Raw genomic sequence first — 72,089 nt, 5'->3', positions numbered from 1 at the left:
TTCTCTATGGACGAAGATGTCGAACACCTCTTAATTGGTCAGAAACCGGGGAGAGGAAACTCTTTGGCCCGGATATGATCCAGGATGCAGAAGAGCAGGTTCGCATTATTCGTGAAAAGTTGAAAACAGCCGAGTCTCGTCAAAAGAGCCAATATGATCGTCATCATAAGGCTGTGACCTTTGAAGTTGACGAGAAGGCTTACCTTCGGGTTACACCTTTGAAGGGTACCCATCGATTCGGTATCAAGGGCAAGTTGGCTCCTCGTTACATCGGTCCTTTTCGCATTCTTGCCATACGAGGAGAAGTTGCCTACCAGTTGGAACTTCCTCCGCATCTTTCCAAGGTTCATGATGTCTTCCACGTCTCGCAACTCAGGCGTTGCTTTTAGGATCCTATCCGTGAAGTGGACCACGAAACGCTTGGTCTCCAAGATAACCTTTCATACCGAGAATACCCCGTGTGTATTCTTGATCAAGCTGAGCGTACCACTCGACATCGAAACCTCAAGTTTCTTAAAGTTCAATGGTCAAATCATTCTGAAAAGGAGGTAACTTGGGAAAGAGAGGATCGTCTCCGACTTGAGTATCATGCCTTATTCCCGACGACTTCTAATCTCGGGACGAGATTCCTTTGAGTGGGGGTGAGTTGTCACATCCTTGAACCCTTAAGCAAGTTAGTCTTGTGCTCATGTCTTCTTTGCATTGCACCTAAGAAATTTTCAACAAGAACAAAGAAAGAGGTGAAGGAAAAACTCAAACCCTAGCCACTTCTTCAAATAAAGGAAACCTCAAAACTAGTTAAAATCAATGAACCCAAAATGGCCTCAAGAAAAGTTCAAACTTTCTGATAAATCATGAAAGTAAATGAGCAATGAAGAAAACCATTTTCTTGACACTTTAAGCATTCTAAATAAATGCAAAAAGCTATTGGTTTCAAGTTTTAAAGTTGAAATCAGAAACTTTAAATTTTCAAAAATGTTGAAAACTTTGGAAATGGTTGGAAATATTCCAACAAATATTCTAGGGTGCTTAACATAGCTTTTACAATTTATTTGGGAGCTGAAATAAATAGTTGATCAATGTCAGCAATTAAAACAGAAAGAAAACAGAAAGAAATGGGAAAGAAGTTACCTGTCGCCTAACCTGGCCCGGCCCATCTCCATCCTGTCATCTTCCTCCCTCGCTAGTAGGAGCAGGAGGTGGCCGCCGCGTACTCCGGCGCGGCCACGCACCTGTGTGCCTGCCTGGCCGCCGTTTCGCGCTAGCAAGCTCGGGGATAAGCTCCCCGAGCCCGTGGCTATCCATTCCGAGCGCCAGTTCTCCCCCTCCTCTCGGATCTCTCCTCCCTCCTTCTGCCACCATTGGAGCCCGAGCAGAGCTCGAGCTCGCCGTCGTTCTAGCCTCCCCTCTTTCCTTCTGAGCCGCGCATTAGCTCCGCCGCAAACCCCTGAAGCTCCCTAGCCACGAGCCCGACGCCCAGATGCGGTGAAACGACGAGAAGCTGTCGTCTTCTTCCTCGGGTCACCGAAGATCGCCGCCGACGTTCTCCCTCTCCAGGCCGTCCCCGAGCAAACTAGCGCCACCACTGCACTCCCGTGAGCATGCGGTCTTTTCCCCTAAGATCTCCCCGTCGATCCCCTCCTCTAGCCCTAGTTCTACCGGAGCCCGACAAGATCCGCCGCTACAGCTCGTCGCCGGTAACCCTCCGGTGATCAGCTCGTCCTTCTGAGGGCACCAGCAGCTTCAGGCCGTCGCGTAGATGTCGTAGGAGCTAAGTCCCGTGCGCAACTCCCTCTGTATCAATGACCTCGATGATGCCCGAACCTTGGCCGCCGCCAAGCTCATCGCCAGCGTCATCTCCGGCCAGATCAGCCCCGGCTAAGTGCAGAAATGGAACCGCGGGAGAAGTGTCGTTCTTCTCGTGCTCTCCGCGCAGAGTTTGGCCCCCTGTGTGCCGTTTCCGACGCCCCCCGACGTTCTGGTGCTCGCCGGAGGCTCCCCACCGGCAAGGACGACCTCGCCGCCGGTGGATCTCAGCTGGCCTGAGCCACTGACGGGTGGGGCCAGCCTCTGGATAGTTTAGAAATAATAAAACTAAATCAGATAAATTAATAAGACATTGACATGTGGGTCCAGTGAGTTTAATTAACCAAATAAGATTAATCCTAATCTAAAATTGACCAGAGACACTGACCAGTGGGTCCCACTGGTCAGGTTTGACTTTCAACGGCCAGTTGGACCTGCCGATGTCATGCTGATGCAGTAAAAGTATTTTCGAGTATAAAAAAAATTCCAGAAATGTTTAAAACTTCAAAAATTCATAGAAATTAATCCGTAACTCCAATGAAAACAATTTATATATGAAAAAGTATCGGAAAAATTCAAGGAATCTGAATATGCTATTTTCAGTCATGTTTGAAAAAGTTACAGAACCCAAACATGTAGATTAATGAATATGTCAACTCTTATAAATACTTTATAAATGGAATATGGAAAGTATTTAAATTTCTTTTTGTTTGACATGATCAAACATTGTTCTAATAACAAACCAGCAACTTAACATGACATCCCATGCATGTTAACATCAAGTTGATTTGAGCATGAGGTCGAATCAATTAAATCGGTATCCGAGAATACCTCATTTGAGGTGATATTTGAATTTAATTCAAATCAACTTCAAACCTAATACATGTTGATTATAATAGTATATCACCTTGCATTCTCATGCCATGCTCATGCATCATCTTGATTGCATATGCTTGTTATTGATTGTTGTCATTCATTTCGGTAGGCTCCGCTCCCCTGGATTCCACCGAATATCCGTCTGACGGATATTGTCCCTCCTCTGAGCAAAAAGGCAAGCAACCATTTTTGATCATCCCGATATATCCCATGTTCTTGCTCCTGCACTTATTTATTGCATTAGGATCAAATGCTTCAACTGCTTTTGCCACGTTAGTTGAACCCACTTCCTTTGCATGACCTATCCTTGTCACAGTAAATAGCCGAACCTTGCAACCTAGCATACCTGGTAGTTGCTTGAGCCATGATGTGCCTTATCCTGCTATGCATGCTATGCTTAGAGTTGTGTATGGTCTGTCATCTGGGAGATGAACAGAATTGTGAGAATGTGTTCGGTAAGCAAAGGTTGTGTGTTGAACCTGATTTGGTAAAGGTACCGGTGAAAGGCTGTGCAGGAGTACATGGCGGGTTGTTTCATTGGAACCGTCCTTAGGAACTGAGTTTCGTGTATGTAATCCAAGACTAGATACTACCACATGTTGGGATACTTAATTGACCCTCTCGACTTATTAATCGCTTAGTACTCGGTCCAGGAGTTGCAAGTAGTTTCTGGTGTTTATAGTCATGCTGGAGGCCGTGCATGGTGCTGACCTGAGAGGTGGGTTGTGATGCGGTAGGCAGTGGCACGGTGTACCAAGTGGCACCCGGATGGTGGGCTTGGGAACCCTGCGCACATCGTTTGAGGCCGTGGCGGAAACCCCGGCCGGACTTCCGTACGGGTTACTCTCAGATAGGCGATAAACCTGGACTAGGTACTAGTGCGGTTAACGGTCGTGGCCGACTCCCTCGCTAGGCTCCCTCTTGAAGGTTGCCGAGGTGCATGACGTGCACATGGCGATAAGTGGCGAGAGCGTGTGTGACGAAGTACACCCCTGCAGGGTTATGATCTATTCGAATAGCCGCGTCCGCGGATATGGACTACTTGGAGACATATGTTGTTCATAGATAACTTCAATGGCTACTCATAAAATTGTCAAGATAAGCGTGAGTGTCGTGGACGGCATTTCCGTATGGAGACGGAATGATTCCACGATGGTGTATTGTTGTGGTGTTAGTGGACTCGTGTGCGAGAAATCAAGTTGTCAAAATTATTTAAAAATGCAAGTTGTCTAGCCACGAGTCAAATGTTGGCTTTCCGCATGAAACCCCACAATACCTTATTGATACATTGCATGAGTAGATAGTTATCCTAAAGTCTTGCTGAGTACCTTCGTACTCATGTTTGCTTAATAATTGTTGCAGAGGTTGCTAATGACCCTAATGGAGGGTTCTTCGTAGACATCGACGACGACGAGTAGCTGGTGTCCCAGCTACGATCTGGCCCTAGGTTGGGTCTGTAGTATAGTCAGGCCATGTGCCCTTTTAGTTGCACCTGTCTGTACTCAGACAGCTTTAAACTCTTCCGCTGGCTTGTAACTGAATGACTGCTATTATGGGTCGTGAGACCCTTAATGTGTAATATTATGTGTGTGGCTCTTCCGAGCCTTTTAAATAAAGCTTGTATGTTTATGGTTATGTTGTGATGCCATCGATGTATCTCTACATATCGGTATGCCATGCGTACGTGTGTCGTACTTGATATGTATGGGGTTCGATTACCTAGTCGTGAACTTTAGTAGCACTCCTTACAAGGAAATGCCCCTTTGTGATCCAACGAGCCTTGGTAGTTCGCTACTGCTCCGGACACATTGGTTGACCGGCATGTGTCCTTCTTAGCTGCTGTGTCTGTCCCCTCTGGGGAAATGTCACGCGGTGTAATGGAGTCCCTGTAGCTTGCTACGACTCGTCTACACTCGCTGGTGACCGACACCTGCTTTGTTGGGTCATGTATGCATGTCCTTCTGCGGTACTACCACTTTGGTTTGTGACTAGACTTGTCGATCCGGGTTCTTTGACATTGGAGTGCTAGCGACACTATTGCATACGTGAGTCAAAAGACGCAAACGGTCCCGGCTAAGGTAAGGCTGCAGCCGTGGAGTTAACCGTGCGTGAGACCGCAAAGAGATGCGATGTGTTACAGGCTGGATTCCTATGACTTAGGATCGGGGTCCCGACATCTTCGATACTAGATCTCATATTAATATGTTTCGACGACTTTTTTTGGGTTAAAAGTTGTCATGTCTATGACACATGAATTGTCACGGTGTTTACACTGAAGTTGCTATGATATGTTTCAGGTTTTTTTTTCTTCTACCTTTAAAAGTAAATTTTGATGGATTAGTAAAGAATTGTCATGATCCATGCATTAAATTTTCCATGGTTAATTACTACAAATTGCATGGTCAATTAATAAAACTGTAATAAAAAGTAGTTGAAAATATACCGGTAACTTTAAATCTAGAAAAAAATAGATAGAACATGTCATGGCAACTTTAGTGTAAACACTATGACAACTACAGTGTAACATCATGGCAATTGTTGCCCAATTTTTTTTTCATCGACACATATCAACATGCATCTAGTTTTGAAGATCTCGTCGAGACGGATTTAATGGTGAGAATGAATTTCTAATTAGAAAATAAATCATTTTTAAACCAAAACCAAAAAAAATTCATGTTGATATCATCTGTTTTGACGTGATAAAATGAATGATAATGAAGACGTGTGGGCAAATTACAAATGACCATGTGGGCGTTAACTTTTGAGAATAATTAAGGGTTAAAGCATATAGAAAGAGCAATTGATGGAAGGTGGAAGCGGAGCCACAAAGGCGGTTCTTCGAAACCACTGGGGTCAGGCTCTTGCTTGGTCAACAATTCTATTTATGCATGTGCTTGATGCTGTTGCAGCAGAAGCTTTGGCGTTGAAGAATGGTATGGAGCTAGCGGACCAGTAGGGATGCCCTAATGTGATCTTTGAATCTGATTGTCTTGAGATTATTCAGGCATGCAAGGGGGAAGCCAATATCCCGAGTCCTTATTCTGCTACTCTAAATGAGTGTTTTCATTTAAATAAAAGTATTGGCTCAATCTTTTACTCTCACTGTCCAAGGGAGGGGAACAGGGTGGCACACAAGCATGCTAGGAATTTATATGATTCTAAATCTGTAATTTCTTGGGAGGATGATTCTCTGCATATTATCCTAATTGAACTTGTTACTGATGTAACAATTATTTGAAGTGTGCCACGAGTTCAAAATAAAAGAGCAAACCAATTTTTCTCGCAAAAATAAAAGGGCAAAGCATTTTATGAATCATGAGGCGGTTGAACAGCCACAAATTTGCATGCTCGCAGGCGTGCTTGGCACAAATCGCCTTTCTATCAAGGCGTGGAAGTTTTGACCTTCTTTTGTTGCTTCATCCGTTCATCTATATATTGTATTTGTTTCCATTATGTATGAGAATAGCAAAATCTAGCAGTTTGTGGCCATCTTGACTTTTTTTTAAACGGAAGCAAAATATTGGTCCCACCGGTTAATTAAGAAGAAAAAAGTTGTTCGATTAATTTATGAAAATCCCACTAGTGGGGACAGGGCCTATAGCCCCGGCCCGTAAGGGGCTTTAGTCCCGGTTCACCAACCGGGACTAAAGGGCGGGACTAAAGGCCTAACCTTTTCGTCCCGGCCCTGTTACAAGCCGGGACTAAAGGTGCTCCACGTGGGCGCCTCGTAGCGCCCCAGGGGCAGGCCCTTTAGTCCTGGTTCGTTACACGGACCGGGACTAAAGATTTTCAGATTTTGCTGGTTTTTGAGGGGGTTTTTTTTTGAATGAAATTATTTTTGGGTTTTAGGGTTTTAGGGTTTAGGTGTTCGGGAGATTAACGTGATGCCTCGTTTGGTGTTCGGGAATTAGTTTTCATATAATTTAAATAGAAATAATTATGCATATATATATATATATATATAAGATTAACTTATCTTACAAGCGATCATATATATACAATTATATGGAGATCTGAATTATCGGGACTAGAGTCCGTCTATTCGATTACATGGACGAACATCAGTAATGGCCCTTAGCTACACTAAATCGTCCTTTGTCTTCTATAGCTTCCGTCCTCAGAAATCCCGCAAGCTCCTCTGCAACAGCAATCGTGTGTTGCTGTGGTAGGACCTTCGTCCTCATGGTCGTGTGCTATATAAGAAGAGGAGATGAATATGAATAGCAATCATGATAACAAAGAATGACGGGTAAAAATAGAGGTGTGAATGTTCATTGCTTACGTCGAATCTGTGATCCTTGAACTCAGAGGTAAACGTGTGAATGGTCTCGCAAACATAGTATCCGCATAGATGCGTTCCCCGTGGCTGCTGGTCGCACTTTACGAGAATAGAATATATATAATCAAAATAATAATCTAGCATCATAAATATATTGAAAATTAATAGAAGTATATCATACTATTACTTACCTGAGCCGCTCTAAAGGTCAGCTTCTCAGGAAAGTTACCGGTAGTCACGCACTTGAACCGCTTCCAAACCCTGCCCGACAAGGATAATGATTTGCTAAGTTTTTCATTAATTGATATATCAAAAAATCATCGAAAGAGACCGATAGAGCGCAAGAATGATTAAAATTACCCTTGGAGCATGTCTTGCAGGCTTTGAAACTGTTCCAAGGGTCTCGATAATGGGTCGAAGGCATCAACTCTTCCCTTATCAATTTGAATGTCCAACAAAATCCAATGGAAGCTGCACATGTATATATATATATATATGTGTGTGTGTGTGTGTCAGTAACTTATCAATTACACTTATAAGTGAATGGACACAACAGAGTAAAGACCCTCACCTGAAGTTGTATGGAAACAGTATGTGGTCACAGAAATTTTGATCTGTTAGAAACCTTAGAAGGTTTTCCTCCGTCTCCTTGGGTTTGTCAGTTAGCGTCGCTATATGTATTTTATCTGGGTCAATAAACCCAATATTTAGGATGCTCTTACTTTTACACTTCAGAATCTTCATTCTGCATAATAGAGTACAAGTTAGACAATGAATTGAAATAACTAAACAAGTTATATGTAGACAACGAATTAAAAAACTTACAGACAATAGCAACTCATAAGCGATTTGTCGATGGCGTCGCCATTGTACATCTTGAAGAGTTCATCAAAGTCGATATGGATTTCTTCGGAGCGGCCGTAGTACTCCCGTGGGACACTCAGCACGATCATCGTTCTCCCATTCTTTGATTCACTTGAGTACCATTTATGCAAGTAACGCATATTTGTTGGGAGATCATCTTTGCTGACCAAAGGCTCTCCCATGACAAACCGTGGCTTAGGAGCTACCACAGCCTTGGGTATCATGTCGTCTTGGGAAGCCAGCAAATCTTCAACCGAGATACCACATTCATCCGCCAACTCCTTTGCTCTTTCAAAAGCTTGCCCCTGCACCGGAGGGGGAACATTCTCGGTTAGCACCTTGAGGGGTGGGATCGACTGTTTGGCCTGTTGTCCAAGCTGAGGAACGTCTGATTTTTTCTTGCTTGTAGTTGAACTTGATTTGCTCCCACTTGCACTTGCACGTGAGCTGCTCTTTTTCACTTCCTTCTGCAATGTGCGTGTATAGTCATCAGGCTTATAGTGTAAGTCATACTGTGATGGAGTGGTTATGAAGTCTTTTGCCCATGCTATGTGCTTCTCGGTGTATTCCGGGCGGGGCTCGGGTTCCTTCCTTTTCATCTGCGCATCATGTTGTTCCTTTGCTATCCTGGCGTTTTCCTCGGGGGTACGATCATAAGGTCTGATAGGAAGATTAGCATGAGGTACCTTTGGGAGGGGCGACAGTTTGCGCTTTGGGGAGCTCCGTCGCTTAGAAATCTTCGAAGGAGCGTTCTTGCTGGCACGATTCCGCTTAGTATCATGTGCGGGCGGCGGCGGAGACGGAGGACCCAAGTCCGGCGGCGGTGATCGAGATGGGCTCGTGTTGTGCTGGCCGACGTCATGTGGAGGGCTTGGAGGTAATGGAGGTGTAGGTGACCTGCGACGACTCGGAGGCGGTGTTGTCCTTGGGGCCGTGCCTGGAAGCTTGATGTAGTTCTTGTCCCATAGGATCACTCCACCCAGTACTTCTCCGAGTGTCCTCTCATCTTCGGGTCCAGCTATGTCGAGCTCCATATCATTAAACCCCGTCATGATTTCATCCACCCCGACTTTAGCAAAGCCAGCTGGAATCTCACGGCCATGCCAGTGTGCATCAGGGCCAGAAGGTAAAGATTGTCCTACAACCACCTTCATGGATATGTTCTTGAATTTCTGATGGAGTTCACATGATGTTGACTCCTTGATTCCATCCACGGGGTAGCCGGGACCACCCTCTATCATTCTTCGTTCATCGTCGGGCGGGGCCTCAGATTCAGCCACGCTGATTTTCCGCTTAGATGGGGCGCCGGTAATATCAAGTGCAGGATCTTCCTGGCGCGGTACTCCTCTAAGCTCATCAATCTTCTTCTGTTGCTCGTTAATCCTGGCAAGCAACTGGTTGAACTTGTCATTCTCCTCATCCTGCTGCCGCTTCTTTGCTCTCTCTCGGCTTCTGTAAGTGTCTTGGTCTCTGGCAAACCCAAGCCACCACAGGTAAGAAGGACCGAAGCCTCGCGTTCGTCCTCCATGTTTGTCATTTCCGAGGACCAGTGTGAGCAAATCTTTATCTCTATCTGCAGTGAACTTTCTTTGTCCCTTCTTAATTTCTTTCACTATCCTTTTCCAATTCTCCCTGGGTATCCTAAGCTCGTCATTGCAGATGAGGTCCCCTGTTGTTTCATCGTACGACCCACCATGCGCAAGGAACCAATTTCTTGCTCTCAATTCCCACTCATCACGGAGTCGTTCAGGTACGATGCCTTTATCTATCAGATCTTGCTCTTTCTTATCCCACTTTGGGATGGCAGTCTCATAGCCCCCTGGCCCCAGCTTGTGGTGATATTTCTTCTTGTCGGCATTTATCTTGTTCTTTTCTGATAATGCCTGGGCATCTTCTGACTCCTTGTACTCTTGAAATGCCTTCAAGTGATTCGCCTCCTTGGCTAGATACCCCTCGAATACTTGGCGGGATAGGCATCGTAAAATGAACTAAAAAAATAAACTAGTTCTATTAATTTTCTTGCTAAAAATAAACTATTAACACTTAAGCATATACAATAGCAAAATTAAACTATTAACACTTAAGCATATACAATAGCAAAATTAAGCAATAATCTAAGAAACACTATTAACACTTAAGCATATACACTATACAATAGCAAAATTCCTCCTCTTCTTATTTTCATTTTTCTTCTCCTCCTCTTCTTTTCTTCTCTTCTCCTCCTCTTCTTTTCTTCTTTTCTTATACACTATACACTATATACACTATAGCAAAATTCCTCCTCTCCTTATACACTATACACTTAAGCATATACACTATACAATATACACTTTTTCTTCTTTTCTTCTCCTCCTCTTCTTATTTTCATTTTTCCTAATCTTATTTTCTTATTTTTGTTCATATTTCTTCTTATTGTAACCCTAACCTAATTCTAAATATTACTAACCCTAATAATCTAGCACAAACCTAATAACAATAGGAATTAAATGACAAAAAAATCTTTTTCTTTTTCTTCTTTTCTTCTCCTTTTTCTTCTTTCTTCTCATTTTTCTTCCTTTCTTCTCCTTTTTCTTCTTCTCTTCTCCTTTTTCTTCTTTTCTTCTATACTGTCCGGAGTGTTGGGGAGGAGGGGGCGGGGGGCTTACCGGCCGGAGGTGTCGACGGCGCGCGGCGAGGAGGACGGCGCGGAGGACGGCGCGGCGGCGAGGAGGACGGCGCGGCGGCGAGGAGGACGGCCGACGGCGAGGAGGACGGCGGGCAGCCTGACGGCGTCGGTTAGTTCGTCGCTGTGCCGCGCCGGGCAGGAGAACGAGAGGAAGAAGAAGAGAAATGGACGAATTGGGTTGGAAATTTTCGAAGTCCCACTTATATAGGTGGATCTATAGTCCCGATGCGTGGCTCGGGCCGGGACTAAAGAACCCCTTTAGTCCCGGGTTGAGCCAGGACCCGGGACTAAAGGCCTCTTTTCGGGCAGACCAAGAGGCGGGAAGCAGGAGGTCTTTAGTCCCGGTGCGTGGCTCCAGCCGGGACTAAAGGGTGTCTTTAGTCCCGGGGCGTGGCTCCACCCGGGACTAAAGCCCCTCCTCGGCTGCACGGTAAGTTTAGTCCCACCTCGCCCAGCGAGGGCGACTAACACTTGTTTATAAGCCCCGTCGCAGCTTGTCCATCGAGCTCCTCTCTAAAGCAGGCTTACGGGCCTAAACTTACTGAAAATTGAAACTATATTCGAAATTGTGGAGAAAATTTAATCTGAATTCAAAGTGAATTCAGGTTGAATTTTGTCCATGATTTCTCATATAGTTTCAATTTTTTTCTATGATAATGAAATTTGAGAATTATTTTTGCATATTTGAGAATTTGACAAAACTATGATAATGAAAAGTGTTTCAAATTGAATAAATAATGCAAAACTATTTTCTATTTTCATAATTAATAATTTTGACTATCCAAACTATTGTCTATTTTGTTATTTTCAATTAAAACCTATGTTTATTAAAAATTCTTTTTGCATATTTGAGAATTTGACAAAACTATGATAATGAAAAGTGTTTCAAATTGAATAAATAATGCAAAACTATTTTTTTCATAATTAATAATTTTGACTATCCAAACTATTATCTCTCGAAGTAGGAGGGTTTCGAACCAGAACTCATCTCTTACAAAGGGATTTAATTTTTTTGAACTTATTTGAACTCCATACTTTTTGTGTGTTAAAAATGCACCATTCAAAGGCACATCACAAAATTTCAACAATTTCTGACTTCATTTGGTATATTTCGTGCATTTACTTATTTTTTTTGAGCTAGTTGACCCTGAAATTGAAAAGCACTACAAATGAACTCTGAAAATGTTGAAAGTTGGCATGCTATCATAATTTCACCCACATAGCATGTGTTAAAAAGTTGAGAGGGCTACGACAAAAACTGGATGCAGTTCGTGTACAAAACTGACAATCTCTCTCGAAGTAGCAGTGTTTCGAACGAGAACTCATCTCTTACAAAGGGATTTCATTTTTTTGAACTTATTTGAACTCCATACTTTTTGTGTGTTCAAAATGCACCATTCAAAGGCACATCACAAAATTTCAACAATTTCTGACTTCATTTGGTATTCTTCGTGCATTTACTTATTTTTTTTGAGCTAGTTGACCCTGAAATTGAAAAGCACTACAAATGAACTCTAAAAATGTTGAAAGTTGGCATGCTATCATCATTTCACCCACATAGCATGTGTTAAAAAGTTGAGAGGGCTACGACAAAACTATTAAACACTAGTTGATTCTAATACGACTTTTCAGATTATGGAACACTATTCCAATTAGATTGTGCTCCCCTTCAACTAATCAAAATTGTTTCACTACAACTATTTGAAGGGAACCAACTATGATTGAAACAAATAAACTTACAATGTCATTATCTTGGATCAAAGAAAGTCTCAAAACTTACCTCGCCCATTGGAAGATCAAGACATGGCGTGCGAAGCATAGTTGGATGACGACAACACCGCGTTGATCGGCCGTGTACTCCAGATCAAGCCCCAAGAACTTATCATGATCCGCTGCGTGGTCAAACCATTTTTCCTTCAACTGTTGAAGAAAAAACGGCACCTCGTTGCTCAGGTTCGTGTACACGACATCGAGCATCGTCGTGCCATGTGCGAGCACCTTACGAAAGCTAGTTGGCATGGTGGAAGAAGAGAAGGGAAGAAGAGAGGAGAAGAACAGAGGAGAAGAACAAAGAGGACGACGCGAGAGAGAAGAAGAACATAGAAATGGCGACTATACGCTTCGGTTCGTGCTCTTCATCGCCCGAAACGACGCGGGATGCAAACCGTTTGGGCCTTTAGTCCCGGATTGAGCCACCAACCGGGACTAAAGAGGTATACCAAACGGTTGCCACCACTACGGCAGGCCACGTGTTAGGCCTTTAGTCCCGAATTGAGCCACCAACTGGGACTAAAGGGGGATACGAACGGTCGCCACCACTACGACAGGCCACGTGTTAGTCCTTTAGTCCCGGGTTGAGCCACCAACCGGGACTAAAGGGGGATACGAACGGTTGCCACCACCACTGCCCGCCGCGTAGCCCTTTAGTCCCGGTTTGGGACATGAACCGGGACTAAAGGCTCCTTACGGGCCGGGACTAAAGCCTCGAGGGAGGCATTGAGAATTGGGGCGACGTGGCCGGGCCTTTAGTCCCGGCACAGAGGCAGGCCGGGACTAAAGGGTCCAGGCCAAAGGCCCGTTTTCCACTAGTGTCCGTAAGAAAATCAATACAAACAACCCATAAACGCACTACTTACAAAGGACGAAACATCGTAATACACATGCAGCCCTCCTAACACACAACAGTCACATCCCTCGACACTTGCACGACACATCGGAGCTCCTGACGAGGACACCGACCGTGATAAATACTGAGCACCCTCCATCAAGAAATCATCGACGCCTTCCCTTTGGGTTAGCGCCCGATTTATGTGTCTAGTCCATCCTCACACATCTACGTTGACATTAAGCAACTTATATGGATTGCATGCAGAAGTTAAGTAGGATATTATTTGCGTGTTAATTATGATTACAACTATAATTGATATTTGGTATGATATTAGAAAATATGTGAGATGTACAAAAAAACATGTATTTTTCAAAGGAATGGTGCATTTAGTAGAAAAAATGTGTAATTTTGTCTTTTTTTGGCTCGCATAATAATGCATTGCTCCATGAAACTTAACAGACAAATAGTATACATCCATATGTATATGTGTACTTGTTTTCGGATTTCTTTGAAGCATAAAATTTTAATTATCGAATGTTTCAAATTAAGGGTTTCATATAGCTCGAGCTGCATTAGGCTATTCATAGTGGGGAGTATCATACTAGTATCATGAATATGATACTACCTTTATATTGCATATTACTCCTTTTTAATGTTATGCATGACACAAATTAGCATGTCATTTAACATGATACGGTATCTATCTATATTATTCTAATCTTTTTTTTAATTCTTTATCACATCAGCATATTTGCTATTTCCAAGTACACGTAGCGAGCTAACATACTACCACTATGGCAACCCTTAGCAATTTCAATCAAACTCTCTCCTTTTTAATGAATAGATAGCGCCTGACGGTTTCTTAAGAAAAGGCACCCACTTGCACAACGCATGATTATTGTTCATTTCTTTGCCATCAAGACTCAGGAGTTTGCCTAGGAAAAAAGCAAAACTCAGGAGCTACAGCAAGAAACCTCTAATACGATCCAGGTCCTGAGGTCCAGAGCATATATCTTGGTGGTGCAGTGATGATCTTCTCCGGTTCCTGGAACTGGCTTGTTTATTTTATCTCTTACATTTTGATTTTTGGCACGAGGAAAATGTGGGTGTCATCAGTTTGCGTACGTGCTGTCCCTCTCTCTCCCGCACGATAGCACTCTGCGATCCGCACTCCTCCCACAACGGAAGGAAGCCATGTCAATGCGTGATTGCTTTGGATTTGCATCCAATCGCTTGTCGGCGAACGGCAAGGTCGTCACCAGTCGATCGAGTCCAAGCCTATCTTCTCTGCAATCACGCGCGTGCTTGAAAAGAACTTGCTTTGGATAACATGCGATGAGAAAAAAGAGAACAGTTTTTGCGACATTACACTCGCACTAACAATGGAAATATGTCGATGATCACGTCTGTGATTGCTGGTTCTCCATATGTTGTAAACTAAAAGTATCTACACCCAACATATCAAATAAGATCCTAAACTTCATTTAATGTGTTCGGTCATGATCGGATGTGTCCTCTATTTATCTGTCGTGCAGCCACACTTCTCGTTTTCTTTCTTAAATGTCTGATCACTTGTACGTATTTAATAAAAAGGAAAAAAGAAAAGAAAATAATAAATAAAGAAAGGCGCCTCCTCTAAATCAACCGACTGATTTCGTAGCCAACCGATCTATCCCTCTGTAGTCGTAGATGGGTTAACGCTTCAACCTGCTCCCAACTTTCTCCTCCCGAGTCAGCAGACGCAATGTTGGGTGCGGACCTCTCCGTTGTTGTCGCTCTGGTATTGCTGCGGAGTAGGAGAACCGCCCGTGGCCAGTGATAACGTGGCTTTAATGCAGCAGCGGTGGCCGGTAACGAGGCTTCATTGCAGCACCGGTGGTCGGCGACAGGTTTCATTGCAGCATCGGCGACTTAATTACAACACCGGTGGCCACGACGAGGGCTGCGTCGCGGCATCGGGGGCCGGCTACGATGGATGCATCACAACACCGGTGACCCAAAGACGTCGCGCCCAATCTGGCATGCAGCACGAGCGAGTGGGTTGCATGCTTGCATCACGGGTGGAAGTTGCAACGCAGCGCGCCAGGCGCCCCCGCTCTGTTGTGTCGGCGACGCTCTGCAGCACCGGCCGACAGCCCCTCCGCTGTGTTGAAGCGGATGGTTCTTCACGACCCTGGCGGAGCTCCATTGCAATCCGGTGGCGTCAACGACCCCGGAACGGTGCTCTATTGCAGCCTCACCGACACTCCGTCTTCTTTGCAACACAGGTGGCCACCACTGCAGCAACGGTAGTGCGTTTCTGTAGCTACGGTGGTCCGGCATGTCTCTCCTACATCGAGCTTTGCACGAGGGATAGGAGGATGGGTGAGGGAGGTGTGCGTGTTGATTCCGGCCGAGCAGGTGGAAGAGGAAACTACCGGAGTGGAGGAGGAAAGCCATGCCCGACGATCCATTAGAGAGAGGTTGAAGACGAGACAAACTCAAAATTAGGAGGAAAATGTACGTTCACATCGTGGGGTAAGGAAGGGGGAGAGATAAGCGAATCGTGGGGGCCATCAAACACGTGTCGATCATTCAAGACGGCTTACAAGCGTGTTTCATCAACCGGTTGATTTTAAACATTTTTTAGGAAAAGAAAAGAAAAAAGTGGTTCAGGATGAGGTCGCGTCCTATGTGGCGGACTGACCGTACGTGTTCGTGAGCCTTCATATCCTTCTTATATTTAAGATGAATATGAGGGTTTGTGAACAGTCCAGACATGAGATGATATGAGAAGTTTAGTTGGATAAAAAAAATCTCTTTCTTGTCCAGCCATTGATCAGGCGCGTCCGCGAACATACGAAGTGTTGTCAATCATTTTGAATTCCGCTTTCATTGACCTTAAAGTCTAAGAGAAGGCTTTTTCTTTCTATTAAAAATTCACAAATCAGAGGGATGATCAGTTCTCTTTCAATCCTTCATGTTCTTATGAGTAGCCGCCACTGCTTCTATCATCTCTTTCAAATTAATGTTTCAACATCATCTTGTCATTTTTCCACACTTCCTTTTTTACATCCTACAATCCCATTATGGACAAAAAAAATAAGATTAAGAAAGATCCGAAATAGTTTTGAGAGAACCGTTGTCCTAAGAGTTGGCCATTGATATATTGATACATGATATAAACAGAACCTTAATTTAATGAATTAACTGATCTTGTCTTTCCCGAATGCTAATGAGAAGGAGATGATTGAGTCAAAAGAAAAAACCTATTTTGAAGTTTTATCAACAATTTGCTTGTGTAGGTGGGGGCCTGGTATTTTTGGAGTGCTTATGTGAGGAATTACAAAATAAAAAAAATTCAAAAAAATGTGAATTAGGAAGGATTGGTCGACGAATGCAAAAGCGCGCGTTCATGATTGCCTGATTGGTACGGGCCGTTACCATCATCCACGCACCACCTGTCAAAGCGGCAAGCAAGCACGCGAGCATGCATGCACGCACGCACGTCGGGTCGTTGGCAAACACAAACGCGCGCTAATTTATTTTCGGAAACGGCGGACGGCACGCACGCACGCATGCTTAAAATCGATCAAGCTAATGGCTCATCGGTTCCTTCTTTTCGGGGCAATAATGCTTTGCTTGCTCCGTTGCTCCTTCGGTTCAGAGGACGTGCAGCCACATTGCCCACACACACACACACGCACACACACGAGACACGACGCAAGAATGCGATCGGTATCGATCATGTGCTGGCGAAGCGATCTCCCGTGATCCGGTTCGGGGAAAGGATAAAGATACGGTGGCATGGCATGGCAAGGCAAGCAACGGAGAACGGTTAAGCGAGCGCGTCTGATCCATGAGACGAGACGAGACGAGCACGCCCAGACCGAAAGTTGGCACACAACCGCCTCCAGCTCCAGCTGGATAGACGTACGTAAAGAGACATAGATCGGTCGGTCGACATGCCATCACTCAACACATGAGTAGTAGTACGTAGTGCGGCGCGGATAGATTCGGTGACGACGTGTGTTGGTCCGGCGTGGTAGAATTACGAACACCTAATCAACTGCTCAGATGCGGTAACCGAACACTGTGGTATGACCCTGCCTACGGTGACATTTATGTTTCAATTTGCATGATGCTTGGCATGATCCCGCGATGAACATTGAACACGCCATGGCTGTCGGAGCATTTTTTTCCCTATCCCAAATGCGCGGTTCAGATCGAAGGAAAGGAGAAGTATAAAACGCGTTTCGATCACGGGAAGGAAGATACTCTGGCGAATTCAGGAGCAGATCTGGACTGAAAGCTGAACCACAGTCAACTATCATGTGACCATGTGACCACACGCCTGTCGTCGACTAGAAAATGTACCCCCTTTGCTCTCCAAGAACACGTCATTTTCCTTTCTCCGCAAAGACCAGACCACGCCGGTCCCATTCGGCCCGGCCGGCGGTGCCGGCTTTTCTTCCCGCGCCGCGCTCCCGCACTGTTCACACCTCCAAACCAGTCGTGTACTACTCCAATCTTCACACTAGATCTCCGCTAGAAATGCACTAGTAGTAGTAATTTCAACAAGCAAAAAGAGATGCACTGGTAATTCCAGGGGATTCACTGTCGTAATAGGCTATCCGCTAGTACGACTGTACGAGCGCCGCCCAGCCTGTCCGTTTGGTTTCCGGGAGACGTCTATACAACCACACAGCAAACACATGGATACGGGGTGGAACGATGGATATGAAAGCAACTGAAGCTTGGCGATCACACGAAGAAAACCAAAGGAAAACGGCCACGGTTTGGTTGGATGATGCGCGCATGGAGTATGGGATTCTGCAAAGGATTTCGTCCAGATGTGGCGGCCGTGCACATCTGAATTTTTCAAGAGAAATTGTATGCTAAGTAAAATGCAATAAATAACAACCAGATAATGCGAGCACAAAGTGGGCAATGCTGAGAAGGGAATCAATTTGCAAATCATTGCAGATATACTCGATGTGGCGCTTTGGCCTTTTTCCCTTTTCGTTGCTTGCTTCTCCAAGTTGGCAGACAGCACTCCTCTCGGCCGTGCACATCTGAATTTTTCAAGAGAAACTGCATGCTAGTAGTAAAATGCGATTAATGGCACCAGATAATGCAGCCAGAAAATGGGCAATGCTGAGAAGTGTTGAATGGAATCGAGAAACAAACGATAGAGACAATAAAATGATTCAAATGTATCCTTTTTATGATGATGTCTTATATAGGATTACGAAGGGTGACTTTAAGGGGTGTCTGTACAAAGGGACATGAGCAACCGACATATCAAAAGTAACTGACTTGGTAATTAAGAAAGCAAGGATTAAAAAATTAATTAATCATAACACTTCCCCTAATCCATGCTTGTTTGTGTAAGCATCATCATCTTGAAAAAGCTCCTCTAAAAACCCTCTCCGAAAAATATGAAGAGATAGGTGTTCAATATGTTGCTAAAACTCCTTCAAACCGAGTGAAAAAATAAGAACAAAAATGATGCAACATATAATGGTTATTGCCTCTTTTAACTCAATACGAGAAAACTCATAGAATTAAAAGGTCAATAAATATGTCGTATATACTTTCCTAAAAAACCCGATGAAGAAAACTGAAAGTATGACATATGATCTCATGTTGATATTACCTCATTAAAAACCTTTATGAGAACATGTATAGTAAACTCATGAAGGAAAAAAGAGTATAATATGATGCATTGAACATGAATAATTCAGGAAGATGCTTCCCCTGATTCTTGCGAAATTCGAAGCCGTCGCATACCAATTCCATGAACACATTTCTGAAACATAAAAGTTGGTAGAGACCCGATGAACAAATCAGTCACATGATTTGACTTGCAAGATATGCAATATAGTGATATTGCTTACTGTGTAACCTGTTTGCATCCGGGCAACACAAGAAACATTGTCGTTGAGATAATGGTTGCTGGATGTAGCCATGAGGTCTGTTTCGAAGACTCTTCATGAGATGGCTACCACACGTACTAGGAACACTAAGCTTGTCTGTGGTCTGACATAGTGGGGATCTGATCAATATACCCAATGGTATTGGTGTTCAGATTTTTCTGAAACTTGAAAAACCAGGACAAGATGTTTGATGCCTTTGAAGATATCGATAGATATTCTTGAGTCTCAACCAATTTTGTTTGGTGGATCCAATGGCATTATGAAACGTCCCAATATCTTATTTCCATCATCTCTTGGTCTAAATAGATATTTCTCTACGTCTAGAGAATGAACTACCATGAGAGTTATGGATGGGTAAGATTTATCCACAATGAATCTCTCCAATATATTTTGGATATAGGCAACATAGTATACCAAATGTATGAATGAAGGTGCTCAAGTTGTAGTAACGAGCAGTATTTTGGTTTACCCAAATCCTTCATTTTAAACTCCGTCATTTAGATGATTACATGTGTCGTCACTGCAGACACACAAGCATGGATAATCATCATTGTAGGAGTAATCCTTGTGTATAAGAACTCACTACGTCGATTGTACCATATGTACCGACAACAATAAGTCGTATGATGACTTACTGATTTTTACACAATGTATGTTCCATTTTGCATTTTGATTCAGAAGTGAGATTCCATCGGGAATCAATCATATATGTCTGAATCTAGTGATCCACATGGATATGTGCTCACTACATCTATTAACTGCAAAGATAGATGATTTTGTACTGCCAATGATATAAGTTATCGAAAAGAGATTCCACCTCTCGAGAATAGTCGGGTATTTGCATGAACCCTTGTGCTACAATACTTGCTCTTTGTTTCACCACCTCATTGTTCCCAATTCTGTTTCCATAAGAAAACTCGTGTAGGTATTGCTTATGAATAACTTTCCATTGTTGAGCAAGATTATTTCTACCTAGATTATACCATTTTCTTGAGTTCAATCCGAGTGTTGTTCACACTTTGCCATGGCCTTGGTCTTTGGATTCAAATCATGTGAAAGGTTTTGCAATCTAGTTGAGAAATGTATGTCAACAATTGTAGACTTCCGGTTATATGATCCTCCAAAATCTATATATCAGTATATAGTTGATGGAAATATCGTTACCGAGTCGGGTATTCCGATGCTATTGAGTCGGGTATTCCGATGTCCCAAGCATTGTGTGCACTATGACCTGGGTTTGTAGAGGTTTCCTATCCACTCGGTATACTACCCATTAGGTGTCTCGCAACGATAAGTTGACTTGCATTTACTGATTCACGGGCCTTGATATCCTTGCTTGCGGGAAGCTGAATCCTGATGTACTTTTGCCATACATCTCCCCCTGTCGCATCGAACAGGGAGTGGAGTGGTTTTTGTTGGTATCTCCACTCTTTCAGGCGTACTTTGCCAGGATTATAGGATTGTGTGACACCTTTATATTCAGTAAATGAATCTGGCAGGTTATTTGCAATGTGTTGCAAACCTTCTGAACGCATGGTTCAGTTCTTTGAGTACGTAGATTTGAGGCAGAAATGTGTTGAACATTCCACTAATTTCCTGGCATTCTTTATGGTACTCGAAATCTCCCCCTAATGCCTGGAAATATTCCTCATGAATCAGCATACTGGCCTTGAATAACTCCCCATGCGAGGGGCTGGAGGTATTGACGGAAATATAGTTATTCCTCACATAGATCCCAACTATATGTTGATGGGTCAATGATGTATGTCGGGTGGTGATACCGATATACAACTGAATTACCGAAGATGGGAAATACTCAATAGATTTCCACATACCAAAGATAAAGGGGGAATGATATTATGCATTTTTGTCATGAGCGTGTAAAACTACGTGACTCCAACGTAAGTTGCCATTCCAAAGTAAAGATACTGCAATGAGCTTAATTCTTTGGATAAAGGATTCTACCAAACCATTTTGAGTCTAGACATCAGGACAAATTGCAAACTTCAATCCAAGGACCATAGAAAAGGTGCTCAAGGAGAATTTTGCAATGGTATCCATTCGATTTGCTTGAAATCGATGTCAGGATAATGAGCCAATGGTTTCATGTGGAAAAATTACGCTTGAGACAATCGTATAGATATGTCTTTTATAACTATGGAATACCTGAATGGTCTAGTCAATGGATGGGAAGAGCCACTTACCTCGACTTGATGCATTCAAGGAGTCTGAGTGGTTCAGCGTAGACTTTAAGGTGCGCGGGCCTTAAAATTAGCTTCCAGAATCGAAAATCGGAAGGTAGCACGTTGTTCTTGTAGCCATTAGATCAAGATTTCTGTATGAGCATGACTGCTTGATCTTCTGTCACTCTGATTTCTCTCTTCCTCGAGGACAAACCCGTGGAGTCGAGGGTCACAGGAGATCAGGACCGCCGGAGTTGCTACCTCCTCCATGTCGGTTTCTATTTCGTCTGGACTTTCCGTCAGGCTGAGGGGGCGATGCAATAGCCAGGAACCGATGCGCCGATGGAATCGCTCTGGCCGGGAAGCAGTGCTGATAACGTGTTGAATGGAATCGAGAAACAAATGATAGAGACAACAAAATGATTCAACTGTATCCTTTTCATTGATGATGATGTCTTATATAGGATTACAAAGGGTGCCTCCAAGGGGTGTCTGTACAAAGGGACATGAGCAACCGACATGTCAAAAATAATTGCCTTGGTAATTAAGAAAAGCAAGGATTAACATAATTAATTAATCATAACAAGAAGGAAATCAGTTTGCAAATCATTGCAGATATACTCGACGTGGTGCTTTGGCTTTTTGCCCTTTTTGTTGCTGCGGTGTGGCGATGCGTTGCTTGCTTCTCCAAGACAAAAACAAATCAAGGCGGCAGCGGCAGCAGCAAAGACGCGCAATGCCTCGTGTGTTTACTCCACTGCAATTATCACACTACTGCTGCTGCAATCGCGTCATCGCATCTCCTCCACAACATAGCACAACACTCGCGCCCAGAGATGGAGTGAGAAGCATCAGGTTGCTTCCGTCGCCGGCCATTGCTGCTTGCCCATCCACCTCCGCCTCCACCCCATCAATCACATGATTTGACTTGCAAGATATGCAATATAGTGATATTTCTTACTATGTAACATGTTTGCATCCGGGCAACACAAGAAACATTATCGTTGATATAATGGTTGGTGGATGTAGCCATGAGGTCTGTTTCGAAGACTCTTCATGAGATGGCTACCACACCTACTAGGAACACTAAGCTTGTCTATGATGTGACATAGTGGGGATCTAATCAATATATCCAATGGTATTGGTGTTCAGATTTTTCTGAAACTTGAAAAACGAGGACAAGATGTTTGATGCCTTTGAAGATATCGATAGATATTCTTGAGTCTCAACCAATTTTGTTTGGTGGATCCAATGGCATTATGAAACGTTGAGTCCCAATATCGTATTTCCATCATCTCTTGGTCTAAATAGATCTTTCTCTACGTATAGAGAATGAACTACCATGAGAGTTATGGATGGATAAGATTTGTCCACAATGAATTTCTCCAATATATTTTGGATATAGGCAACGTAGTATACCAAATGTATGAATGAAGGTGCTCAAGTTGTAGTAATGAGCAGTATTTTGGTTTACCCAAATCCTTCATTTTAAACTCCGTCATTTAGATGATTACATGTGCCATCATTACAGACACACAAGCATGGATAATCATCATTGTAGGAGTAATCCTTGTGTATAAGGAACTCACTACGTCGGTTGTACTATATGTACATACAACAATAAGTTGTATGGTGACTTACTGATTTTTACACAATGTATGTTGCATTTTGCATTTCGATTCAGAAGTGAGATTTCATCGGGAATCAATCATATATGTCTGAATCTAGTGATCCACATGGATATGTGCTCACTACATCTATCAACTGGAGAGATAGATGATTTTGTACTGCCAATGGTATAAGTTATCGGAAAGAGATTCCACCTGTGGAGAATAGTTGGGTATTTACGTGAACCCTTGTGCTACAATACTTGCTCTTTGTTTCACCACCTCATTGTTCTCAATTCTGTTTCCATAAGAAAACTGGTGTAGGTATTGCTTATGAATACCTTTCCATTGTTGAGCAAGATTATTTCTACCTAGATTATACCCTTTGCTTGAGTTCAATCCGAGTGTTGTTCACACTTTGCCATGGCCATGGTCTTTGGATCCAAATCATGTGAAAGGTTTTGCAATCTAGTTGAGAAATGTATGTCAACAATTGTAGACTTCTGGTTATATGATTCTCCAGAATCTATATATCAGTATATAGTTGATGGAAATATCGTTACCCAGTCGGGTATTCCGATGCGAGTGAGTCGGGTATTCTGATGTCCCAGGCATTGTGTGCACTATGACATGGGTTGGTAGAGGTTTCCTATCCACTGGGTATACTACCCATTAGGTGTCTGTCAACGTGAAGTTGACTTGCATTTACTGATTCACAGGCCTTGATATCCTTGCTTGCGGGAAGCTGAATCCTTATGTACTTTTGCCATACATCTCCCCTGTTGCATCGAACGGGGAGTGGAGTGGTTTTTGTTGGTACCTCCACTCTCTCAGGCATACTTTGCCAGGATTGTAGGATTGTGTGACACCTTTATATTCACTAAATGAATCTGGCAGGTTATTTGCAATGTGTTGCAAACCTTCTGAACACATGGTTCAGTTCTTTGAGTACGTAGATTTGAGGCAGAAATGTGTTGAACATTCCACTAATTTCCTGGCATTCTTTATGGTACTCGAAATCTCCCCCTAATGCCTGGAAGTATTCCTCATGAATCAGCATACTGGCCTTGAATAACTCCCCATGCGAGGGCCTGGAGGTATTTAGGAAAATATAGTTATTCCTCACATAGATCCCAACTATATGTTGAGGGGCCAATGATGTATGCCGGGTGGTGATATCGGTATACAACCGAATTAACGCAGATGGGAAATACTCGATAGATTTCCACGTACCAAAGATAGAGGGGGAATGATATTATGCATTTTTGTCATGAGCGTGTAAAACTACGTGACTCCAACGTAAAGTCGGTAAGTTGCAATTCCAAAGTAAAGATAATACAATGAGCTTAATTCTTTGGATAAAGGCTTCTACCAAACCATTTTGAGTCTAGACATTAAGACAAATTGCAAACTTCAATCCAAGGACCATTGAAAAGGCACTCAAGGAGAATTTTGCAATGGTATCCATTCGATTTGCTTGAAATCGATGTCAGGATAATGAGCCAATGGTTTCATATGGATAAATTACGCTTGAGACAATCGTATAGATATGTCTTTTATAACTATGGAATACCTGAATGGTCTAGTCAATGGATGGGAAGAGCCACTTACCTCGACTTGATGCATTCAAGGAGTCCGAGTGGTTCAACATAGACTTTAAGGTGCGCGAGCCTTAAAATTAGCTTCCAGAATCGAAAATCGGAAGGTAGCACCTTGTTCTTGTAGCCATTAGATCAAGATTTTTGTATGAGCATGACTGCTTGATCTTCTCTCACTCTGATTTCTATCTTCCTCGAGGCCAAACCCGTGGAATCGAGGGTCACATGAGATCAGGACCGCCGGAGTTGCTGCCTCCTCCATGCCGGTTTCTATTTCGTCTGGCCTTTCCGTCAGGCTGAGGGGGCGATGCAATAGCCAGGAACCGCTGCGTCGATGGAATCGCTCTGGCCGGAAAGCAGTGCTGATAACGCGTTGAATGGAATCGAGAAACAAATGATAGAGACAACAAAATGATTCAACTATATCCTTTTCATTGATGATGATGTCTTATATAGGATTACAAAAGGTGCCTCCAAGGGGTGTCTGTATAAAGGGACATGAGCAACCGACATGTCAAAAATAACTGACTTGTTAATTAAGAAAAGCAAGGATTAACATAATTAATTAATCATAACAAGAAGGAAATCAGTTTGCAAATCATTGCAGATATACTCGACGTGGCGCTTTGGCTTTTTGCCCATTTTGTTGCTGCGGTGTGGCGATGCGTTGCTTGCTTCTCCAAGACAAAAACAAATCAAGGCGGCAGCGGCAGCAGCAAAGACGCGCAATGCCTCGTGTGTTTACTCCACTGCAATTATCACACTGCTGCCGCTGCAATCGCGTCATCGCATCTCCTCCATAGCACAGCACAGCACACGCGCCCAGAGATGGAGTGAGAAGCATCAGGTTGCTTCCGCCGCCGGCCATTGCTGCCTGCCCATCCACCTCCGCCTCCACCTCCATCCCCGCCCGCCCCCGTTCGTCATGCGTACAAGCCATCCCCACACCTGACAACAACCACACTCCACAAAACCACCCCCGACCCCCCTCCCCGCATTCACCCATCTTCGATCTCCTTCCCTTGCTTGCTTGCTTGCTAGCTTGATCCCCCCCAAACCTCGCTTTCTTGACCGCTCGCTCCGCCGCGCCGCGCCGCCGATAAAGCTCGCACCTTTCTCTCTCTCTCTCGTCACCGCTCGAATCCGCTTCTCCGGCTCACGGGTTTTCTTGCAAGGATTTTGCGGGATTTTCTTGCCAATGCTCGCCGGTCTGATCCCTCCTGCTTGCTGACGCGCCGCTCGATTTGGTCCTCGGACGCGTCGCGCTCCTGATCTGCTGCTGATTCCTCCAAATCCGGTGAAAGCCCGACTCCATCCTGGGTCTGATTTGCGGGTGCCACCGGCCATCTTTGCCTCCGGCAATGGGGAACAACAGCAGCAGTAGCGCCGGCGGCAGCAGGCCCCACCGGCCGACGACCTCGTCCGAGCCGGGGCTGCCGCACGCCGCCGCGGCGGAGGACCTCAGCTCGTACGAGGCGGCGTGCCGGCACGACCCGGAGGTGCGCACCTTCGACTCCACGCTGCAGCGCCGCACCAGCCGCGCCATCTCCACGCTGGCGGTGGGGGTCGAGGTCCGCTCCATGTCCCTCGACTCCCTCCGCGAGGTCACCGGCTGCCTCCTGGACATGAACCAGGAGGTGGTCAAGGTCATCCTCGACTGCAAGAAGGACATCTGGAAGAGCCCCGAGCTGTTCGACCTCGTGGAGGACTACTTCGAGAGCAGCCTCCACACCCTCGACTTCTGCACCGCGCTCGACAAGTGCCTCAAGCGCGCCCGCGACTCCCAGCTCCTCCTCCACGTCGCGCTCCAGCGCTTCGACGACGAGGACGACAACGACGGCGAAGCCGCGCCCGCCGCTCGGTACGCGCGCACGCTGCACGAGCTGCGCCAGTTCAAGGCGGCCGGGGACCCCTTCACCGACGAGTTCTTCGAGGCCTTCCAGGCCGTGTACCGGCAGCAGCTGGCCATGCTGGAGAAGCTGCAGCAGCGCAAGCACCGGCTGGACAAGAAGATCAAGACCATCAAGGCGTGGCGCCGGGTGTCAAGCGTCATATTCGCGAGCACGTTTGCGGCGGTGCTCATCTGCTCGGTGGTCGCTGCGGCCATCGCCGCCCCGCCCGTCGCAGCAGCATTGGCCGCGGCTGCTGCGATTCCGATAGGGTCCATGGGGAAGTGGATCGACTCGCTGCTCAAAGGGTACCAGGACGCCGTCCGTGGACAGAAGGAGGTGGTGAGCGCAATGCAGGTGGGGACGTTCATTGCCATCAAGGACCTGGACAATATCAGGGTGCTCATCAGCCGGGTGGAGATGGAGATCAGCTCAATGATCGACTGCGTCGACTTTGCGGAGCGGGACGAGGAGGCGGTCAAGTTCGGGGTGGAGGAGATCAAGAAGAAGCTGGAGGCCTTCATGAAGAGCGTCGAGGACCTCGGGGAGCAGGCGGATCGGTGTAGCCGAGACATCCGCCGAGCAAGGACTGTCGTGCTACAAAGGATCATCCGGCCCAACTGAGAGGGATGGATGATGATGATGAATGTAAGGTATGGATGTGATAAGTTATAGCCATGTACTCTTTGATCATGTTGTGGTTGCAATGTACATAAGAGATGATCCTTGTAGACAGTATGAATGAGTCTGTTTGATATAAATTATTGTTCTGCTCATTTGATTCGTTCTGTTTCATGACCTCTTTATGCCTGATTCCGTGCAAGATTGCGGTTAATGAAATTTCTATGTATGTTTTGTTGTGGTCAGTTTTAGATGTGTGATGTAGGAGCATTACATAACTCTTATACTTATAAGTAGTAATAGCAGTTGCTGAGCCATGACTATATGATCCAGACCGAGACAGGCCATACTGATTTATAAATTACCACTCGGTTATTGAGCTTACCTGTCCACATTTCGGAGGTCCAAGTTTTCTCAAGTCTTTTCTAAAAGGAAAGGAAAGGGTCATTGTCTAAGCTTCCATGGTTGCTAGTCTTCTAGACGTGTAGGTGTTGTCTCTTGTTGCTTCCCCAAGTCACATATGCTGGTATGCTTCTAAGCAAAGGAAATTTTAAATTAGGAAGACATAATGTATGAGATATCTGATATCTCAGCGGTGGTGTTCCCGTGTCCGGCGTCGGTGCAATTCTAGAAATTTCTTCCTTAACACTTCTTACCAGATAACCATTGTTTTACGATCGCCGCCACATTTACCTTTTGGATATTTGATACACTATTGCCGCAGTTTCTGCGCTTATGTGACATTTTGGAGCAATTGTACCCTCCTAAGTATGTCAAATATCTAGTTTTTGATCTGTCTCACGTTCTTTAGCAAAATGATCTGATCAGTAAATTTTAGTTAACTTTCTGTGATGTTCACACACAAGGGATATCTGCTATTTCCTCTCGAATCCGGACTGCACTATCTGGATTCTATGTTCTTGCATTTGTATGTGAACTGGTATTCATTAATGTATCACATTTTGTTTCCAAATATCAAAACTAGTACCTCTGTTTCTAAATATAAACGTTTTTGCAGTTCAAATTGATCAGAAATGAGGTAGTAGATGTTATCAAGCAATTTTTAGTCCATCAATATATGGTTACAGCAGTAAATCATTGATCACATAGTTTAACGTTTGCTTGCTAAGTATTATGTTACTTCTTTTGATAAGCAATTTTTTGTTGCTGAATGATTAAGAAAGCTCTGAATTTTGACCGTGCGTTTCTCACTTCTATTTGCAGGAATTTGGTGATAGTGATGCACATGAAAAGGTCTAAGTAGTCTGTAGCGTAGACCAGCAAGCAAAAAAAGTGATCAGTATCATAAAGCAAATAAATAGTGCACTGCTTGAAGAATGGCCATTGCTAACCTGATTATTTCCTGGCGAAAATCTTCGGATGGTGGCGGGATGGCTTTAGTCTATTTATTCTCCTAAAAATAAGTTTATTTGTTAGAATCTGGGTGTGCTCACCTCTGGATCAGATGCTCGTGTCTTTGGCTTAATAATCTAAGGAGAAAAATGGGGTACTCTGTCTTGGTTTCAACTCTGAGGTATATGATTGCAACTGGAGAAAAAGGTTGAAACATTTGTGATTGCTTGAAATATATGTAATGTCCGTTTCGAAAAAATATACTTGTATATGTAATGTAGCTAGTAATTTTTAATTTTTTTATAAAGAGGGCTCCCCCTTTTATTTATTTTTTAACGGTCACGGGGGAGAGTTTTCCCACGTGAATATATTACCACTCAAAGAATATACATGTGAAGAATTGCATCAATGAGTCATATAGAGGGAACGCTAGTTGACAGAAAGCTTAGCCAATGCCTAGCATAGTCTCTAAGCTCCAGATTTTTAAAGAAATCAGCAACAATGTTCCTCAAGATGATTCTAGCAGGAAGATCTTCAGACCTGAATACGGTGGCAATCCTGGAGCCCCAAATTTTCCACGAGATAGTCAACGCTACAGAGGGCCAGGTATTGGGGTTATTTCATTATTAGAAACCACGGTGTCTTTTACGATTACTTCTTGAAACATAAAAAAGGAAAGCGGCAAAAGCCACACATGACCCAAAGCGCCTAAACTATTATCTAGCTGAACATGACCAGCTAAATAACCATCATGCCTTTAGCTCATCAACAGCCTTAGCGAGCGCCCAGGACGAATGTAAGCAACGTTCGAGACATTGCTTATAACCAACTCTCAGAGCAAGCCACTGCCTAACCACCCACAGGAAGGAGTGGAGACCAAGTACATCAGCTAAGCCATTACAGGTTTATATAAGAATGGACATAACAGAAGATCAGCAAGGACCAAAATAAGCTTCTTTTGCAAACTGTGGCTAGTGAACTTGATGATTATCTCACATGTTTTTTCCGGTTCCGTACATATTAGTATTAACATCCCGTCAAAAAACAAGGGACTATTAAAGTAAAAGTTTGAAATTCAACATGTGATCAGATGGCCGAGTTGGTCTAAGGCGCCAGATTAAGGCTCTGGTCCGAAAGGGCGTGGGTTCAAATCCCACTCTGGTCACACCTTTTTCTTCTTTCAAGCACGGTGAAAATATGAATTTTTTTATAATGCTTCAAATTTTGGAAAATATTGGCGTGGGTTCAAATTCCACTCTGGTCACACTTTTTTCTTCTTCTTTTTCTTCCTTCCAGAAAATTAAAAGAAGACCGGCCTGGTTATTTTATTTCCTAAATGGCGTGGCTACTTGCAGAAGTTTTAAAAGATGTTCTGAAATTCCAAAAAAATCGTGAATGTAAAACGTTCAAGCATTGTGAAAATATGATTTTTTTTATAATGCTTCAAAATTTGGAAAATATTCATGAATATTTTCATGAATCTAAAATTTAAGAAATATTCATAAATCTTAGAAAATTATCATGAATTCAGCAAATATTTACGAGCTAGAAAATATTCCCAAATTTATTAAATATTCATGAAGTTAAAAAAATATGTGAATTTATAAAAAACAAAATGAAAACATAACATAAACAAAAAATGTAAACACCAGAATAAAACCCTTTATGCACAGAAATAAATTGATGGCCTGAGTGGATCAGTCATTACCACGCGTAGGGTGGGAGGGTGCGCATTTGGTAGCTACACCCACTCATGGGATTGATTCCTCCCATCTCTTTCAAAATCTTCCATTTGAACATGAAGTTTCCCTTCTCGTTGCGTATCCAGAACCTGAGGATCGATAAAGGTTATTTGATCGAGCTATAAAGATTTGTTGTACGTCAAATATTGTAGTAATCTATACCTATAATAATAATATATATATATATATAATTAATAATAAAGCGGCCATTGCTTTCGTCGGAAAACCCACCGCGGCATTTATATAAAAAAGCCCCTGTAATTTTTGTTATTCAACTCGCGCTTCATCATTTATCTGCAACGCAAAAGGAAAAAACGATTCGCTGCAAAAATTATATCCGTACGCATCGCCTCCTCCCGTCGATCCTGGGCCACCCTGGACTGTGTCCAGGCCGCCGCCACACCACTCGCCGCCGCGGTCGACCTCAACCGCCACCGCTGTCGATCTCAACCCACCCGCCTCTGCGGCCGTACCTCTCCCCGCTCACTGCCCCCGTTGCAGCGCTCGAGCGCATCGCGTCGACCCTGGTCCACCCTGCCTGTGCCCAGGCCGCTGCCACACCACTCGCCGTCGCGGCCGACCTCAACCACCACTGTTGTCGATCTCAACCCACCCGCCTCCGCGGTCGTACCTCTGCCCGCTTGCTGCCCCCGTTTCGGCGCTCGAGCACAGCTTCTGGATCAAATTAACGCGACAGCTACAGTGACTGGGGATGATGCGTCTGCTCGATGCAGAACGGCGGCGGCGCACGGATAAGGCGCGGCGGAGCGAAGTACTTGCAGGTGGAGGCGGGCCTCCATGGCTCACACGGGGAACTCCGAGGTTATGGCGCGGCAACGGCGACTCCTTATGGCCAGATAGAGGCGCCTAACCCTTGCTCCCCTCATCGTATCCCCTCCTCCGGCAGGAACTCATCATCTGGTGATATCCCCTCCCCATGCCTCCAACCGTGTGCCAAGCACCGGCAAAAAAAATTGTTTTGTGAGGATTTGTTTGCTGATGAATGAATGTACTGAATGTAAGATTGCATTGTTGTAGAGACAGACAATGAAACACCATCTTCAGTTTGTCATTTGATCCCACATTCTCTACCCCATGAGTGAAATAAGATAACAATCCATTGATCAATTCACGTAGCCTCTTTGTTTTGCTTTGCTTGTCCCGCTCAATATCTCATCATGGTGGAATTAACAATGGACGGATTGATTTTTCAACAAAATAGGATAGGACTGACCACATTAGTTAGTTAGCTTATTATTTTAATAAATAAAAATGATTATAAAAAGATTAAAAGCCCGTGGTATTTTTTTCTTCCGTTGCAACGCACGGACCCTTTTGCTAGTAAAAAAACTTATGAAAAAAGAACAAAAAGTCTAGACCTATGTACTTATAGCTAGTATATAAAGCAGAGATTGTGTATGATCAGATGGCCGAGTTGGTCTAAGGCGCCAGATTAAGGCTCTGGTCCGAAAGGGCGTGGGTTCAAATCCCACTCTGGTCACAATTTTTTCACCACCAGGGCTGGTCCATCGGATTTGGTAAATGTTGTTCCCATAAACTTCCTATAAAAGAATCTGCTACAACAAAATTTTATAAAATGTTCTTAAATTCTAAAATATTCAGGAACGTAAAAAGTTCAATAATTATAAAAAATATATTCATAAATATTAAAACATGTTCATCGGTTTTTAAAATTCTTCAAGAAGATGTGACCTGGTTGTTTTTCCCCCTTAAACTGCCTAAATGAATCTCAGCTACTGAAGACGTTTCAAAAAAGGATTTAAATTTTAAAACATATTGATGAATATAATTGTTTTTAAGAATTATAAAAATATCCGTCGCTTTAAAAAATTCAAAAATGTTCATAAAATGCTTCAGGAACAGCGGACTTGGTTATTATTTTCCTTAAACTGCTGAAAAGAATCTGCTACAGGAGATTTGTTTTATTTTTAGGAAAATCTAAAAGCAATCACGAATATAAAAAGTCCAAGGATTATTTAAAATGTTCATAAATTTAAAAAATGCGTAAAATTTAAAAACTATTCATGTTTTTTGTGTATATACTAAACTTTTGCAAATATTCAAAGATCTGAAAAATGTTCATAAATTTAAAAATTACAGAAAATTTCATAAACATTCATGAATTTGAAACTTATGTGAATTTTCAAAATGTTGTTCCCATAAACTTCCTAAAAGAATCTGCTACAACAGAAAATTATAAAATGTTCTTAAATTCTAAAATTATTCAGGAATGTAAAAAGTTAAATAATTATAAAAAATAATCATAAATATTAAAACATATTCATCGGGTTTTAAAACTCTTCAAGAATGGACCAGGTTATTATTTTTCCTTAAACTGCCTAAATGAATCTCAACTACCGAAGACGTTTTAAGAAAGGGTCTTGAATTGAAAACATATTCATGGATATATTATTTTTTTCAAGAACTATAAAAATGTCCATAACTTTACAAAATTCAAAAATGTTCATAATATGCTTTAAGAAGACCGGATTTGGTTATTATTTTCCCTAAACTGCCTAAAAGAATCTGCTACAAGAGTTTTTTTTTTCTTTTACGCAAAATCTTAAAACAATCATGAATATAAAAAATTCAAGGATCTACTAATTTTTTTTATAAATTTTGAAAATGCTTAAAATTTAAAAATAATCATGCTTTTTGAGTATTCTAAAGTTTTGCAAATATAGAGAGATCTAAAAATTGTTCATAAATTAAATAATTACATGAAATTTATTGAGCATTCATTGAAACTTATGTGAAATTGAAATACACAAAGTCCTAGAATAAAATTTGTAATAAAACAACAAGAAATGGAAATAAACAGACCCAAGTTGATAAGCCCATTACCCTGCACAGTGTGGGAGGGTGCGCTATTGCTAACTACCCGTGACTTTCGTGCGGACAAGGATTTTATCATACGTCGTACTCCCTGTGTCCCAAAATAAGTGTCTTAGCCTTAGTGTAATTTTGTACTAGAGTTAGTATAAAGTTAAAAGAGTTATTTTGGGACGATGGGAGTACATAGTAGTCCGCGGCGTCAACCGTTTTCCTCTCTTCTCCTAGCGACTCGAACCCTAGCCGCTGCCACGAGAGGACAATCTTCCAGCATTGTCCTCCCACGGATCTCCTCCGTCGGCAACCTCGGTCACCGGTGGTAAGGAGGTACGCCGAATCCACGTGTGTGGATCGTTTTTAGTTCTTGTAGTCTAGGTTTTTAGGTTATTCATCGTCTTGGTTTCGACAAGTGCGATGACGGCGCTGAATAAAGATTATTCGGATCCTTCCCTCACGAGGTCATCGGTCCTTTGGTTGGTGATTGATTTGGACACTAGTGGTCATCGGTCCTATGGTTGGTGATTGATTTGGACACTGGTGATCATCGGTCCTATGGTTGGTGATTGATTTGGACACTAGTTTGTTCAAGCAAGGATGGCATGGTGGCGGCGGCATCCTCGTGGTGGACCTGTGTCCTCGGGCTCCGCCGTTGACAACATTTGCTCCACCATCGACGTGGAGCTTGGGAGGTAGTCAAGGAGCGGATGCAGATTGTGGTCTGCATCGACCACATCGGAAAGACGGAACGTGTGCTGGGTTTATGGTTCGTGGATGACACGTGTTGGAGCGGCTCGTGGGTAACCCCGCTCGCCAGGTTAAACTAAACGACAAGGCCCATGGCCGAGTGTGCAAGCCAGCGGGAGGCGGCTCATTGAGAGGCCTGAAGGGCGGCTCACACAGAAGGCCCAAGAAGAGAAGATTCCCTCCAAGGAAAGCAAGACCCGGATTAGGATTCAAGAGAAGCTAGTCTAAGTCCTAGTAGGACTCCATGTAAGCCTACCCCTTCAACTTATATAAGGAGGGGTAGGGCATCCTAAGAGGGAGAAGTTAGCCATGACAAGACAAGTCATTAGAGATACACAAATTAGAAACCCTCGAGACTAGAGGTTGCGATTCCGCACCTTTGTAATCGAGATCTTCATAAATGAAACACAAGCAGGACGTAGGCTTTTACCTCCATCGAAGGGGCCGAACCTGGATAAACCCGCATCTCTCGATTCCGACCAACCCCTCTCAAGCCGCCACATAGTTGCGATGGCCTCACACCTAAGTTCTTTCTTGAGGACATCTGACGTGACAAAACCTCAACAACACATATGGTCTCTGAAAGGACATGGATGTCGCCTAGAGGGGGGGGGGTGAATATGCGCTTTAAAATAGTTACGGTTTAAGCTTGAACAAATGCGGAATAAAACTAACATTTAATTTGTTAAGCACAAAACCTAAAACAACTAGGCTCACCTATGTGCACCAACAACTTATGCTAAGCAAGATAAACAACTAAGTGATAGCAAGATGTAACAAGAGCAATATGGGTGTCACAAAGTACAATGCATAAGTAAAAGGCCCGGGTAAGAGATAACTGAGGAACGCGGAGACGATGATGTATCCCGAAGTTCACACCCTTGCGGACGCTTTTCTCCGTTTGGAGCGGTGTGGAGGCACAATGGTCCCCAAGATGCCACTAAGGCCACCGTAATCTCCTCATGCCCTCGCACAGTGCAAGATTTCGTGATTCCACTAAGGGACCCTTGAGGGCGGTCACCGAACCCGTACAAACAAGGTTGAGGCAATCTCCACAACTTAATTGGAGGCTCCCAACAACACCACAAAGCTTCACCATAATGGATTGTGGCTCCGAGATGACCTCAAATGCTCGGGGCAATCTCCACAACCTAATTGGAAACCACGGCGCTTGGCCGGACCTTTATACCACAATGGCTGACCTCTGAGGCACCACCAAGCTTCTAGGACGCCAAAGTATCCACGAATAACAATTTCTAGGGTACCAAGTACCCAAGAGTAATAAGCTTCTCAACTTTTCACTTCCACGTATCACCGTGGAGAACTCAAACCGATGCAACTAATGCAATGTCAAGAACACACGAAGTGGTCAAGTCCCTCACACTCAAATCCTCCACAACAACAAAAGCTATGAAGGAATATGATAGGAAGAACAAGGAGCTCACAAAGAACTCCAAGATCAAGATCCAAGGGGTTCCCCTCATATAGAGAAGAAAGTGATTGGTGGAGATGTGGATCTAGATCTCCTCTCTCTTTTTCCTCAAGAACTAGCAAGAATCATTGGAAGGATTGAGAGTTAGCAAACTCTAAGAAGGTCAACAATGGGGGGCAAACACGAGCTCAACGGATGGGGAACCATTGGGGAAGAAGACCCCCTTAAATAGGCCCCCACAAATCTGCCCATCATGTGCAGAATTACACACGGGCGGTACAACCGGTTGCCAGGGCGTTACAACCGGGCTGCATATTTTAGCGATACAACCGCCCAGCTACCGCCCAACAACCAGACCACAACAGAAAGTTAGCCAGCGGTTCCACTCACCACGACTGCTAGGCACGGCTAAGTCTCAAGCGGTACAACCGCGAGGAACACCGGTTGTACCGGCTATACTTAATATAGCGGTACAACCGGGCCACCAACGCCCAACTACCGCAGCAAACAGAATCGTGGTCGGTTGTAAACCAATGCTGGGCCGGTTCAACCGCCCAGGGTGTAGGTGGTACAACCGCCCGGGGCAGCGGTACAACCGCTGGAAGAAAACAGGAAATACCACATCTGCCACAAATTCTGCAGATGAGCTTCGAATTGAGCAAACTCAAGCTTGTTGGATTCAGGGCGACAAGAGCTATCCAAGAGCGAATGAAGAACCTATAAAAACTCCAACATTGAAAACATCATATAGAGATGTGATACCTCTATGAATGAAGAACCGACAAAAACTCCAACATTGAAAACATCATAGAAGATGCACATGAACTCCGTTTTCGATGAACTCGAGCTTGTCATAAAGATGACCATAATCTCTAAAACTTACAAAGAGAACCACCAAACAAGAACCAAGAAAGATGATGCAAACATGCAAATGGTTTGAGCTCTCAACGAACGATACGATCAAGCTACTCACTTGAGAGCTCCCCTTGCCACTACAACAATCTATCCTAAAATAGAAACCCTATCAAGGACAAACCTATACCTTGCGCATCGTCCACTTGAGCTAGATGATGACTATGTTGTCCTCCTCAAGATGGACCAACTTTCTTGATTGCGCTGGCTCGATGAAGACTTGTAAACTGCTCCCCGATAATCCACTATGGGTGAGCCATTTTTCAGCACATGTTCACAAGTCCATTGCCACCACATTGGACGGCAAGCTTCAAGCATGATATCTCCGTGATGCTCCACTTGAACTTGCACACTACAAAATTGATGACGATCACCACTTGACAGCCCATGGAAACACACCTAACCCCACATAGAACTCTCACGAAGACCATGGGTTAGTACACAGAGCGTAATGGACAATGCTTACCATACCATGGGATCACTTGATCCCTCTTGGTACATCTTGTACGCTTTTGTGTATTGATTCACTTGATTCACTCTTTGACTTAGTCTTGATAAACCTTGTGTCTTTATGACCAATCTTTGGCTAAAACCTTGAATGCCACCTTGGTCATCATATAAACTCCTTGAAACCAACAGATGGACTTCAAGAAGTGCCTATGGACAAATCCTACAAATGTAACTTAAGGAAACCATTAGTCCATAGGAATTTTCATCAATTACCAAAACCACACATGGAGAAATATGCTCTAACAGTCTCCTCCTTCGACATTTACTCGTGGTGGGGTGCCATATCTGGAGTTCGATGGCGTGTGCGGGTTGTTGCCCCGGTCTGATTCATTCAACGGCAAGGGCTTCACTTTTGGTGAGCCACCTTGGAGGTCCGCAAAGCTTCTTATCAGAGATGGAGCCGCGTCGAGCTCGGGTGAGGAGTTGATTCGTCATCCTTTTTTCGGTGCCTGCTCTAGTGGTGCCGGAGGCAGGTGACGGACATTGGTGCAAACTCAAAGATGTTCTTCTATCTTTTTAGTTTTATCACGTCAGTCTTTATATGACTTGTAATTTGATCATTATGATATGGATGAGACACATATTACCATGCACAAAAAGAGGAGTGCATAGTAGTCAAAATAATTTTCCTCCAAAAAAAGAAAATTAAGGTTGGACCTAGTTATTTTATCCCTAAACTGTGAAACATAATCATTTCTTGTAGAAGATTAAAAATATCTTGATTTGGTTTGGAATACTCATGAATTATTAAAAAGAATGTTCATAAATATTGAATATGCTCCAAAATTTGAAAATTACTCGTGGTTTCTTAGAATATTCCAAACTTTTGAACAATATTAAGAGTTTTTCAATTCTTTTATGAATATAAAAATTTCACAAAATTTATAAGTATTCCTGGATTTATTCAACATTCATGAATTAATAAAATTATGTGACTTTACAAATTAGAAAGAAGACATCACATAAACCAAAAATACAAATACCAGAATAAAACCGATAACACGAAACACAAGATAGAGAATAGTTGAAGAAGGAAACCTTGTGAGGAGACACTAAACAACTCAAGTGGATCGGCCCATTAGGCGCCGAAGGTGGGAGAGTGCGCGTTTGGTAGCTACCCCCAACTTAGGGCAAGTCCGGCATTTCCCCTAAAATTTCTCCCCTATATCTTAAAATAGGGGACTCCCTTAAAAATTGCTCAACTCCAGCAGTTCCCCTAAACATCTCCCTTATTCTATATTTTAAGAATATTTCATAACTACCAAAGGCTAGTTTTCAAACACCTAGTATTTAGCTCTATAAATACATGACCATCCCTCATACCTCTCACAATTCTCATTCTGCCTCCTCTTCTTCTATTTTGTCATCTCTTTGCCGTCTCACCACATAGAAATGAATCATCGTCGAAGCTTGGCTCAACAATTTTGCGAAGATTCCACCTTCGAAGATGAGGAGCTCATGTGGCTGCAATCGTAGCAGAGGAAGAACAAGCCCGGTTGGATGCTCTACGACATGGAGGTTCACAACCGGGACATCAATCTCTTCAACGCGATTTTGCGGAACGCTTTCAGAACCTCCAAAAGGACTATTTTGCACAAAATTATACCTTCACCACAAGGATGTTTCGCAATAGGTATGAAACTGGTGCATCTCTTTCTTTTTCACCATAGTAGTCACTCTTCATGTATCATTTCAGTTTTTCTTCACAGGTATAGAATGCATGGTCCTCTTTTCCAGCGCATAGCAACTGCTATAAAGGCACATGATAGCTATTTTTCCCTGAGAAGAAATTGTGCCGGTGCTCCTGGTTTACATCCTTATCAAAAGCTAACCTCAGTATTTCTAATCCTAGCATATGGGATAGCTGATGATCTTACCGATGAGTATTGTCGGTTGGCAAAGTCCACCGCTTTAGAAAATCTTAGAAGATTTGTGCATGCTGTGATCGAGGTATTTGGTAGTCAGTAACTGAGATCTCCAAATGCTGAAGATATTGCTAGATTACTTGCAATTGGAGAGCAAAGGGGGTTTCCGGGTAGGTTCTTCAAGCAATCTCAAGGTATGCATCCACCAAAGTTAAGTCTTCGGCATTGCTGAAATTCTTTTGCTTCTTCGACGCGCTAGATTTCGAAGCGCTTGCTTTATTCTTCTTTGCTTTCGAAGACCTTGCTGTCATAGGAGGGGTAGGTTCTTCAAGCCCTTCGAGATCAGTTTGTGTTTCTTCATTCTTTTTTAGATCAATTTTTTCTTCTTCAGTCCAGTGCAAATCATTCAAGCCGACATCACTTTACAAAAGATCAAAATAACTGCGACTCTCCGTTAGAAAAATCTGAAAGCAAAACAAACAAACCATGCATCATATAGTGTTCAACAACTAGTAGAAAATCCATCCGAGGAGGAAAATCCATCGTCGCTCCTGTGGTTTCGAGTGTTGGAAATATGCCCTAGAGGCAATAATAAATTGGTTATTATTATATTTCCTTGTTCATGATAATCATTTATTATTCATGCTAGAATTGTATTGATTGGAAACTCAAATACATGTGTGGATACATAGACAACAAAGTGTCGCTAGTGAGCCTCTAGTTGACTAGTTCGTTGATCAAAGATGGTCAAGGTTTCCTCGCCATAGGCAAGTGTTGTCACTTGATAACAGGATCACATCATTAGGAGAATGATGTGATGGACAAGACCCAAACTATAAACGTAGAATATGATCGTGTCAGTTTATTGCTACTATTTTTCTGCATGTCAATGTATGTGTTCCTATGACCATGAGATCATGCAACTCCCGGACACCGGAGGAATACCTTGTGTGTATCAAACGTCGCAACGTTACTGGGTGACTATAAAGGTGTTGTACAGGTATCTCCAAAGGTGTCTGTTGGGTTGGCATGGATCAAGACTGGGATTTGTCACTCCGTGTGACGGAGAGGTATCTCGGGGCCCACTCGATAATACGACATCCCAACAAGCCTTGCAAGCAATGTAACTAAGGAGTTAGTTACAAGATCTTGTATTACGGAACGAGTAAAGAGACTTGACGATAACGGGATTGAACTAGGTATGGAGATACCGGCGATCGAACTCGGGCAAGTAACATACCGAAGGACAAAGGGAACAACATACGGGATTAACTGAATCCTTGACATAGAGGTTCAACCGATAGAGATCTTCATAGAATATGTAGGAGCCAATATGGACATCCAGGTCCCGCTATTGGTTATTGACCGGGGAGTGCCTCAGGTCATGTCTAAATAGTTCTCGAACCCGCAGGGTCTGCACACTTAAGGTTCGGTGACGTTTCAGTATAGTTGAGTTATAGCTGTTGGTAACCGAAAGTTGTTCGGAGTACCGGATGAGATCCCAGACGTCACAGGAGCTCCGGAATGGTCCGGAGGTAAAGATTGATATATAGAAAGTCCTATTTTGGTCATCGGAAAAGTTTTGGGCTCATCGGTAGTGTATCGGGAGTGCCGGGAGGGTACCGTGGACCATCGGGAGGGGTGTCATGCCACGAGGGGACTTATGGGTTATGGGAGGATACAAACCAGCCCCTAGTGGGCTGACATAAGCTCCCACTAAGGCCCATGAGGTTTGAGAGGCAAAAATCCAAAGGTGGAAAAGGTGGAAAGGGTTTCCAAGTGGAAAGGAGGAATCCTACTCCTAGTAGGATTGAAGTAGGACTCCTCCACCTCCAATTTCGGCCAAACCTTGAGGGTTTGAGGCTGCCTCCTCCCCTCCCTCCCTCCTATATATACTAGAGGTATTGAGCGTTTTTGAGACACACAATTTCAGCCACGTGCTACCCTCTCCTCTAGTTTGTAGTTCTTCCTCTAGATCGGATTTCTGCGATGCTTAGGCGAAGCCCTACATGAATAGATCACCACCATCACCGGCGTGCCACCACACGCCATGATGGAGAACTCATCTACCTCTCCGCCCCTCTTGCCGGATCAAGAAGACATGGATCGTCATTGAGCTGTACGTGTGCTGAACGCGGAGGTGCCGTCCGTTCGGCACTAGATCGGGATGGATCGTGATGGGGTCGCGGGACGGATCGTGATGAGATCGCGAGACGGGCTGCGATTTGGATCGTGAAGATGTTCCACTACATCAACCGCGTTATATATGCTTCCGCTTAGCGATCTACAATGGTATGTAGATTCACTCTCCCCTCTCGTAGATGATCATCACCATGGATAGGTATTGCGTGTGCTAAGGATTTTTTTTGTTTCCCATCCGACGTTCCCCAACAGTGGTATCACAACTAGGTTCATGCATAGATGATATCTCGAGTAGAACACAAAAGAGTTTGTGGGCGTTGATTTTCGATTTGCTGCCCTCCTTAGTCTTTTCTTGATTCAGCGGTATTGTTGGATTGAAGCGGCCCGAACCAACCTTACTCGTACGCTTACGAGAGACCGGTTTCATCGACTAACATGAAACTTGTTGCATAAAGATGACTGGCGGGTGTCTGTTTCTTCAACTTTAGTTGAATCGGATTTGACCGAGGCGGTCCTTGCAGAAGGTTAAATAACAAATTGCATATCACCGTTGTGACTTTGCGTAAGTAAGATGCTATCATACTAGATACCCATAGCAGCCACGTAAAACATGCAACAGCAAATTAGAGGACGCCTAACTTGTTTTTGCAGGGTATGCATGTGATGTGATATGGCCAAAGACATGATATGATATATTGGATGTATGAGATGATCATGTTGTAATAGTTAAATATCGACTTGCACGTCGATGCTACGACAACTGGCAGGAGCCATAGGGTTGTCTTTAAACTAACGTTTGTGCTTGCAGATGTGTTTACTATATTGCTAGGTAGTAGCTTTAGTAGTAATAGCATAGATAGCACGAGAGCCTCGATGGCGGAACAATGATGGAGATCATGGTGTGGCGCCAGTGATGATGGAGATCATGCCGGTGCTTTGGTGATGGAGATTAAGAAGCACAAGTTCATGGCCATATCATGTCACTTATGATTTGCATGTGATGTTAATCCTTTTATGCACCTTATTTTGCTTAGAACGACGGTAGAATTATAAGATGATCCGTCACTAAAATTGCAAGATAAAATTGTGTTCTCCCCGACTGTGCACTGTTGCAACAGTTCATCGTTTCGAGACACCATGTGATGATCGGGTGTCATAGACTCAACGTTCAGATACAACGGTTGCAAAACAGTTGCACACGCGGAACACTCGGGTTAAACTTGACGAGCCTAGCATGTACATACATGGCCTCAGAACACAAGGGACCGAAAGGTCGAGCATGAATCATATAATTGATGTGATCAAGATGGAGATGTTCACCACTGAAACTATACTCAACTCACGTGATGATCTGACTTGAGTTAGTGGATTTGGATCATGCGCCACTCGAATGACTAGAGGGATGTCTATTTTGAGTGGGAGATATTAGTAATATGATTCGCTAAACTCAATTATCATGAACATAGTCAAAAGGTCTTTGCAAATTATGTCATAGCTTGCGTTGTAGCTCTACTGTTTTTGATATGTTCCTAGAGAAATTTAGTTGAAAGATGATAGTAGCAATTATGCGGACTCGGTCCGTAAACTGAGGATTGTCCTCATTGCTGCGCAGAAGGCTTATGTTCTTAATGCACCACTCGGTGTGCTGAACCTCGAGCGTCGTCTATGGATGTTGCGAACATCTGACATACATGTTTTTTGATGACTACATGATAGTTCAGTGCGTAATGCTTAAACGACTTAGAATTGAGGCACCGGAGATGTTTTGAACGTCATGGAACATGCGAGATGTTCCATGAGATGAAATTGGGATTTCATGCTCGTGCTCTTGTTGAGAGGTATGAGACCTCCGACAAGATTCTTTGCCTACAAAGTAAGGGAGATAAGCTCAACCGTTGAGCATGTGCTCAGATTGTCTGAGTGCTACAATCGCTTGAATTGAGTGTTAGTTAATCTTCCAGGTGAGATAGTGATGGTTCTCCAAAGTCACTGCCATCAAGCTACTAGAGCTTTGTGATGAACTATAACATATCAAGGATAGATATGATGATCCTTGAGCTATTCGCGATATTTGACACCGCGAAAGTAGAAATCAAGTAGGAGCATCAATTGTTGATGGTTAGTAAAACCACTAGTTTTAAGAAGGGCAAGGGCAAGAAGGGGTAATTCATGAAACGACAAACCAGTTGCTACTCTAGTGAAGAAACCCAAGGTCAAACCCAAACCCGAGACTAAGTGCTTCCGTTATGAGGGGCACGATCAGTGAGGCGGAACTACCCTAGATACTTGGTAGATGAGAAGGCTGGCAAAGTCGACAAATGTATATTGGATATACATGATATTGATGTGTACTTTACTAGTACTCATAGTAGCACCACACTATTAGATACCGGTTCAGTTGCTAAGTGTTAGTAACTCGAAATAAAAGCTACATAATAAGAGGAGACTAGCTGAAGGCGAGGTGACGATATGTGTTGGAAGTGTTTTCAAGGTTGATGTGATCAAACATCGCACACTCCCTCTACCATCGAGATTAGTGTCGAACCTAAATAAGTCTTATTTGGTGTTTGCATTGAGCATGAACATGATTAGATCATGTTTGTTGCAATACGATTATTCATTCAAAGAGAATAATGGTTATTCTATTTGCTTGAATGAAAACCTTCAATGGTTTACTGAATCTCGATTGTAGTGTTACACATGTTCATAATATTAATGCCAAAAGATACAAAATTGTAATGATAGTACCACTTACTTGTGGCACTGCCACTTGAGTCATATTGGTATAAAACGCATGAAGAAGCTCCATACTGATGAATCTTTCGGCTCACTCGTTTTTGAAACGTTTGAGACATGCGAGCCATGTCTATTGGTGTAAACACATGAAGAAACTCCATGCAGATGGATCGTTTGGACTCACTTGATTTTGAATCACTTGAGGCATGAAAATCATACCACATGGGAAAGATGACTGAAGGCCTCGTTTTTCCAGTGAGATGGAACAAGAAAGTAACTTGTTGGAAGTAATACATTTTGATGTCTGTAGTCCAACGAGTGCTGAGGCACGCAGTGGATGTCGTTATGTTCTTACTTCACTAACGATTTGAGTAGATACATGAGTATTTGCTTGATGGATCACAAGTCTGAAATATTGAAAAGTTCAAGTTATTTCAGAGTGAAGATCGTCGTGACAAGAGGATAAAATGACTACGATATATGATCACAGAGATGAATATCTGAGTTGCGAGTTTGGTACACAGTTAAGATAATGTGGAAATTGTTTTGCAACTCATGCCACTTGGAGCACCATAGTGTGATGGTGTGTCCGAACGTCATAGCCGCGCCCTATTGGATATAGCCGATACTATGATGTCTCTTATCAAAATACCACTATCGTTTTGGGTTAGGCATTAGAGACAACCGAATTCACTTTAATTAGGGCACCACGTAATTCCATTGAGATGACACCGTATGAACCATGGTTTGGAGAAACTTAAGCTGTCGTTTCTTAAAAGTTTGGGGCTGCGATACTTATGTGAAAAAGTTTCAGCATGATAAGCTCGGACCCAAAGTAGATAAATGCATCTTCATAGGACACCCGAAACAGTTGGGTATACCTCCTATCTCAGATCCGGAAGCAAAGTGTTTGTTTCTAGAAACATGTCCTTTCTCAAGGAAAAGTTTCTCTCGAAATAATTGAGTGGGAGGATGGTGGAAACTTGATGAGGTTATTGAAATGTCACTTCAACCAGTGTGCAGCAAGGCGCAGGAAGTTGTTCCTGTGGCACCTACACCAATTGAAGTGGAAGCTAATGATAGTGATCATGAAACTTCGGATGAGGTTACTAAAAACATCGTAGGTCAACAAGGTCATGTACTGCTACACAGAGTGGTACATTAACCCTGTCTTGGAGGTCATGTTGTTGGATAACAATGAACCTACGAGCTATGGAGAAGCGATGGTGGGCCGGGATTCCGGCAAATGGGTGGATGCCATGAAATCTGAGAGAGGATCTATGTATGAAAACAAAGTGTAGACTTTGGAATAACTACTTGATGGCCATAAGACTATTAAGTACAGATGGATCTTTAAAAGGAAGACAAACGATGATGGTGAAAAGTCACCATTAAGAAAAGCTCGATGATGACCCACAAGTATAGGGATCTATCGTAGTCCTTTCAATAAGTAAGAGTGTCGAACCCAACGAGGAGCAGAAGGATCTGACAAGTGGTTTTCAGCAAGGTATTCTCTGCAAGCACTGAAATTATCGGTAACAAATAGTTTTGTGATAAGATGATTCGTAGCAAGTAGCAAGTAACAAGTAGCAAGTAGCAAAGGTGCAGCAAAGTGGCCCAATCCCTTTTGTAGCAAGGGACAAGCCTGGACAAACTCTTATAGGAGGTAAAGCGCTCCCGAGGACACGTGGGAATTTCTGTCAAGCTACTTTTCATCATGTTCATATGATTCACATTCACTACTTTGATAGTTTGATATGTGGGTGGACCGGCGCTTGGGTACTGCCCTTACTTGGACAAGCATCCCACTTATGATTAACCCCTCTCGCAAGCATCCTCAACTAAGAAAGAAGAATTAAGACAAAGTCTAACCATAGCATTAAACTAGCGGATCCAAATCAGCCCCTTACGAAGCAACACATAAACTAGGGTTTAAGCTTCTGTCACTCTAGCAACCCATCATCTACTTACTACTTCCCAATGCCTTCCTCTAGGCCCAAATAATGGTGAAGTGTTATGTAGTCGACGTTCACATAACACCACTAGAGGAAAAACAACATACAACACATCAAATTATCGAACGAATACCAAATTCACATGACTACTTATAGCAAGACTTATCCCATGTCCTCAGGAACAAAAGTAACTACTCACAAAGAATAATCATAATCATGACCAGAGAGGTGATAAGTAGCATCAAGGACCTGAACATAAACTCTTCCACCAAGTAATCTAACTAGCATCAACTACAAAGAGTAATTAACACTACCAGCAACCTTACAAGTACCAATCGGAGTCGCGAGACGGAGATTGGTTACAAGAGATGAACTAGGGTTTGGAGATGAGATCGTGCTGATGAAGATGTTGATGGTGACGAGTCCTCTCCGATGAGAGGAGTGTTGGTGATGACGATGGCGACGATTCCCCCCTCTGAGAGGGAAGTTTCCCCGACCGGATCGTCCTGTCGGAGCTCTAGATTGGTTCTGCTCAAGTTCCTCCTCGTGGCGGCGGCGAATCCTTCGAAAAGCCTCCTCCTCATTTTTTCTAGAATGAAACCCTTATTGTAGCAAAAGAGGGGGGCCAGAGGGCCAGCTGGGAGCCCACAAGCCCCCTAGGCGCGACCAGGGGGGAGGCCGCGCCTAGCAGGCTTGTGGCCTCCTACTGGCGCCCCTCTGGTACTTCTTCGGCCCAGTATTTTTTATAAAATCCAAAATAAATCCTCGTTGATTTTCACGGCTTTTGGAGTTGCCCAGAATAGGTATCTCAAACTTGCTCCTTTTTCAGGCCAGAATTCCAGCTGCCGGCATTCTCCCTCTTCATGTAAACCTTGTAAAATAAGAGAGAAAAGGCATAAGTATTGTACCGTGAAGTGTAATAACAGCCCAAAAAGCGATAAATATCAACATGAAAGCATGATGCAAAATGGACGTATCAATCGACTTGTCACAAAGATGTTTCCGACAAGTTCAAAGAGTTGACTATGATGAGACTTTCTCACTCGTAGCGATGCGAAAAGTTTGTTGGAATTATGTTAGCAGTTTCTACATTATTTATGAAATATTGCACATAGGATGTCAAAACATTGTTTCCTCGACGGTTTCATTGAGGAAAGGTTGTACATGATACAACCAGAAGGTTTTGTCGATCCTAAGGATGCTAACAAGTATGCAAGCTCCAACAATCCTTATGTGAACTGGAGCAAGCATCTCGGAGTTGGAATAGACACTTTGATAAGATGATCAAAGTTTTTGGCTATACAAGGTTTGTGAGAAACTTGTATTTCCAAAGAAGTGAGTGGGAGCACTATAGACTTTCTGATGAGTATATGTGGTTGACATATTGTTGATCTGAAGTAATGTAGAATTTTTGGAAAGCATAAAGGGTTTTTTGAAAGGAGTTTTTCAAAGGAAAACCTGGATAGAGCTACTTGAACATTGAGCATGAAGATCTATAGAGATAGATCAAAATGCAAAATAGAACTTTCGATGAAATGCATGCCTTTACAAGTTTTCGAAGGAGTTCAAAATAGATCAGCAAAGAAGGAGTTCTTGGCTGTGTTGTAAGGTGTGAATTTGAGTAAGACTCAAAGCCCGACCACGGCAAAAGAAAGAGAAAGGACGAAGGTCGTCCCCTATGCCTTAGTCGTACGCTCTAAAGTATGCCATGTTGTGTACCGCACCTGATGTGTACCTTGCTATGAGTCTGACAAGGCGTACAAAGAGTGATCCAGGATTGAATCACTGAACAACGGTCAAAGTTATCCTTAGTAACTAGTGGACTAAGGAATTTTTCTTGATTATGGAGGTGATTAAAGACTTCATCATAAAGGGTTACGTCGATGCAAGCTTTGAGACTAATCCGAATAACTCTCAGTAGTAAACCGGATTTGTATAGTGGAGAGTCATTTGGAATAGTTCCAAATAGCACGTACTAGCAGCATCTATAGGATAACATAGAGATTTGTAAAGCACACACGGATCTGAAAGGTTCATATGCGTTGACTAAAAACCTCTCTCACAAGCAATACATGATCGAACCCCAGAAGTGTATGTGTGTTAGATTCATTACAACCACACAGTGATGTGAACTAGATTATTGACTCTAGTGCAAGTGGAAGACTGTTAGAAATATGCCCTAGAGGCAATAATAAATTAGTTATTATTATATTTCCTTGTTCATGATAATCATTTATTACCCATGCTAGAATTGTATTGATTGGAAACTCAAATACATGTGTGGATACATAAACAACACATTGTCCCTAGTGAGCCTCTAGTTAACTGGTTCGTTGATCAAAGATGGTCAAGGTTTCCTGGCCATAGGCAAGTGTTGTCACTTGATAACGGGATCACATCATTAGGAGAATGATGTGATGGACAAGACCCAAACTATAAATGTAGCATGTGATTGTGTCCGTTTATTGCTACTGTTTTTCAGCATGTCAATGTATCTGTTCCTACGACCATGAGATCATGCAACTCCCAGACACCGGAGGAATACCTTGTGTGTATCAAACGTCGCACCGTTACTGGGTGACTATAAAGGTGCTCTACAGGTATCTCCAAAGGTGTCTGTTGGGTTGGCATGGATCAAGACTGGGATTTTTCACTCTCTGTGACGGAGAGGTATCTCGAGGCCCACTCGGTAATACAACATCCCAACAAGCCTTGCAAGCAATGTGACTAAGGAGTTAGTTACGGGATCTTGTATTAGGAACGAGTAAAGAGACTTGCCGGTAACGGGATTGAACTAGGTATGGAGATACCGACGATCGAATCTCGAGCAAGTAACATATCGAAGGACAAAGGGAACAACATACGAGATTAACTGAATCCTTGACATAGAGGTTAAACCGATAGAGATCTTCGTAGAATATGTAGGAGCCAATATGGACATCTAGGTCCCGCTATTGGTTATTGACCGGGGAGTGTCTCAGGTCATGTCTACATAGTTCTCGAACCCGCAGGGTCTGCACACTTAAGGTTCAGTGACGTTTCGGTATAGTTGAGTTATAGGTGTTGTTGGTAACCGAAAGTTGGTCGGAGTCCCGGATGAGATCCCACACGTCACGAGGAGCTCTCTAATGGTCTGGAGGTAAAGATTGATATATAGGAAGTCCTGTTTTGGTCATCGGAAAAGTTTCGAGCTCATTGGTAGTGTATCGGGAGTGTCGGGAGGGTACCGTGGACCATCGGGATGGATGTCACGCCCCGAGGGGCCTTATGGGCTGTGGGAGGATACAAACGAGCCCCTAGTGGGCTGACATAAGCTCCCACTAAGGCCCATGAGGTTTGAGAGGCAAAAACCCAAAGGTGGAAAAGGTGGAAAGGGTTTCCAAGTGGAAAGGAGGAATCCTACTCTTAGTAGGATTGGAGTAGGACTCCTCCACCTCCAATTTCGGCCAAACCTTGAGGGTTTGAGGCTGCCTTCTCCCCTCCCTCCCTCCTATATATACTAGAGGTATTGAGGGTTTTTGATACACACAATTTCAGCCACGTGCTACCCTCTCCTCTAGTTTGTAGTTCTTCCTCTAGATCGAATTTCTGTGGTGCTTAGGCGAAGCCCTGCAGGAATACATCACCACCATCACCGGCGCGCCACCGTGCTGCCGTGATGGAGAACTCATCTACCTCTCCGCCCCTCTTGCTGGATCAAGAAGACGGGGATCGTCATTGAGCTGTACGTGTGATGAACGCGGAGGTGTCGTCCGTTCAGCACTAGATCGGGATGGATCGTGAAGAGATCGCGGGACGGGCTGCGATTTGGATCGCGAAGATGTTCCACTATATCAACCGCGTTATATACGCTTTCGCTTAGCGATCTACAAGGGTATGTAGATTCACTCTCCCCTCTCGTGGATGATCATCACCATGGATAGGTATTGCGTGTGCGTAGGAAATTATTTGTTTCCCATGCGACGTTCCCCAACATCGAGGCCTCCTCGCCTCCCTCCCGTTGCATCGAACACGCCCAGCGCGCACCGTGCGATCGCCCCGTTCCACTCCTCCCCGCCCACTTCACGAGCGCCGGAGCCGCACCCCCTTGGTGCGAGGCCCCATTCCACTCCTCCCCGCCCACTTCACGAGCGTCGGAGTCGCTGCCCCTCGGTTCCACGCCTCTCCCCGCGGCCCCGCGGCCGAGCCACCTCATCCCCGCCCTGTCCCTGTGTGCCCCCGGCCATGCATGGCTGCGAGCCCGCTGCCGGTGCTTTGCAGCTACCCGCGCGCACCGTGGTGCTACCACCCGCAGGTGCTGCTGATGCCGCTTGACTGCTTCACGCCTCCCCCCGCGGCGACGCTTTCTTCCAGCCCCAAGCCGCCGCCGCCGCGCACTTGGGCTCCTCCCACCCTCTCCGGCGGCCGGAGCCCTCTCCTTTGCCAAATCAGCCGCGCCCCCACTACCCATTACATGGCGACGCCCCCTCTCCCTCCCTTGTATTCTCTATTTTTCTCGGATCTGAGACAAAATCAAGGAAGAGACGAACCTGATGCAGTGGCTACGGCGGCGTGGTGATGGGAGGGAGGTTTCCGGACGGAGCCTTTGCCTCCTCCAACAAGTCGGGGAGGGGATCGAGGAGATCGTCGTTCCCCTAGATAGAGGGGAGAGAGAGGCCGTTTTCGGGGAGGCCAAAGAAAAGGGAAGGGTTTCAGGGAACTGCTGGAGGCAGTTTTTCTGGTCTTCTCCCATGTAATACCAATGGGGGAGGTTTTGAGGGAGCTGCTGATCTTGCTCTTACGCGCACACAAGGATTTGCGTCGCGCAACCTAGTGGTGAGAAAGCAATTTTCCCCGAGAAGAGAAAAAACAATGCCGGACCTAGTTATTTTTTCTTGTAAACTTCCTAAAAGAATCAACTACCGTGGAAGTTCTAAAAAATGTTCTTTGATTCTAAAGGGATTTGTACATGTATTTTTCTATAACTACTTTAAAAAACATAAATTTTTAAAATATTCATGATTTTTCTTTAAATATTCAAAATTTCGAAAAATAATCTATAATTGTTTTTAGTTTTATTTATGATCTTATAAACTGTTCATGGGTTAAAGAAATGTTCCCAGATTTTTCTAAAATTCATTAATTTTTAAAAAATTGCGATTCTCAAATTATAAAATGAAAAGACAACACAAACAAAAAATGTAATTACCAAAATAAAACTGAGAGTAGAAAACAAAAAAATTGAAAAGAAATGGTCGAGGTAAAGATTCTAGAATCTTTCAAAACCTGCGGGGGAGCCACTGAACAGCCGGATCGCTCCGTCACGGTGCGGGCGATGGGTACTTGCTACCGTCGACTTGCCCGCGAACTAGGATTCACTGATTCACATTGGTGCTCATCTTTTATAAAGAATTTTGTTGTTTATTAGGGAAAATAATTTCACTAGAAGAAGTTAGGGCAAACAGCTCCATGTGTTTACTGTAAACAAACCACTGTATTAAAATAAAACATATTCCTTCGCACGTACAGTATCTATGGGTTGCAGTACGCATCCTTTGCAATGCATTCGTCGGTCCCTTCTCGATCGACTTTTAAGTGATTGATAGAGTGTACGGAGGGTGCATCAGCTCAATAGTTTCCTTCCCGGCCCATTTTAAATGTTTAGTAGGCTATACAGGGCCTTCATAGTATGCATGAGCTCAGCCTAAATACCCTCTCAACATGCACGAAGAGTGAACACCCACAGAGCGAGCGACAATGTGTTTCAAAAAATGTTTAAAATTTAAAAAACAATTTAATTTTCAGAATAGAACACAAAAAATTATCCAGATTTTCAAAATTTGTTCAAATTTTCAAAAAATGTCTTGATTTTTAAAATTTTATAAAATTTACAAAACTTATCCAGATTTCCAAATTTTGTTCAAATTTTCAAAAAATGTACGAATTTACAAATTTTCAAAACCTGTTTGAATTTTCTAATATTTTGATTTTTCTAAAAAAAATCAGATTTTCAAATTTTGTTTACATTTCAAAAAAGATTAAACTCTCAAAAAAAACTTCGAAATTTAAAAATGTTTAATTTTCAAAAAAAAATATATATTCCATGTTTAAACAAATACAATATCAACCGACATGTCGAAACAGATGCAAGATAGCAAACAGATTTTCAACTTAACATGTCTCAACACATACACCACTACCAAACAATATCAAATGTATGTACTTAACATGTTCAGAGTCAGAATGTATCAAAAAAAAACGGCCATGCTAGGTTGAAAATGCTACCAAACACAACGAATCGGGTCATCCGGACGACATGCCATAGCTCGATCGGGTCGTCGTGCAACCGTTCGCCCGCCACGAGAAACCGGACATGTGCTCTATCCTCCTACGTGCCCAAAGTTTCCGGCCGCACGCTTCCATGCCCCGAGCCATGTTCTGCCTCTCGGGCTTGAGCCCGAGGCCAACGTGACACGGCTCGAACCCCGTGCAAGGCTTGACATAAAGGTCAGCTTGCCCGAACACGAGCCCACGCGACACGCGACTTTCGAAGCAAGCACGCATGGCCACACGGGGCTTCTCGGCGGTGGTGCGCGCCCACCCGCACCGGTATGGGCAGGTGCGGCGGCACCGCATGAACCGGCCGTGCCCCTGCGCCGATTCGTGCGGCTGCAAACATGCACATGCCCTGCCTTTCTTGTCTGTCTTTGCCCGTTTCATTTCGTTTCGTTTGCCAGGCCAGGAGGGTCCGTCGTCCGTCCGTCGACGGGGGAAGATGATGCGAACGAGCCAACACCTAGGACGAGGAGTATAGGATAGATACATTGAACCTGCTGCGTGTATACGTACATACTAAAACCTGCATGTAGGGTAAATGGATAACGTTCGTCGTGCGTGTACTCCAGCAAGCCTTTCGGTCACACGCTGGTATACCGTGGGAGATGTAGGAAAGGATGATGTAGTCAGCGACCAGAATCATTATATTATTCCGGTAGCCCAAAGCTATCAAGATAAGAAACTGCTACTGCTCCTTCCTGCCTTCGTCTGAAACACACAAGATAAGGTATTGCGACCTCAACTCGATCGAGACCAGTGAACAGTTCTATCTGCACATCCGTCGAACCAATGATCTGCACAAGCACAATGTCCCATTCTGAAAGTACATAGAGAAAATTCCTTATATAACACTATTTTAAATGTTGGTTCCTTATCTAACATAGAAGAAATATTTCTTCCTTATCTAACTTCGAGTGTAAATATTTTGCATTATCTAACATTTCTATCCATTTTGTTAGTCCACACCGTTAAAGTAAACTTGCATTAACGAAACAACCCATGTCCATAAGAAAAAAAAAGAGAAAGGAGAGAAACCTCCGAGCGACGCATCTCTCCCTCGACAGAACCCAACCCACCCCTTTCTCTCGTTCACCCAAACCCTAACGAGATGGACGGCGGTCGTGCCGCAGATGGATCTGCGCCGTAGGGGCCCGGCCAGTGCGCGACGCCAGCAGGTGGGGGTGGCTTGGCGGGTGGCTCGGCAACAACTCGAGGGGGAGGTTGAAGGCAGCGCCACAGGTTGGAGTCACTACAGCGAAGAAAACGAAGCTCATTCCCGACGGGGTGACGACAACATCACATGTCGAAGTCGCTGGCCGGGAGGATGAAGAGGCCGCCGGCGGCGGCAGCTTTGTCTGGCCAGTAGGTAGATGGTCACGGACTAGTCAATGCTGAGGTCCTATCTGACGGCGGCAAACGAGATCGGAGCTGAGGGGCGGGACTCGGGAGAAGATCTGTCCAAATTTTGGACTACTTTGTATGTGATGAATTTTGATCACAACTTCATCGGGGGTAAAATCATCTTTTCAGGTATCATTTAACACCGTCAATGGCCAAATGGACGAAAGTGTTAAAAAGAACAAATTTCAGTATTGGTGTTACATAAAAAAGAAAAACTTTTTCGATTTAAGCCAGTGTTAAATAAGGAATTCTCTCAACTACATATGCACTCATAGTCACACAGAGCTCAGCCGCCCGGTCGAATTCCGGCCTTGTGAACCGGCCACTTTTTCAGGCATCAAACCGAAGAATCGCACAGCGATTACAATCCGTCGACATGTCGTGCGCATCAGAAACGGATAATGGGACTGGGAGCATGGGAGGCTTTGGCGCCGTCCACACCTCAGATCGGATAAAGCTGGCGCCACAGCATGATGATGATGATGAGCAATGGCGGTTAGGCATCCTTGGCATCCCGGCTCCCATGCTCGGTTTCTCTATGCTCGGTGGCCACCTCTATCGGCCCGCCACCACGCATTGCATGTGTGCGCCGGCCTCTCGAGTGCGCATGAGAGAGAGAGAGAGAGAGTGAGGATCTCGCATTCCTTGCCCTGCCCACGATCCGGATAGGGTTTGGGATTTGACGTAGCATGATGATGCAAACCAGACATGCATGTTGTCCCTGGAGCACTTTGCAGCATGGATGGGTGGACATTGCAGGTGATCTCCGAGCTTTCGTGTCTTTGTGACCTTGTGATCAATACGATCTTTGTTGGAGCCGCTCCTTGTGGGATGGTTTCCCCGTTCTGGGGGACAGGAATTGACTCTACGGTTTATATATTATGAAGGGACAGACTACTAATGCTGTTCATAGTGGGGAGTAACATATCATGCATACGATGCTATTTTATGATAAGTATTACTCCCTCCGTTTCTAAATATAAGTCTTTTAAGATATTTCACTAGAAGTCTACATACGAAGCAAAATAAGTGAATCTATATTCTAAAATATGTCTATATACATCTGTATGTAGTCTACTAGTGTAATCTCTAGAAAGACTTATATTTAAGAACGGAGGGAGTACATTCATAGTGCATAATATCATAAATTATCATCATAGATGATCTCATTTATTGACATATATGACATATAATAACAACATAACATTTAACATAATATTTGTTACATAAGCATGTTTGCTAGCATCAAGACTATGATACTAATTATGATACCCACTATGGCGAGCTTAAGCAGTAGACTGATTATGTAAATTTGGGTCAGTCACGTTTTCTTTTTTCCATGCATGAAAGTGTGGTGTGCCGTGTGCATGCAGCGTGAGCTAAGCTAGCTCCGGTTGGATGCTCACGCCTGCGTGCGTGAGTTAGCTAGCTCCGGCTGGCCGTGGTTCACCGTGCGTGCAGAAGAGTGTGATTTGCCGTGTGCATGCGTCTGCGGATTTGTCTGAGAAGCCGTAGCGCAGCCCCGGTCTCGCTGGTGATCGAGCAGCCGGGCAAAGTCACAGTACGTGAATAACTTATATGTGGTGCATGTGTGTGTTAGTGGATCAATGTTTCTTGATTGATGGATTTATGGCAACTGCAACCCATAATCCTAAACAAACGTCTGTTTTATCCGGATTTTGTTCATTTGGAGATGGAATAAAAGCCGTGTCCATTCAGATCTGTGTTTACGTTAGTCGGACGCCCAACGCGAGGCCGTAGACTAAGTACAATAAAATCAAACATACCAACAATAAATCATGTCAAATATAAAAAATAGTTTCATGTCTGAAATAGTCTTTTATTACAACCCAATCAAAATATAAAGAATATAAAATAGTCTTACAAAACTACTGAAAGTTTGTGCGCACGAAAAGATATTAAGCTGATAGATCTAGTAATTGTCAGTGATCCTACATGTGGTCAACCAAGTCATCTTGCAACTCCGTATGAGTGTGCCGATCACGCATATCACGATGAAATTGGACAAACTGTTCAAAGGTTGCAGGAGCTGGGTGCTTAGGCTCAACATTCTTACACTCGAAATCAAACCCTTGATCGTAGATGTTGTCATCATGCTCATCCTCAACGATCATGTTGTGCATAAATCACACAAGTAGTCATCACCTTCAAATCTTTTAAGTGATCCATGTCAATGCAGGGTTTCGAACTATACCCATCGAGACTGAAGCACACGAAATGCATGCTCCACATCTTTCGTAACACTCTCCTGCATTTGGGCAAACCTTTGTCTCTTCTCTCTTTCCGGATTGGGTATGGTCTTCACAAGAGTGGACCACTGGGGATAGATATCATCAGCTAGGTAATATCCCTTGTTGTAATGATGGCCATTGATCTCAAAGTTGACCTTTGGGGAGTGGCTTTCTGCAATCCTTACAAACACTGGAGAATGTTAAAGAACACTAATATCATTGTGAGAACCAGCCATGCCGAAGAAAGAATGTCATATCCACAAATCATCCACTATGTCCTCATCATCAGAGGACAAATCATTTGATGAACAAATGAAGTTTTGAAAGAAATACTCATCCCCGCTATCCATGGTACCTTGCAAGCAAAGCGCCGAACACCTTGCGATTGTGGTGGAGACACGGCCGTAAAGGGCAAGTCGAGCCCCTTCGCAGGCAGCAAAGCAAGGTAAACGACTACGGACGGAGGGCTGAGCGAGGACAGGGGCGGAAGAAAAGGGGTTGTACCACCGATGTGTTGGGGAACGTCGCATGGGAAACAAAAAATTTCATATGCGCACGAAGACCTATCATGGTGATGTCCATCTACGAGAGGGGATTTCCGATCTACGTACCCTTGTAGATCGCACAACAGAAGCGTTAATAAACGCGGTTGATGTAGTGGAACGTCCTCACGTCCCTCGATCCGCCGCACGAACCGTCCCACGAACCGTCCCGCGATCCGTCCGACGATCCGCTCCGATCTAGTGCCGAATGGACGGCACCTCCGCGTTCAGCACATGTACAGCTCGATGATGATCTCGGCCTTCTTGATCCAGCAAGAGAGACGGAGAGGTAGATGAGTTCTCCGACAGCGTGACGACGCTCCGGAGGTTGGTGGTGATTGATGACCCACAAGTATAGGGGATCAATTGTAGTCCTTTCGACCAGTAAGAGTGTCGAACCCAACGAGGAGCAGAAGGCTCTGATAAACGGTTTTCAGCAAGGTAATAACTGCAAGCACTGAAAGTAGCGGTAACAAGTGATGGTGTAGTGAGGTGAAACATAGCAAGTGCAAAGTAACAAGTAACAAGTAGTAGCAACGGTGCAGCAAAGTGGCCCAATCCCTTTTGTAGCAAGGGACAAGCCTGAACAAAGTCTTATAAGAGGAAAAACACTTCCGAGGACACACGGGAATTTCTGTCATGCTAGTTTCATCATGTTCATATGATTCGCGTTCGTTACTTTGATAGTTTGATATGTGGGTGGACCGGCGCTTGGGTACTGCCCTTACTTGGACAAGCATCCCACTTATGATTAACCCCTCTCGCAAGCATCCGCAACTAAGAAAGAAGAATTAAGACAACGTCGAACCATAGCATTAAACTAGTGCATCCAAATCAGCCCCTTACGAAGCAACGCATAGACTGGGGTTTAAGATTCTGTCACTCTAGCAACTCATCATCTACTTACTACTCCCCAATGCCTTCCTCTAGGCCCAAATATGGTGAAGTGTTATGTAGTCGACGTTCACATAACACCACTAGAGGAAAATACAACATACATCATATCAAAATACCGAACGAATACCAAATTCACATGACTATTATCAGCATGACTTATCCCATGTCCTCAGGAACAAAAGTAACTACTCACAAAGCATAATCATAATCATGATCAGAGGTGTAATGAATAGCATCAAGGATCTGAGCATAAACTCTTCCACCAAGTAATCCAACTAGCATCAATTACAACGAGTAATCAACACTACTAGCAACCTTACAAGTACCAATCGGAGTCGCGAGACGGAGATTGGTTACAAGAGATGAACTAGGGTTTGGAGAGGAGATGGTGCTGATGAAGATGTTGATGGAGATGACTCCCCTCCGACGAGAGGAGTGTTGGTGATGATGATGGCGATGATTTCCCCCTCCGGGAGGGAAGTTTCCCCGGCAGGATCGTCCTGCCGGAGCTCTAGATTGGTTCTGCTCAAGTTCCGCCTCGTGGCGGCGGAGAATCCATGAAAAAGCTCCACTCTGATTTTTTTTCCGGACGAAACCCTTCATATAGCAGAAGAGGGGGGGGGGGCAGTGGGCCACCAGGGTGCCCACAAGCCCTGTTGCCACGGCCACCAGGCTTGTGGCCCCCTGGCAGCTCCCCTCTAGCACTTCTTTTGCCAAATATTTTTTATATATTCCCAAAAAATTCCACGTTGATTTTCAGGGCATTTGGAGTTGCGCAGAATACAAGACTCAGACTTGCTCCTTTTCTAGTCCAGAATTCCAGCTGCCGGTATTCTCCCTCTTCAAATAAACCTTGCAAAATAAGAGAGAAAAGGCATAAGTATGATACCACAAAGTACAATAACAATCCATAAAGCGATAAATATCAACATGAAAGCATGATGCAAAATGGACGTATCAACTCCCCCAAGCTTAGACCTCGATTTTCCTCAAGCGAAAACCAAGATCCATAAACATGTCAACCTGTTTAGGGATGAAGGTGTCGATAAAACATAATACGGAGATGAGGGCATCATGATCACACATAGAACAACAAACATCAAAAAGATTCTTCTGGGCAAGTAACAATTCCTTCACAAGGCAAAGTATGAAACAAAAACCTTACTGAGAAGTAGCCAACAATAGTCCATAGTCATTGAAGCAATTGCAATTTATCATATCATCAGAAAGAGTCAAATAAGAGCTTGTAAAACAAATCCACATACTCAATCATCTCTTTTGTTTTCCACAATTGTTACAACTCACGTGGTACTCATGGTATCAAAGTTTCAGTTGTACACAGAGAAAGATAGGGGCTTATAATTTTGCCTCCCGACCATTTACCTCAAGGGTAAAGTCAACAATAATAAAGCATAAGTACTCATCTCCAAGTTGATATATGAATATAGATCTTTCCCAAGCATATGACGGTAGCCAAGACGAAGGCAAAAGAGGGAATTGGTGAAGATCACCATGACTCTTTCAAGGGAAAAAAGTAAAGGTACAAGATAGGCCCTTAGCAGAGGGAAGCAGAGGTTGTCATGCGCTTTTGGGGTTTGGCTGTGTGTCCTCTTAGTGTGGAGGAACGTCACTTTATATTGCCCCCTCTGATAAAGAACTTTATTATGCAGTCTGTCGCTTTTATGTCTTCCTCATCACAGGTTCGTATAAAGCTTATTTTCCACACACTAATAGATCATACATATTAGAGAGCAATTTTTATTGCTTGCACCGACGACAACTTACTTGAGGGATCTTATTCAATCGATAGGTAGGAATGGTGGACTCTCATAGCAAAACTGGGTTGAAGGTTTATGGATGCACAAGTAGTATCTCTACTTGGTGCGGGAGTTTTGGCTAATATGAGGTGGAAGCAATCGTCACATGCTAAGGGATCTCTAAACATATAACATTGTTTGGAACCAAGCAAACACAATTCATTACGTTGTCTTCCTTGTCCAACATCTACTTCTAAGCATGTAATAGTTTGGTGAGTGCTCACAATTATAGAAAGTGTCTAAGATGATATATTTATATGTGAACTTCTCTTTCCTTATTACTTCTTATTAATTGCAACAATGATTGGGGTCTATGTTGGTCTATTCTCAACAAGTTTCAATCATCATACTTGTTATATGTGAAGCTATCACTTTCCATAAGATCATCTCATGATCTTTCATGCTATCGTTCTTTTCATACTTTTGATCACGGCACAAAGCAAAGCCCTTGACTAAGATACTCTTTATTATATAGCTCGCAAGCTCGAATACATCGGGGGAGACACAAGGCAAAAGACTCAAACTAAACACTAAAGACTTATTCCACTAAGAGAAGAAAATAAAAACTGAAAAGGAAAGAACTAAAACAAAGGTAAAAACAAAAGATATAAAGGTGATACGATACCAGGGCAACTCCCCCAAGCTTGGCATAAGCCAAGGGAGTGGCCCATACCAATGCTTAGTTGCCTTCCTCTGGTGGTGATGGTGGTGGAGTTTTTGCCTTTGATTCCAAGAGAGCTATCAATCTTTGATTTATACCTTCGAGATCTGCGGCATGGTTTTCCAGCAAAACAACTTCACGAGAAAGGGAAATATTGCGAGCACGAGTTGTTTCACAAAACCTCAAGAGTTCAATCAAGGATGGAGACAACACGTGGAGGAAGGGTTGGAGAAAATCCACTCCTTCAACATCTTCAATGTTGAACATAGGTTGAACTTCCTCCCTAGCTTGGGTTTTCTCCTTAGCTTTGTCCCTGACTTCCGTGACTTCTACTCTTTTCAGATCAGCATCTACTTCTTCATGAACTTGAGGGAGATTATTCTCCCCAACAGATTCCTGAGACATCTTTGCTCTAAATCTGCGGCACAAAACAGGCTCGAAATGAAAACAGAGGAAAAATGCGCGATACGGAGATCAAAACCCTCAAGCGTATATATAATGATTTTTTCTGGACCAGAAGGAGTGCTCCGCAAGAAAACTTAGTCCGGGAGGCACACGAGGTGCCCACAAGCCCTGTTGCCGCGGCGAGGGGGCCGCGGCGACCAAGCTTGTGGCCGCCTCGTGCGCTCTTCGGACTTCTTTTTATTTTTCTATTTTTCCATAAATTCCAAAACGGAGAAAATTTCCTACTGGAAAAGTTTCGGAGTCCAATTACTTACCGAAACACATACCTCTTCGTTTTCAGGGTCTGAAACAGGCTGATAAACATCCCTTATGTACTCCTCTGGAGTTATGATATTAATGATATTGGTCTCAACATTTATGGGAGTACCAAAGATATAATGCTTGATTCTTTGTCCATTTACCACTCTAGGAAAATTACCTTCCGTGTTATTGATTTTGATGGCACCGGAACGATATACTTCCTCGACAACGTAGGGACCTTCCCATTTAGTGAGAAGCTTGCCTGCGAAGAATCTTAAGCGATAATTGTATAGAAGGACATAATCACCTACATTGAATTCTCGTTTTTGTATTCTTTTATCGTGCCATCTCTTAACCTTTTCCTTGAACAACTTGGCATTCTCATATGCCTGGGCCCTCCATTCATCTAATGAGCTGATATCAAACAACCGCTTCTCACCGGCAAGTTTGAAATCGAAGTTGAGCTCTTTGATAGCCCAATAAGCTTTGTGTTCCAGCTCAAGAGGTAAATGACAAGGCTTATCGTAAACCATTTTAGACGGCGACATGCCCATGTGATTCTTATAAGCAATCCTATAAGCCCATAGTGCATCGTCTAGTTTGCTAGACCAATTCTTTCGAGATCTATTGACAGTCTTTTGTAAGATCAATTTGATCTCCCTATTACTCAACTCCACTTGACCACTAGACTGAGGATGATAAGGAGATGCAACTCTATGGTTGACATCATACTTAGCGAGCATCTTGCGGAAAACACCATGAATGAAGTGTGAACCGCCATCAGTCATCAGATATCTAGGGACTCCAAATCTTGGGAAAATGGCTTCTTTTAGCATCTTAATAGAGGTGTGGTGATCAGAATTTCTAGTGGGGATAGCTCCTACCCACTTAGTTGTTGGAATTATGCCCTAGAGGCAATAATAAATATAGTTATTATTATAATTCCTGGATCAAGATAATCGTTTATTATCCATGCTATAACTGTATTGAATGAAGACTCATTTACATGTGTGGATACATAGACAAAACACTGTCCCTAGCAAGCCTCTAGTTGGCTAGCCAGTTGATCAAAGATAGTCAGTGTCTTCTGATTATGAACAAGGTGTTGTTGCTTGATAACTAGATCACGTCATTAGGAGAATCACGTGATGGACTAGACCCAAACTAATAGACGTAGCATGTTGAGCGTGTCATTTTGTTGCTACTGTTTTCTGCGTGTCAAGTATTTGTTCCTATGACCATGAGATCATATAACTCACTTACACCGGAGGAATACTTTGTGTGTATCAAACGTCGCAACGTAACTGGGTGACTATAAAGATGCTCTACAGGTATCTCTGAAGGTGTTAGTTGAGTTAGTATGGATCAAGACTGGGATTTGTCACTCCGTGTGACGGAGAGGTATCTCGGGGCCCACTCGGTAATACAACATCACACACAAGCCTTGCAAGGAATGTGACATAGTGTAAGTTACGGGATCTTGTATTACGGAACGAGTAAAGAGACTTGCCGGTAAACAAGATTGAAATAGGTATGCAGATACTAACGATCGAATCTCGGGCAAGTAACATACCGAAGGACAAAGGGAATGACATACGGGATTATATGAATCCTTGACACTGAGGTTCAAACGATAAGTTCTTCGTAGAATATGTAGGATCCAATATGGGCATCCAGGTCCCGCTATTGGATATTGACCGAGGAGTCTCTCGGGTCATGTCTACATAGTTCTCGAACCCGCAGGGTCTGCACACTTAAGGTTCGACGTTGTTTTATGCGTATTTGAGTTCTATGGTTGGTTACCGAATGTTGTTCGGAGTCCCGGTTGAGATCACGGACATCACGAGGGTTTCCAGAATGGTCCGGAAACGAAGATTGATATATAGGGTGACCTCATTTGATTATCGGAAGGTTTTCGGAGTTATCGGGAATGTACCGGGAATGACGAATGGGTTCGGGGAGTTCACCGGGGGAGGGCGGGGCAACCCACCCCGGGGAAGCCGATAGGCCTTAAGGGTGGCGCACCAGCCCTAAGTGGGCTGGTGGGACAGCCCAAAAGGGCCCTATGCGCATTGGAAGAAAAATCAAAGAGAAAGAAAAAAAAGAGGAGGTGGGAAGGGAAGGAAGGACTCCCACCCACCAAACCAAGTCCAACTCGGTTTGGGGGGGGGGAGACCTTCCCCCCTTGGCTCGACCGACCCCCTTGGGGCTTCTTGAGCCCCAAGGCAAGGTCCCCTCTCTCCCACCTATATATACGGAGGTTTTAGCGCTGATTTGAGACGACTTTTCCACGGCAGCCCGACCACATACCTCCACGGTTTTTCCTCTAGATCGCGTTTCTGCGGAGCTCGGGCGGAGCCCTGCTGAGACAAGGTCATCACCAACCTCCGGAGTGTCTTCACGCTGCCGGAGAACTCTTCTACCTCTCCGTCTCTCTTGCTGGATCAAGAAGGCCGAGATCATCGTCGAGCTGTACGTGTGCTGAACGCGGAGGTGTCGTCCGTTCGGTACTAGATCGTGGGACTGATCGCGGGATTGTTCGCGCGGCAGATCGAGGGACGTGAGGACGTTCCACTACATCAACCGCGTTCACTAACGCTTCTTCTGTACAGTCTACAAGGGTACGTAGATCACTCATCCCCTCTCGTAGATGGACATCACCATGATAGGTCTTCGTGCGCGTAGGAAAATTTTTGTTTCCCATGCGACGTTCCCCAACAGTGGCATCATGAGCTAGGTTCATGCGTAGATGTCTTCTCGAGTAGAACACAAAAGTTTTTGTGGGCGGTGATGTGCGTTTTGCTGCCCTCCTTAGTCTTTTCTTGATTCCGCGGTATTGTTGGATTGAAGCGGCTTGGACCGACATTACTCGTACGCTTACGAGAGACTGGTTTCATCGCTACGAGTAACCCCGTTGCTCAAAGATGACTGGCAAGTGTCGGTTTCTCCAACTTTAGTTGAATCGGATTTGACCGAGGAGGTCCTTGGATGAGGTTAAATAGCAACTCATATATCTCCGTTGTGGTGTTTGCGTAAGTAAGATGCGATCCTACTAGATACCCGTGGTCACCACGTAAAACATGCAACAACAAAATTAGAGGACGTCTAACTTGTTTTTGCAGGGTATGCTTCTGATGTGATATGTCCAACAATGTGATGTGATATATTGGATGTATGAGATGATCATGTTGTAATAGATAATATCGACTTGCACGTCGATGGTACGGCAACCGGCAGGAGCCATAGGGTTGTCTTTATACTAACGTTTGTGCTTGCAGATGCGTTTACTATTTTGCTAGGATGTAGCTTTAGTAGTAATAGCATGAGTAGCACGACAACCCCGATGGCGACACGTTGATGGAGATTATGGTGTGGCGCCGGTGACAAGAAGATCGTGCCGGTGCTTTGGTGATGGAGATCAAGAAGCACGTGATGATGGTCATATCATGTCACTTATGAATTGCATGTGATGTTAATCCTTTTATGCACCTTATTTTGCTTAGAACGACGGTAGCATTATGAGGTGATCTCTCACTAAAATTTCAAGACGAAATTGTGTTCTCCCCGACTGTGCACCGTTGCTACAGTTCGTCGTTTCAAGACACCACGTGATGATCGGGTGTGATAGACTCAACGTTCACATACAACGGGTGCAAAACAGTTGCGCACGCGGAACACTCGGGTTAAGCTTGACGAGCCTAGCATGTGTAGACATGGCCTCGGAACACATGAGACCGAAAGGTCGATCATGAATCATATAGATGATATGATTAGCATAGGGATGCTTACCACTGAAACTATACTCAACTCACGTGATGATCGGACTTGAGCTAGTATAAGTGGATCATGAACCACTCAAATGACTAGAGAGATGTAGTTTTTGAGTGGGAGTTTAGCGTATAATTTTGATTAAGTTAAACTCTAATTATCTTCAACATAGTCTAAGTCCACTTTGAATATATTTGTGTTGTAGATCATGGCTCACGCGACAGTCACCCTGAATTTTAATACGTTCCTAGAGAAAGCTAAGTTGAAAGATGATGGAAGCAACTTTGTAGACTGGGCTCGTAATCTTAAGCTAATCTTACAAGTTGGGAAGAAGGATTATGTCCTTAATGCTGCGCTAGGAGATGAACCACCCGCTACGGCTGATCAGGATGTTAAGAACGCTTGGTTAGCACGTAAGGAGGACTACTCAGTAGTTCAATGTGCAGTCTTGTATGGCTTAGAACCGGGACTTCAACGTCGCTTTGAGCGTCATGGAGCATTTGAGATGTTCCAGGAGTTGAAGTTTATCTTTCAGAAGAACGCCCGGATCGAGAGGTATGAGACCTCCGATTAATTCTATGCTTGCAAGATGGAGGAAAACTCGTGTGTCAGTGAACATGTGCTCAAAATGTCTGGGTACTCAAACCGTCTAGCTGAGCAGGGGATTGAACTCCCGCAAGAGGCTATCACTGACAGAATCCTTCAATCACTGCCGCCAAGCTATAAAGGCTTTGTGTTGAATTACAACATGCAAGGGATGAACAAGTCTCCCGGCGAGTTGTTTGCGATGCTGAAAGTCGCAGAGTCTGAACTCCGTAAAGAGCATCAAGTGTTGATGGTGAATAAGACCACTAGTTTCAAGAGAAACGGCAAAGGCAAGAAGGGTAATTCACAGAAGAGCGGCAAGCCTGTTGCTAATCCGACGAAGAAACCCAAAGCTGGACCTAAGCCTGGAACGGAGTGTTACTATTGCAAGGGTATGGGTCACTGGAAGCGCAATTGCCCCAAGTATCTGGCAGATAAGAGGGCGGCCAAAGAAAAATCAGGTATATTTGATATACAAGTTATTGATGTGTACTTAACCGGCTCTCGTAGTAGTGCCTGGGTATTCGATACCGGTTATGTTGCTCATATTTGCAACTCGAAACAGGAACTGCGGAATAGACGAAGGCTGGCGAAAGATGAAGTGACGATGCGCGTAGGAAATGGTTCCAAGGTTGATGCACTCGCCGTCGGCACAGTTTCACTTCAGTTACCATTAGGATTAGTTATGAACTTAAATCATTGTTATTTAGTGCCTGCGTTGAGCATGAACATTATATCTGGATCTTGTTTATTGCGAGATGGTTACTCTTTTAAGTCAGAGAATAATGGTTGTTCTATTTCTATGAGTAACATCTTTTATGGTCATGCACCCAATGTGAGAGGATTGTTCATATTGAATCTTGATAGCGATACACACATACATAACATTGAGACCAAAAGAGTTAGAGTTAACAATAATAGCGCCATATTTTTGTGGCACTGCCGCTTAGGTCATATTGGTGTAAAGCGCATGAAGAAACTCCATGCTGATGGACTTTTGGAGTCACTTGACTTTGATTCACTTGACACGTGCGAACCATGCCTCATGGGCAAGATGACTAAGACTCCGTTCTCCGGAACAATGGAGCGTGCAAGTGACTTGTTAGAAATCATACATACCGATGTGTGTGGTCCGATGAGCGTGGAGGCACGCGGCGGATATCGTTATTTTCTCACCTTCACTGATGATTTGAGTAGATATGGTTATGTCTACTTGATGAAGCACAAGTCTGAAACATTTGAAAAGTTCAAGCAATTTCAGAGTGAAGTTGAAAATCATCGTAACAAGAAGATCAAGTTCCTACGGTCTGATCGCGGGGGTGAATATCTGAGTTTCGAGTTTGGTGCTCACTTAAGACAATGTGGAATTGTTTCACAGTTAACACCGCCTGGAACACCACGGCGTAATGGTGTGTCCGAACGTCGTAATCGTACTTTATTAGAGATGGTGCGATCTATGATGTCTCTTACCGATTTGCTATTATCGTTTTGGGGTTATGCATTAGAAACAGGTGCATTCACTTTAAATAGGGCACCATCAAAATCCGTTGAGACGACGCCATATGAACTATGGTATGGCAAAAGGCCAAAGTTGTCTTTCTTAAAGTTTGGGGATGTGATGCTTATGTCAAAAAGCTTCAGCCTAAAAAGCTGGAACCCAAATCGGAAAAGTGCGTCTTCATAGGTTACCCAAAGGAGACAGTTGGGTACACCTTCTATCTCAAATCCGAGGGCAAAGTGTTTGTTGCTAAAAACGGAGCTTTTCTCGAGAAGGAGTTTCTCTCGAGAGAATTGAGTGGGAGGAAGATAGAACTTGACGAGGTTGTCGAACCTCTCATCCCTCTGGATGGTGGCGCAGGGCAAGGGGAAACCTGTGTCGTTGCGACGCCGGCTGAGGAGGAAGTTAATGATGGTGATCATGAAACTCCGGTTCAAGTTTCTGTCGAACCACGCAGGTCGACGAGACCACGTGCTGCTCCAGAGTGGTACGGTAATCCCGTCTTATCAATCATGTCGTTGGACAACAATGAACCTGCAAATTATGAAGAAGCAATGGTGGGCCCGGATTCCAACAAATGGCTAGAAGCCATGAAGTCCGAGATAGGATCCATGTATGAGAACAAAGTGTGGACTTTGGAGGTACTGCCTGAGGGCCGCAAGGCTATTTAGAACAAATGGATCTTTAAGAGGAAGACGGACGCTGACGGCAATGTAACCGTTTATAAAGCTCGACTTGTGGCAAAGGGTTTTTCACAAGTTCAAGGAGTTGACTATGATGAGACATTCTCACCCGTAGCGATGCTTAAATCCATCAGAATCATGTTAGCAATAGCTGCATTTTTCGATTATGAAATCTGGCAGATGGATGTCAAAACGGCGTTCCTTAACGGTTTCCTTAAGGAAGAATTGTATATGATGCAACCCGAAGGTTTTGTCGATCCTAAGAATGCTAACAAGGTGTGCAAGCTCTAGCGATCCATTTATGGACTGGTGCAAGAATCTCGGAGTTGGAACAAACGCTTTGATGAGGTGATCAAAGCATTTGGGTTTATACAAGTGGTTGGAGAATCTTGTATTTACAAGAAAGTGAGTGGGAGCTCTGTGGTGTTTCTAATATTATATGTGGATGACATATTGCTGATTGGAAACAACGTAGAGTTTTTGGAGAGCATAAAGGATTACTTGAATAAAAGTTTCTCTATGAAGGACCTAGGAGATGCTGCTTACATTCTATGCATTAAGATCTACAGGGATAGATCAAAACGCCTGATAGGACTTTCACAAAGCACATACCTTGATAAAGTTTTGAAGAGGTTCAAAATGGAACAGTCCAAGAAAGGGTTCTTGCCAGTTTTACAAGGTACGAGATTGAGTAAGACTCAGTGTCCAGCAACTGATGAGGATAGAGAGCATATGCGCACCGTCCCCTATGCTTCAGCCATAGGTTCTATCATGTATGCAATGCTGTGCACTAGACCGGACGTTAGCCTGGCCATAAGTATGGCAGGTAGGTTCCAGAGTAATCCAGGAGTGGATCACTCGACGGCGGTCAAGAATATCCTGAAGTACCTGAAAAGGACTAAGGAGATGTTTCTCGTGTATGGAGGTGACGAAGAGCTCGCCGTAAAAGGTTACGTCGATGCAAGCTTTGACACAGATCCGGACGACTCTAAGTCGCAAACCGGATATGTATTTATTCTTAATGGGGGTGCGGTAAGCTGGTGCTGTTCCAAGCAAAGCGTCGTAGCAGATTCTACATGTGAAACGGAGTACATGGCTGCCTCGGAGGCGGCTAAGGAGGGTGTCTGGATGAAGCAGTTCATGACGGATCTTGGAGTGGTGTCAAGCGCACTGAATCCAATAACCTTGTTCTGTGACAACACGGGTGCCATTGCCTTAGCAAAGGAACCACGGTTTCACAAGAAGTCCAGACACATCAAACGACGCTTCAACCTCATCCGCGACTACGTCGAAGGAGAGGACGTAAATATATGCAAAGTGCACACGGATCTGAATATAGCAGACCCGCTGACTAAACCTCTTCCACGGCCAAAGCATGATCAACACCAGAACTGTATGGGTGTTAGATTTATTACAATTTAATTCGCATGATGATGTGAGGGCAAGATTATTGACTCTAGTGCAAGTGGGAGACTGTTGTAATTATGCCCTAGAGGCAATAATAAATATAGTTATTATTATAATTCCTGTATCAAGATAATCGTTTATTATCCATGCTATAATTGTATTGAATGAAGACTCATTTACATGTGTGGATACATAGACAAAACACTGTCCCTAGCAAGCCTCTAGTTGGCTAGCCAGTTGATCAAAGATAGTCAGTGTCTTCTGATTATGAACAAGATGTTGTTGCTTGATAACTGGATCACGTCATTAGGAGAATCACGTGATGGACTAGACCCAAACTAATAGACGTAGCATGTTGATCGTGTCATTTTGTTGCTACTGTTTTTTGCATGTCAAGTATTTGTTCCTATGACCATGAGATCATATAACTCACTGACACCGGAGGAATACTTTGGGTGTATCAAACGTCGCAACGTAACTGGGTGACTATAAAGATGCTCTACAGGTATCTCCGAAGGTGTTAGTTGAGTTAGTATGGATCAAGACTGGGATTTGTCACTCCGTGTGACGGAGAGGTATCTCGGGGCCCACTCGGTAATACAACATCACACACAAGCCTTGCAAGCAATGTGACTTAGTGTAAGTTACGGGATCTTGTATTAGGGAACGAGTAAAGAGACTTGCCGGTTAACGAGATTGAAATAGGTATGCGGATACTAACGATCGAATCTCGGGCAAGTAACATACCGAAGGACAAAGGGAATGACATACGGGATTATATGAATCCTTGACACTGAGGTTCAAACGATAAGTTCTTCGTAGAATATGTAGGATCCAATATGGGCATCCAGGTCCCGCTATTGGATATTGACCAAGGAGTCTCTCGGGTCATGTCTACATAGTTCTCGAACCCGCAGGGTCTGCACACTTAAGGTTCGACGTTGTTTATGCGTATTTGAGTTATATGGTTGGTTACCGAATGTTGTTCGGAGTCCCGGATGAGATCACGGATGTCACGAGGGTTTTCGGAATGGTCCGGAAATGAAGATTGATATATAGGATGACCTCATTTGATTACCGGAAGGTTTTCGGAGTTACCGGGAATGTACCGGGAATGACGAATGGGTTCCGGGTGTTCACCGGGGGGGGGGGGGGGGAACCCACCCCGGGGAAGCCCATAGGCCTTAAGGGTGGCGCACCAGCCCTTAGTGGGCTGGTGGGACAGCCCAAAAGGGCCCTATGCGCATTGGAAGAAAAATCAAAGAGAAAGAAAAAAAGAGGAGGTGGGAAGGGAAGGAAGGACTCCCACCCACCAAACCAAGTCCAACTCTGTTTGGGGGGGGGGGAGACCTTCCCCCCTTGGCTCGGCCGACCCCCTTGGGGCTCCTTGAGCCCCAAGGCAAGGTCCCCTCTCTCCCACCTATATATACGAAGGTTTTAGGGCTGATTTGAGACGACTTTTCCACGGCAGCCCGACCACATACCTCCACGGTTTTTCCTCTAGATCGCGTTTCTGCGGAGCTCGGGCGGAGCCCCGCTGAGACAAGGTCATCACCAACCTCCGGAGTGCCATCATGCTGTCGGAGAACTCTTCTACCTCTCCGTCTCTCTTGCTGGATCAAGAAGGCCGAGATCATTGTCGAGCTGTACGTGTGTTGAACGCGGAGGTGCCGTCCGTTCGGTACTAGATCGTGGGACTGATCGCGGGATTGTTCGCGGGGCGGATCGAGGGACGTGAGGACGTTCCACTACATCAACCGCGTTCACTAACGCTTCTGCTGTACGGTCTACAAGGGTACGTAGATCACTCATCCCCTCTCGTAGATGGACATCACCATGATAGGTCTTCGTGTGCGTAGGAAATTTTTTGTTTCCCATGCGACGTTCCCCAACATTAGTGACGTGATCCACAACAACTAAGATGTGAGTATACCCATTGGAACTCGGGAAGGGTCGCATATAAGCAAAGCCCCAGACATCAAATGGTTCAATGACAAGTGAATAGTTCATAGGCATTTCCTGACGCTTACTGATGTTCCCTATTCTTTGACATTCATCACAAGACAAGACAAAGTTACGGGCATCCTTGAAGAGAGTGGGCCAATAGAAACCTGATTGCAATACCTTATGAGCAGTTCTATCTCCAGCATGGTGTCCTCCGTAGGTTTCAGAATTACACTTCTGCAGGGTCTGTCCCTGTTCATGTTCAGGCACACAACGTCTAATAACACCATCTACTCCTTCCTTATAAAGGTGAGGATTATCCCAAAAGTAGTGTCTCAAATCAAAGAAGAATTTCTTCTTTTGCTGGTAGGTGAAACTGGGTGGTATGTATTTGGCTACGATATAGTTTGCGTAATCAGCATACCACGGTGCGATATGTGAAGTGCGGATGACATTCAGTTGCTCATTAGGAAAGCTGTCATCAATAGGTCGTGGGTCATCAAGGACATTCTCTAGCATGGACAAGTTATCTGCTACAGGGTTATGAGCACCCTTTCGGTCAACAACGTGCAAATCAAATTCCTGTAGCAGGAGAACCCATCTGATTAGCCTAGGCTTAGCGTCCTTCTTCTCCATAAGGTACTTAATAGCAACATGACGATCAGAGTGAATAGTGACTTTGGAGTCAACTATATAAGATCTGAACTTTTCACATGCAAACACGACAGCTAAAAACTCCTTCTCCGTAGTGGCATAGTTTCTTTGGGCACTGTTTAGAGTTTTACTAGCGTAGTGAATGACACTCAACTTCTTGTCAACTCTTTGTCCTAGAACAACACTGATACGTCTCAAACGTATCTATAATTTTTGATGGTTTCACGCTGTTATCTTCTCATCTTTGGATGTTTTATGTACCTTTTATATCTTTTTTGGGACTAACTTATTAATTCAGTGCCAAGTGCGAGTTCCTGTTTTTCTGTGTTTTTGGCTCTTTTCAGATCTGATTTTGGAACGGAGTCCAAACGGAATAAAATCCCCGAAATGATTTTTTCCCGAACGGAAGAATATCAGGGGGCCTGTGGGCCAAGCCAGGTGGGCTCCATGGAGCCCACAAGCTCCCACTCTGCCACCAGGGGGAGGCGGCGGTGTCAGGGCTTGTGGCCTCCCTGGCCGCCCCCTGACCTAGATCTTTGGCCTATAAATTCCCAAAAATACAAAAAAAAATCAGGGGAGCCTCGAAAATACTTTTCCGCCGCCGCAAGCTTCCGTTTCCGCGAGATCTCATCTGGAGACCATTCCCGGCACCCTGTCGGAGGGGACTTTGGAGTTGGAGGGCTTCTTCATCATCATCATCGCCCCTCCAATGACTCGTGAGTAGTTCACTTTAGATCTACGGGTCTGTAGTTAGTAGCTAGATGGCTTCTTCTCTCTCTTGGATCTTCAATACAAAGTTCTCCATGATCTTCATGGAGATCTAACCGATGTAATCTTCTTTGGCGGTGTGTTTGTCGAGATCCGATGAATTGTGGATTTGTGATCAGATTATCTACGATATATATTTGAGTCTTTGTTGATTTCTTATATGCATGATTTGATATCCTTGTAAGTCTCTCCGAGTCTTGGGTTTTGTTTGGCCAACTAGATCTATGATTCTTGCAATGGGAGAAGTGCTTGGTTTTGGGTTCTACCATGTGGTGACCTTTTCCAAGTGACAGTAGGGGCAGCAAGGCACACATTAAGTAGTTGCCATCAAGGGTACAAAGATGGGGTTTTCATCATTGGTTTGAGATTATCCCTCTACATCATGTCATCTTGCTTAAGGCGTTACTCTGTTCTTTTGGAGTTAATACACTAGATGCATGCTGGATAGTGGTCGACGTGTGGAGTAATAGTAGTAGATGCAGAAAGTATCGGTCTACTTGTTTTGGACGTGATGCCTATGGATATAATCATTGCCATAGATATCATCACGACTTTGCGCGGTTCTATTGCTTTCATGAGAGAAGCCACTAGTAAACACTACGGCCCCCGGGTCTATTCACATCCATCGTTTACACCTCCACTTTTACTTTGCTTTGTTACTTTGTTGCTTTCAGTTCTCACTTGGTGAACAATCTATAAGGGATTGACAACCCCTTCATAGTGTTGGGAGCAAGCTTTTGTGTTTGTGCAGGATCTTGTTATACTCCTCCACTGGATTGATACCTTGGTTCTCAAACTGAGGGAAATACTTACCACCGCTGTCCTACATCACCCTTTCCGCTTCGAGGGAACACCAACGCAAGGCTCCAAGGCCACGGGGGAAATCCTTTGCATATTTGCCTAGGAAGTCCCTTAAGGCGTAGCCGTAGCTGAAGGATTCCTGGTGCCGTCGACACACCTATTTTTGGCGCCATTGGAAGGTATTTTGCATTAGCACAGCTACCATCAAGAAGTATTTCTGGCGCCGTTGCCGG

The 72,089-nt window shown here is 44.0% G+C and overlaps 1 protein-coding gene and 2 non-coding genes across 4 annotated transcripts; all 3 read left to right on the top strand.

Annotated features, from left to right (window-relative positions):
- Positions 1–25,124: 25,124 nt before the first annotated feature.
- LOC123449417 (UPF0496 protein 1) lies at positions 25,125–28,353 on the top strand. 2 transcript variants are annotated; one of them, XM_045126639.1, is made up of 2 exons: positions 25,125–26,941; positions 28,139–28,353. In XM_045126639.1, exon 1 carries the CDS (start codon positions 25,766–25,768, stop codon positions 26,915–26,917), a length of 1,152 nt encoding a protein of 383 aa, XP_044982574.1. In that variant the 5' UTR covers positions 25,125–25,765; the 3' UTR covers positions 26,918–26,941; positions 28,139–28,353. The 2 variants fall into 2 exon arrangements, with proteins under 2 accessions (XP_044982574.1, XP_044982573.1); XM_045126638.1 differs by having other exon boundaries at positions 25,127–26,946.
- A 998-nt stretch (positions 28,354–29,351) lies between these two features.
- Positions 29,352–29,432, top strand: TRNAL-AAG. The gene has a single exon. It is a non-coding gene; the product is annotated as a tRNA-Leu (tRNA).
- Positions 29,433–31,429: 1,997 nt separating this feature from the next.
- Positions 31,430–31,510, top strand: TRNAL-AAG. The gene has a single exon. It is a non-coding gene; the product is annotated as a tRNA-Leu (tRNA).
- The last annotated feature ends 40,579 nt before the right edge of the window (positions 31,511–72,089 follow it).

Source organism: Hordeum vulgare, chromosome 4H (genome assembly GCF_904849725.1).
Source record: "Hordeum vulgare subsp. vulgare chromosome 4H, MorexV3_pseudomolecules_assembly, whole genome shotgun sequence".
Classification (NCBI taxonomy): domain Eukaryota; kingdom Viridiplantae; phylum Streptophyta; class Magnoliopsida; order Poales; family Poaceae; genus Hordeum; species Hordeum vulgare.
This window is presented reverse-complemented; position numbering and strand designations above follow the sequence as displayed.

Bases quoted from the DNA above. Each gene is read 5' to 3' on its own strand.
- LOC123449417 (XM_045126639.1), top strand. From the start codon at position 25,766: ATGGGGAACAACAGCAGCAGTAGCGCCGGCGGCAGCAGGCCCCACCGG.